At 31.8% G+C, this 60,401-nt stretch overlaps 9 protein-coding genes across 9 annotated transcripts; 6 read left to right on the top strand and 3 right to left on the bottom strand.

The window, feature by feature from the left end:
- Positions 1–4,492: 4,492 nt before the first annotated feature.
- On the bottom strand, positions 4,493–13,025 carry LOC112997918 (uncharacterized). Its single transcript, XM_041005503.1, has 2 exons — positions 12,561–13,025; positions 4,493–5,069 (listed from the first exon to the last, which is right to left on the bottom strand). The coding sequence occupies exons 1-2, from the start codon at positions 12,817–12,819 to the stop codon at positions 4,675–4,677; spliced, it is 654 nt and encodes a 217-aa protein (XP_040861437.1). The 5' UTR covers positions 12,820–13,025; the 3' UTR covers positions 4,493–4,674.
- On the top strand, positions 4,964–6,143 carry LOC100783438 (auxin-induced protein 15A). Its single transcript, XM_014762329.3, has one exon. The coding sequence runs from the start codon at positions 5,748–5,750 to the stop codon at positions 6,018–6,020; it is 273 nt and encodes a 90-aa protein (XP_014617815.1). The 5' UTR covers positions 4,964–5,747; the 3' UTR covers positions 6,021–6,143.
- LOC100526895 (uncharacterized) lies at positions 10,516–11,066 on the top strand. The gene has a single exon (NM_001364664.1). It carries the CDS (start codon positions 10,601–10,603, stop codon positions 10,862–10,864), a length of 264 nt encoding a protein of 87 aa, NP_001351593.1. The 5' UTR covers positions 10,516–10,600; the 3' UTR covers positions 10,865–11,066.
- Positions 13,026–13,700: 675 nt separating the features above from the next.
- LOC112997793 (auxin-induced protein 15A) lies at positions 13,701–14,254 on the bottom strand. Its single transcript, XM_026123834.2, has one exon. The coding sequence runs from the start codon at positions 14,153–14,155 to the stop codon at positions 13,877–13,879; it is 279 nt and encodes a 92-aa protein (XP_025979619.2). The 5' UTR covers positions 14,156–14,254; the 3' UTR covers positions 13,701–13,876.
- LOC100782363 (auxin-induced protein 10A5-like) lies at positions 14,002–15,644 on the top strand. The gene is made up of 2 exons (XM_003534296.5): positions 14,002–14,139; positions 15,052–15,644. The coding sequence occupies exon 2, from the start codon at positions 15,209–15,211 to the stop codon at positions 15,488–15,490; it is 282 nt and encodes a 93-aa protein (XP_003534344.1). The 5' UTR covers positions 14,002–14,139; positions 15,052–15,208; the 3' UTR covers positions 15,491–15,644.
- A 6,374-nt stretch (positions 15,645–22,018) lies between these two features.
- LOC100781277 (auxin-induced protein 15A) lies at positions 22,019–22,764 on the top strand. The gene has a single exon (XM_003534294.4). It carries the CDS (start codon positions 22,292–22,294, stop codon positions 22,589–22,591), a length of 300 nt encoding a protein of 99 aa, XP_003534342.1. The 5' UTR covers positions 22,019–22,291; the 3' UTR covers positions 22,592–22,764.
- Positions 22,765–34,268: 11,504 nt separating this feature from the next.
- LOC100789272 (auxin-responsive protein SAUR21) lies at positions 34,269–34,562 on the top strand. The gene has a single exon (XM_003533431.1). The coding sequence runs from the start codon at positions 34,269–34,271 to the stop codon at positions 34,560–34,562; it is 294 nt and encodes a 97-aa protein (XP_003533479.1).
- A 3,283-nt stretch (positions 34,563–37,845) lies between these two features.
- LOC100788743 (pentatricopeptide repeat-containing protein MRL1, chloroplastic) lies at positions 37,846–48,998 on the bottom strand. Its single transcript, XM_006587607.4, has 19 exons — positions 48,537–48,998; positions 47,463–48,228; positions 47,055–47,328; positions 46,742–46,805; positions 46,515–46,659; positions 46,317–46,432; positions 46,090–46,218; positions 45,807–45,980; positions 45,556–45,720; positions 45,197–45,337; positions 44,492–44,591; positions 43,364–43,472; positions 43,180–43,271; positions 41,863–41,953; positions 41,287–41,518; positions 41,097–41,189; positions 40,147–40,195; positions 39,309–39,402; positions 37,846–38,558 (listed from the first exon to the last, which is right to left on the bottom strand). The coding sequence occupies exons 1-19, from the start codon at positions 48,891–48,893 to the stop codon at positions 38,297–38,299; spliced, it is 3,453 nt and encodes a 1,150-aa protein (XP_006587670.1). The 5' UTR covers positions 48,894–48,998; the 3' UTR covers positions 37,846–38,296.
- A 2,133-nt stretch (positions 48,999–51,131) lies between these two features.
- Positions 51,132–53,264, top strand: LOC100788216 (uncharacterized; the record flags this gene model as incomplete). The annotated part of the gene is made up of 2 exons (XM_006588249.4): positions 51,132–51,290; positions 51,932–53,264. Coding segments are annotated over 2 exons (1,002 nt in total), but the record flags the coding sequence as incomplete, so codon positions are not given.
- Between the last annotated feature and the right edge of the window lie 7,137 nt (positions 53,265–60,401).

Here is a 60,401-nt window from a genome sequence, read left to right as displayed (position 1 = left end):
AAATTGCACTCCTAATGACAGTGGGTGCATGCCTTTTGCTGATGGCGTCTGCATGCATGGGTATGATGATGGGCTGTCGTTTATCATTTATTTTCACTTAAATATGAACCGAAGTATGGAGAATAGTATCGTTATGCAGCAAATACGAAAATTGCTCTGCTCCCCCATTTTCTTCTACTCTGTTTAGTGTTTTTATGGTTATGTTGCTATTGCATGCTCTAACTGTCCACCTTAAAAAAAAAAAAAAAAAAAGACCACCGTGTACTTGGTAGGGATGGATCACAAAGATCTCGGAGCCAGCTGAAATCAAAAGCAGTTCAAAAACAATAATATTTTAATACTTACATTTTCATGACACTTATTTTTTAAAATTGACTTTTTTTATGTTGCTGTTCCATCACTCATTTAGTCGTTTTATTTGTCAGGCCTGGACGAACCTGGTACATACCCACAAGTACCTAACACATACCGGGTATGGGTATGTACCCGTATGGCATGACTTTAGAAGTACCCATGCTTCAGATGGATTGAGATGCCTAATTTATGTTTTCCTCTGAAAAAAGATGGGTAATATCTTCAAATGGTTCAAGGTTGGAAGAATGTCCAATAAATGAACAACCCATCTCTAGCATATAGTCTGCTGTGTCTGTAAAACCATCTAGCATGATCATGTGAAAAATGGTGGTGTTGCTTGACTCACAAGGAAATGGGGCCTCCCGCATATGAGAGATTCAGATGTGTATGGTTCACAAAGACTTTATAGATGAAATTCGATCTCATGTCAGGCCATGTTTCAGTGGCTACCATGCACTAAGTAGGGATGTTTCACAAAGATCTTGTAGCCAGATGAAATCATGTTCAGGTTCAAAAAAACTTCTGTTTTTCATAATTGACATTTTCTCTTTGGTTCTCTCTTACATCAGTCATTTAATTTAAAGGCTAAAATATGTTTTCAATCCTTAATAAATATTCGAATTTTGTGTTTGGTCCTTGATAAAAAATTTCTTTGCATGAAGTCCTTAATAAAATAACAATTTTAATTTTGGTCTTTGATAATTTTTTTTAGTCCTTGATAAATTAATGATTTTTGTGTTTGTTCCCTAATAAAAAAAATTTCATTTGTTATTAGTCTTTTTTAAAGAGACTAATAACAAATGAAAAAAAATTATCAAGCAACAAATACAAAATCACACATTTATCAGCGACTAATAAAAAGTGTCAAGGACTAGAAATAAAATTTTTGTTTTATCATAGTACAAAAATGAAGAAAAAATTTATTAAGGAACAAACACAAAATTCGGATATTTATTAACGACCACAAGCATATTTTAGCCTAGTTTAAACTTATTTATCTTCTCTCCCTATTTCTTTATAAAGTAGCTATTTTTATTGAACTTAGTTATAAATTGTAGGGTTAATAGTTTTATTTCAACTTGCTACATCAAGAATAATTTGATTTAAATCAACATATTTTTAGCTACTTAATGTCTTGTTCAGTAATTATTTTAAGATTGATAAATGAACAGAATATAACTAATTAATGTTTTATCATAAACTGATTCAGCTTATTAACTCCCAGGATGATTTTGATATTGACAAATAACAAGGAAATGAGAGAAATGATAATGGTCATAAAGTTCATATTTGTATTAACATTTTTACACTTGCCTGAGTATAATAACAAAAAAGAGAAAATATTTTCAAGGCAAGAAAGTGAGTTACAAAAATTGTGTTAAGTACTATATGTCTACGTCAGTCTTATCATCGCAGGGTTAGCACCTATTGTTCAAGCGAGAAGTAATATCTAAGAACACATCTTCTCCACAAGGAATTGTAAGACCACCCATTGGATGTTTATACCCAAATTCTTCCTCGGCTAGACTCAGCAAGTCTTGAAACGACGTTTGCTTCAAGTATGATAAGGGGATGACAAACCGCTTCATTTTCTCTCCAACATAGACTGCAAGGTATCCCTTTGGCACGTCCATGGCTTTTGATGATGCTTGGTTTAATGATGCCTTTCTGATACCAGGTAAACGAAAACCCATTGTTGTATGTGTTGAGACTTGAGAAGTGAAGGTTCTGAAAAAAATACTTGTAAATAAGATGAAAGTTTTTGAATTTGGAATGCTTCAGGATGTGAATATGATTTGTGTTGGTCCCAAAGGCTAGCAGCTATGAACATATATAGATGTAAGGATATGCTATTTGGCTACTTGAATGAATGGTGGAGAGATATGAGATAGGAGTCATGGGACCAACTGAGAGACAAGGGCATGTGGTGCTGTCCTATGAATACTCTCTAATGGACCCCAACCTAATTTGTTATAATAGATAATAAAAGTCCCACTTTCAGGAGTGTATCCACTTGAAATAATAAATCATATGTATGGCAACAAACTTCAGGAATATAATGCATGGTCTACAATCTATATATATCCCTTGCCTCATAATTCATCAGGCAGATATTAGTTAGTTACCAGCTGTAATTCAGCATTAAGCTGTGTTTTCAAAATGATGGAAACATGTCTAAAGCATGTTAACAAAATTATGGAGTAACATTCAATGGATCATGAACAAACATTGGGCTTCGGTAGAGCTAGCGAGTCCTATTTGGTTGCAAGTGCATGCTCTATGCTGGCTGTTGTTTGAGAAGGTGGGGCCATGCACTTATACACAACTTTACCCTTGATATAGAAGCGTCTAAGACAACACTACATGCATGATATCTCAACTCTGTGCCTTCCATCCATTAATAATCATTTCTCTTAAAATTTCGTTTCCATACTATCTTGAAAATTATAAATACACTTCCTCTTGCCTTCACAAATCACTGGCATCATCAAACATCAATATTTAGATTAGTTCGTGTTAGATTTGAGATCTTTGCCCTGCTCTTGTTCCTACAAACAATTACACAAAATGGGTTTCCATTTACCTGCTATTCGACGGGCATCATTCAACACTGACCAAGATCTTCCAAATCAGCTGAAGTTCCAAAGGGCTATCTGGCAGTGTACATTGGAGACAAACAGAAGCAGTTTGTGATTCCCATATCATACTTGAACCAACCTTCATTTCAAGAATTATTGAGTCAAGCTGAGGAAGAGTATAGATATGATCATCCCATGGGTGGCCTCACAATTCCTTGTAGTGAAGATGTCTTCCAACATATAACTTCCCGCTTCAATGGACAATAAACCTCACACTTTAGGAGAATGACATAGATTAGTAGAGACATTTTGTACTATAGGCATCTTCTCTAACTTGTAACATGTTACCAATTTTTGAGTAATGACAACGAATTCAATTGCTTAAGTGTTTCTTTTTATCAATTACAATGTTCACTTATCCCTGCAATTAGAATGTAGACAGTATAGAAGGTTGCTTTCTGGAAAAGAGAAAGAAAAAACCTTGATTGTTCTCATAAATTCCAATTTCCACAGCATAACAAACAAACCGCTTCACAGTCAGGACAGGACAGAGTAGACCTAATAGTATTTTGCTTGGGCAAGAAGCATCAATTTATTTAGGAAGGGTTTCAAAGATTTTAACTTTTGTACACATAACACATGTAAAATTAAAATTCATCCCAATCATACATGAGATTCCGCCCCTGTCAATTGTCAGGGTAGTTTCAATGGACTTAATAAGAAGGTTTAATGGTTTATTTGTTCCCATTAATTTCAATGGATAACATCCATGGCTAAAGAGATTTCGTATTGACGTATGGTTTAGTTTATTAATATAAAGATTATTGTATGAAGACCGCGTAATTTCAGTTTTATAAGAGATTGATAGATTCCCTTTCCTATTTTGGTTGTTTGATTTTTTAAACAGACATTACATAAGAAAGAAAACATGGAGCAATGAAATGTATGGATTAATATATACTTTCTGTTTTCCCCAAAAAAAACAGTTAATATTTTCAAATGGATCGAGGTTCAAAGAATATTGAATTAATAAAGAACTGGTCACCAGCATATCATCTGTTGTGGCCATAGGTAAAACCAACATGATCATGTGAAGATGATACTGCTGCTTGACTCACAGAATTCAAGAATCTTTGATCATAAGGAAATAGAGCATGCCTCAAATAATGTGTTTCACAAAAACTTTTATGGATGGAATTCAATCTCGTGTGAGTCCATGTTTCAGTTACCAGGGATGGTTCACAAAGATCTCGGAGCCAGATGAAATCAAAGAAGTCCAGGTTTGCAAAAACTTAAAATTTCCACACTTTACTTTATCACAACTGACTTAAAATGACTATTACATCAGTCATTTTGTTTTAAAGTTATATATTTCTTCTCTTCCAATCTCTTTCTAAAGTAGTTTTTTTTATTGAATTTAGTTATAAAAAGTAGAGTCGATATAGTTTTCTTTCAATATGATATATCAAGAATTATTTGATTTAAATCAACATATTTTGAGCTAATTTCATATTCAATAATTATTTTGATCAGATTGATAAGTTAAGAAAAAATTTGAGAAAAAGCTTCATGTAGGAAACTTCTCATTCAAATGAAAAAAAATTTACACTTGCCCAAGATAACAAAAATTTAAATGAGAAATGGTACTAAGAACACATCTTCTCTGTGAAGGTAAGAAACTACGTTACAAAAAAATCTGTCAAGTTTAGTCTACGTCTATGTCAGTTTCATCTTCAAGGGACTAAAACCTATTTAAATGAGAAATGGTATCTAAGAACACAGCTTCTCTGCAAGGTATTGTGATACCACCCATTGGATGGTCATACCCGAATTCTTCCTCAGCTTGACTCAACAAATCTTGAAATAAAGGTTTGTTCAAGTATGATACAGGGATCACAAACCGCTTTATTTTCTCTCCAACATGGACTGCAAGATATCCCTTTGGCACATCCACTGATTTTGAAGGTGCTTGGTTTGCAGCTAATGATGCCTTTCTGATACCAGGTAGGCGAAAACCCATCGTTGTATGTGCTGAGAATTGGAAAGATATTGTTGTGAAGAAAGAGTTGTAAATAATATGCAAGTTTTTGAACTTCAAATTCTTTAGGATGTGAATGATTGTTGCTGTCCTAAATGCTTACAGCCATGAATATATTATATAGATGAGAGAATTTGTAAGAAATTGTTGTCTATGTGAATGATTGAGGGGGGAGGGCTATAAGATAAGAGTCAAGAGGGTGTTGCCTTGTAGGACTTTCTCAAGGATGAACCTAACATGTTATAATTTATAATAGGGGTCCCACCTTCTGGAGCAAATCCACTTGAAATAATACAGAATGTGATCTCTCGCTATCCATAGCCTTATAATTCATCAGCTAGAAATTACTCTCCAGCTGTACTGTCCTTCAACATTAGGCTGTGTTATCATACCAACCTGAAGAAAACTTGTCCAAAGCATGTGTGCAAAATTACGGAATACCAATTAATGCATGAATAAACGTTTGGTTTCACTTAGGAACATACGTCTCAGTTGTTTACAAGTGGAGGTTTTATGTATGCCAATGTTTGATAAGGTGTTGGGGTTACACAACTTTATCCTTGATAGAGGAATTGAAGACAACACCTCCTGTGTGTGCCCTCCATCCTTTAACAGTCATTTTCTGCGAATTTAGTTTCTAGGGAATCTTAAAAACTATATATACACTATCCTTTCCCTTCGTTAACAACACAAGTCATTGACAACCTCAAGCATCAAAATTTAGGTTCATTATTTGAATATTTGAGATCGTTCTTCCCTCAAACAAGGGCAAAAAAATGGGTTTCCGTTTACCTGCTATTCGTCGGGCCTCATTCAAGGCTAGCCAAGTAGCGTCAATATTTGCACAAGTCCCAAAGGGCTATCTTGCAGTATATGTTGGAGAGAAACAGAAGCGGTTTGTGATCCCCATATCATACTTGAACCAACCTTCGTTCCAAGAGTTGTTGAGTCAAGCTGAGGAAGAGTTTGGATATGATCATCCCATGGGTGGCCTGACCATTCCTTGCAGCGAAGATGTCTTCCAACATATAACTGCTCGCTTGAATTGACAATAAATCTCACACTTCAGGAAACTGACATAGAATAGTAGAGACACTCTGTACAATAGGCCTCTTCTCTAACTTGTAACAATTGTTACCAATTTTTTAGTAATGACAACAATGAATTCAATTGCCGAGTATTTTTTTATTATCAATTACCATTTTCTGTTCTCTCTGCAACACTATTATCGGTTGCTTGCTGGGAAAAGAAGACTTGATTGTTTTCATAAATTCCACAGAATAACAGCCTATGTGCTTCTCTGGGCAGAGATAATAATATTTTGCTATGGCCAAAGAGAAGCATCAATTTATTTGGGAAGGATGGTTAGATTTTTTAAGTTATATACTGTTTACGCTGAAATTTGGTAAACAATCGCTAGTCTAAGTTAATTGCTTGCGAGATCAACTAGTGAATCTCAGGAGCATGCCATTTGTGTGTTTGCTTTAGATGTAAAGCCTTTAATGTTCATCGTTGCAACAAACATTCATTGGTTTGAAATTTGTAAAAGGTAAAGTTCTTTGAAAGGAACGAAATGCTGGAAGTAAATTGACAAAAGAAAAGTAAATTGCAGAATTTAAAGGATCAGCGAATTCATTCGATCGAATGAACCCTTTGAAAGACAGGAATTATAAAGTGAAACGTAAATTGCATTGCACTTGAAATGTAAAGTTTACAGAAACTTAAAATGATTCACAATCATACATTCCCCTTGCGTACTCGTTTCTCTCTGCGCTGGATACTTTGAGTGTATAAGGATTTGTAGAAATGATTTGCGACCTCCAAATCTGCCTAAAAAACTGCTATATATAGACATTCGAAAATAAACTGCCCTAACGGTCGAACACTATCCTAATGCCAAGTGTCCTGTTACGTACACCTTGCATGCACATAACTGCTCCTTAGAACGGTTATCCATATTGCTCGAAGTCGAACTAATTTTGTGAAGTTTTGTCAGAAATTGCGCTAAGTCCAGAAATCTTGTTGCCTTGACTTCGATTCGACCATATGCCAGCTCGATTCGTCCAATGGTTCGAAGCCCTCTTTCTTGTCTTAGCCTTGTATTTTGTAAATACTTCCTTGAACCTGTGAATCCTTTTCAATAGACTCTTCTTTCTTTTCGACTCAACAGAATCTGGCAAGCTTCTTGCTCTTTAATACGCTTCAAAATTCAAGACGACATCTAATGCGTATTTAGAGCATATTTTTAGCTCATCAAAAATATGGGCTAACATATACACACGTGTAAAATTAAAATTAATGACCCCAATCGTACACAAGATTTAGCCCCTGCCAAATTGCGAAGGCAGATAGTATCAAGGTTCATTCACTTAATTGTTCCCATCAATTTCTATGGATAACATCTATAGCTAATGAAATTTCATATTCATTTGACGTATGGTTTAGTTTATGTATGCCTGTAGATGCTGATCTTATTTCTTCAATGAAAAATTTAGCCATAAACCATGCGTTAAAATTACCAAAATTTGATGATCAGTGCAGCATTTATCAGATTTCAGAGCTAATAATGGTGTACAGCTGAGCTGAAGGCCAGTTACAGTTGCTCTTCAAATTTTCTCATCGTAGCAAGCTCAGTGGCTAAAGTGGAAAAATATCATAATAAAAAGGAAAGAATAAAATTTATTCAGTGCTTAAAGAACCCAGGAATCCTTAGGTTCTTTAACCAAAGGCTTCAATATTTGTTAACCTAATAATGGATTTATACCTTGTTAGGATCGATATACTACAAGTTTCCAACGTTCTTATTATTTTAAAACCTCTGGAAAACTCAAACTTTGGTTTGGTTTGTCTCTATCAAGTATCAACTGTATTTTCATTTGATTATTTAGCCTTCAGGGCATGCAATTGAGTAAATCAAAAAATTAAACATTATATTATTTTTTAGACTCCGTTATTTATACGTAGCTATCTATAGTTCCACACAACCCTATGTCACATAACTATCTGTAGAGCAACATAACGTAATGGATGGCTCATTTGTACGGCTATATATTAGGTACTCATAGCTAGCATTAGTTAGAATAAAATCATTAAAAGAAGTTCGTCTCTTGTCTTCAAACCGTGTGATTTAATAATTCAAATAGATTTTAGGGTTTATAGAGTACCAATATCTGCCAGTTGGCTTATAGAAATCATGAACACAATATTTGATACTATGTTTAGAGCATGTCTGAAACATGAGAAGTAGGCCACCAAGGTCTTTTCCATAAGCAGAATTTAATTACTATATCTCAATTAATCTCTGATGTTAACCTAACCAAGACATATCATGTGAACCTTAATGAACCCTGTCTCTCCCTTGACCCCATCAAATAGTACATTCACCTTCCAATTCAAGAGACAAAGGCTATCTATATATCTGTGTGTATGTCATTGAGCATACAAGCAGCACAAGTCATTCTTACACTGAATCAGCAGAATTCAAATTCATTGCATTCTTTCACTAGTCCTATGAGATCATTTTGTAGTTCATTGAGTGTAGAGCAAAAACAATGGGTTTTCATTTGGAAGACGGACATAATTTACTAGCCAAGCTGTTAGCAAGGTTGTGGAAGTCCCAAAAGGATATGTTGCAGTTTATGTTGGAGAGAAAACAAAAAGGTTCACGATTCCCATAGCATTCTTGAATCAACCTTTTGTTTCAAGAATTGCTAAAACAAGCTGAAGACGAGTTCCACTACTATCATCCTATGGGAGGTCTCACAATTCCCTGAAAAGAATATGTGTTCTTAGATATAGCTTCTCGCTTGAACATGCTATAGTCCATATTGTTCTGCAGAAGAGTAACATAGAGTAGTTGTGGTTGAGACAAAAATTGTACAGCAGGCATTATTGCTTTTCATTTTTATGTTAACCCAGATGTTGTAAAAAAAGTCATGACATCTCAATGATAATCTACCAAACAGACAAACAGTTATGATGAATTTATGAAATCCTTACTTTTTATCTATCTATCTGAATGAATTAAATACATACAGCACAAGCACGACAATCATCTTGCATATTGCCTCTCTTAACTGATCTTTTTGAGGTATTGCCACCAATTTTGCATTGCTGCAATCTCTAACATCTGTCACAAATTAATCCTTTACTGAGGCTCTATAGAAAAATGATATTGTATTGTTTTTATTTTTTTCATGATATATATTTAATGTTACATTCATGAAATTCCTTTGATATTTTAAATTGATACCAGATCATTTTTACTGTAAGTTCTTTCCTCAGCATGCATGTTATTGTTATTCACGCATTCCTTTTTCTGATTGTTGTAAAATTAAGCAAAATGATAAGAAACAACACATTTAAGAAAATAAAAACCTAACATCTGTTACTGCCTACTGGATTATTGAAATATGTCGTTCAACAGTGTCACGTGAGACATGTATTTATGGTGCTCCTCAATCTATGAGCTGTATAAATCCAGGTCGCATCTGTTATTACCCAAGTTGCATAATCATGTATTCCAACTGGCAATTTGACATAACACCTATAAAGATTTTCATTTTCATTGAAACATGATAGAATTTGGAAAGAAAGTAAGAGTTGTTTGGTTTAAGATTCAGCGAAAGCCAAGACAAACGGCTTAAGAGAAGTTACAAAAAGAATATAATAGAAATGTCATAATTTCTTAGCCTTAGGCTTCACCCTTTTAGAAAAGGTGAAGCACTTTTTTTACTTTTAAAAATTAAAATGAACTTAACATGTAATAAAATCTTAAGGCATGTGGCAATATTTACTTTTAGGGGTAAAAAGTAAATGTTAATAATAGTGAATTTCTCACCCTTATTGTTACCTGCAGCAGTCAAATTAGGGGTGAAAATGAAGAAAGGAATATACCGATGCAACAATGACAAGAAAGGAATATACCGATGCAACAAACCAACAATGTCTCAGTCTCCAATTAAATTGTATGTTGCTTTGTACTTGTTTACGTAGTAAATTGTGGGGTCTTGATTCTTGATGAAGAGTGCAATCAAAAGTACTTTCCGTGCTGTTCACAAGGACTTGTCATGCAAGCTGTTATCACAATGAATGGCATTGTACAAGTACAACCACTGAAATTTAAGTTTCCAGCAGCTTGCAAATGTGCAAATATTTATTTATCAACAATGAAAGCATATAAAGGTGTGAGAAACTGAAAATGTGAGATGTCTGGTGCATCTTGAACATTTAAAACAGGGCATTAAATAGCTTAAATTATAATTAGGTTTTTTGCTGTACATGCAATTCTCTTCCATCTTCAAGCAATAACTGTATCGGCCACTCTTCTTTAAAGTGGGCCATTTACTACTTAAAAATCTTCAGCAATTAAGTATTGATAAAGACATATAAGACAACACCACATGGTTCATGATCCCTTGTTTGTCACTAGACCCAAATAGCACAATAACCTTTCAATTTGGTAAGCAAGGTGATCCATACAAGCACCATATATATATATATATACCCCTCATTCCACTATCAACTATGCCATAGAGCTAGCATCAAACACTTGTTTGTCATACAAGTTCTTCAAGATCATTCTATAGTTGTGTTGTGTGTGTGAAGTAACAAACAAAAAACAAAAACCATGGGTTTTCGTTTGCTTGGTGTTAGAAGAGCTAGACAAGCATTGTCAATTAAGGGTGCAGAGGTCCCAAAAGGATATCTAGCCGTGTATGTTGGAGAAGAAAAGAAGCGGTTCGTAATTCAGATAGAATGCTTGAACCAACCTTCATTTCAGGACTTGCTAAGCAAAGCAGAAGAAGAATATGGGTACCATCATCCAATGGGTGGCCTTACCATTCCTTGCAGAGAAGATGTCTTCTTACATATCATGTCGCTTCTGGCTTGAATACTTCTCAACAAAGATACCAACATACATTAGTAGTAGTATGATATATAGTATCTAGTTCAAACAAACAATTTTGTAGAGATTCTTTTTTTTTCCCTTTGCATTCATGCAAAAGTGGAAGATGTGTAAAGGAGCAAAAGTTATTGGTTCCATTGATTGTGTTGAGGAATTTAAATATATGCACACTTACTGCGTTTGAGGCAATTTTTGGTTGTTGCATACTCTGTTACTATAGCACCTCACCAAAGTAAAAAAGAGGGGGGGAATCTGTGAACTCACTTAACTGTTGACACTTGCACTTACTCGCTTTTATTCATCCCGCAAGCTCAGTTTTTATACGAGTTTACTGTTCTAAGGGCTGCGACAAATCTAAGATTTTTTAGTTTTCAAAAAATTTTAACCAATTAGAAGGAGTGTGTTCCTAGCACTCCACCAAAACAGAAGCTAATACAATTAAATCAGATAGTTTATAAGTTTCTAGCTTTTCAACTCCTAACTTTTAACTTATAAGCTTTCGACTAGCTTATACACTAGTTTGACCAAACATATAGGGTAGGAAGGAAAGTTGTTGATTTAGGACCCATTTGGGATAGTTGCGAGCTTTGATTTTTAGTTTTCAAATTCAATTTTCAAAACAAAATATGTTTGGATAAAATAGAGTTAAAATGATTTTTAACTCATTTTCAAAATACTGTTACATTCATTTTCAAAACAGAAATAGAAACACATTTTCATTATATATTTAAACATTTTTTCAAAGGTGTTTTTGTATTAAAAAAACTAGTATTATAAGGTTTGAACTTAGCCAAATAAGGGATGAAAATAGCAAAGCCCTTCTTGATTTTTCACTACATGGCCTAAAGTGCTCTAACAATTGCAGCCGAAGGGCCTGGCCCATTAATGTAGGACTCTGCCATCATCACCACGGTTCAATTTTTTAAAATTATATTTTATTCGTTGTTTAATGTATAATAATTATTTTTCAGGGTTAGGATTTCTTCCCATCACTTTTGTAACTAGAGAATTCACAATCCCCTTTGTAAAAAAAAAAAAAAAAAAAGGAATTCCCAATCCCCATTTATTAACATTCAATCTTAACCTGTCCTCTTTCTTTTGAGCTCCCCTCCAAATTTAGAAGCTCAAGTTCCTTCCTTCTGTTGGGGCTGATGGCCTCACTTAGTTTCACATTAAGCTTTGGGTTACCAAATGTCCTCTGGTATACGAATATTTTGTAAATTGTAAAGTAATGCGAGACAGTGAGATATTCAACTATTAATACATATATATTCGATTTATTGATTAACACCCTAATGTATGTGCATACTTTACTGACATAATTCTATCAATTTTAATTTTCAAGTTTTCAACCCCACTTCATTTCATTACAAAAAACTCCTTCCTCTAAAAGAACAACATCATTATAATTTATTTTGCTTTTATTGTACAACAGTAACAGCAGAAGAGCAGGGGAAGAAAAATATATATTGAAGAGAATACGATAACAGTGGCTACCTGTCTGTATATATAATTTTTCAGCAGAGGAAGTGTGTATTAAAACTCATTGAAATTTGACCAAAAAGGAATTCAACATTTCTGTTAATGACTATCTCACTTACAAAAGAAGGATAAATAACAAATAGAATTGTCTGTCAAGTGTCAACTAATCTATGTCAATCTCCTTCAATATGATTGATTTATAGCCCATTCAAACGAGAAGTGAGGTCTAGGAAAGCATCTTCCCTGCAAGGAATTGTGAGACCACCCATTGGATGATCATACACGAATTCTTCCTCAACTTGGCTCAGTAATTGCCGAAATAAAGGTTGATTCAAGTATGAAATAGGAATCACAAAACGCTTCATTTTTTCCCCAACATAGACTGCAAGGCAGCCTTTGGGAACTGCTTTGGTTACAGCTAAAGATGACCTTCTGATACCGGGTATGCGGAAGCCCATTGTTTTGAGTTGAAATTAATGCACAGAAAAACACAATACAATGAAAGCAAGAAAATGTTTGAATTCTTACTTAGTGAGTGACTTGTGTATTGCTTGAGAAAGTCATTATGAATGAGTATATAGACAGATATGTGAGTCAATCTATGTGGAAACAGTAGTTCTCTGACGAAGTGAATATATGGTTAGCGTGCAATTTGATGCTTGATGGGGTCTAGTGAGAGATAAGGGGTAATGAGGTGTCACATTATATTGTCTACATGAATTTGGCCAAGCAAGGATTACTTGAGATTTGAGAAAATTCGTGCCAACCAGCTGGCTGGCTGCACCTTTAGAAAGAGACTTTACAGCCAATAAGCAAATAATTGAATAATAACCAATACAATAGCCTTCTTCTTATGCTCCAGACAGGCTCAAAACATATCATATTGGTTCTTCATGTTGATAAACTACCACTTCCCTGATGACTAAAAAAGTAAAACAAATTTCTACTGTACTGTGGAGTGGTTATGTAGATCTGTTTCACCCTCCACATAACAAAAATAGGGCAAGAAGAGCATCCATGATATAGTATAGTCCCTGCAACACATGACTTAATATAGAACCAAGCCAAAGTTTGTGAGCTTTCCTACTTTCTTAATATGTATGAAGTACTTAGATACAAGCCAATCTTTAAAGAAATTGGTCAAATAACTTATATGCTAGTAAATATTGAAACTTTGGTTTCTTAATTCACCTAGACATATTCTCTTTTCAATTTTCCCCTTTGGATACTGCACTATTTAGAATGAGAAATTTAAAATTTTATTGCAATTGCAGTTGACTTTTAAATAAAGTAGCACTCAAATCTGAAAAAAAAACAGAAAATACTGAGAGGAAGGTTGAGTAGTTGAATTCATTGTCATTATACACAAAAAAAAAAAATTATGTTGTGATTTTGTCATTCTGATGGTCTTTCTTTTTCCTATTTCTCAAAAAAGGGAAATCTTTACAAGTCGAGACAATGCCTATTGTACAAAATGTCTCCACTAATCTATGTCAGTCTCCTACAGGGTGAGATTTACAGTCCATTCAAGCAAGAAGTTATATGTTGGAAGACATCTTCGCTGCAAGGAATTGTGAGGCCACCCATGGGATGATCATATCCAAACTCTTCCTCAGCTTGACTCAACAATTCTTGGAATGAAGGTTGATTCAAGTATGATACAGGGATCACAAAGCGCTTCATTTTATCTCCAACATAGGCTGCAAGATATCCCTTTGGCACGTCCACTGTTTTTGAAGATACTTGATTTGCAGCAAATAATGCCCTTCTGATACTAGGTAAATGAAAACCCATTGTTATATTGATTGCGTTAGAGACTGGAGAAGAGAATTGTCTAAGAAAAGACTTTAAAATAAACTTTTGAATTTTGAATGCTTCAGGATGTGAATGATTTGTGTTGGTCCTAACTTCTTGCAGCCATAAGTATATATAGATATGTAAGAAACCATAGGCTAGTTGAATTATTGGTGAAGGAGGGCTATGAGATATGGGACCAAATGAGAGACAAGGCATATGGTGTTGTCTTAGAGGACTTTCTCATGATTCAACAATACATGTTATAGTAGAAAATACAAGTCCCACCTTCTGGAACAGATTACCCCACTTGAAATGAAACAGCTGCTTCTATGAAAAAAGAAAATCTAATTGATCATGTTAACACTTATCTGTGGTGGCAGGTAGGAGCCACAAACTTCATTTATGTAAATTTCACGCTGTGTTTCTTAGAATTTGATGTACAGAAAACAAATGTAGTTCATAATGCCTTGTGATCATGTATTCAATGTTGGTTCTCTTCTTATCTCCAAAGACGGTTTCAGAGCTACCAATCAGCTCGGCTCAGCTCAAGCCTCAATGTTTACAGATTGCTTATTGTCACTTAGATATTAGTTGGTACATGGTAGATATATATCTATCTATATTATTATCATCTTCTTTAAAGAAACATGTGAAATGTCTAAAGCATGTCTATCATTGAAAATACTATAGCTCAATATTAGATTTCACCATTGCTGATGTATTTATGTTCAAGTGGGTAAATCTGTTCGCCATTATCTCAGAAGGTGGGGTATGGTATGCACTCCCATTTATCTTCCTAATCCTTGAAAGCAACCTCTTAAGACAACACCATGTGATTATGTGATCCCTTGCCCCTAAAAAACACTCATGGTGGAATTGGATTGCTGTTGCAGAGGGCCCATTAGTGACTATATATACACTATTTCTAGTGTTCTCAAGCAACACAAGTCATTTGCATCCTGAAGCATCAGGGTTCAAATATTTCTTTCCCATACAAGTCTTTTGGCATCACTTGGCATATTACTTGTTTGTGGAGCCAAAAAAAAAACAATGGGTTTCCGCATACCAGGTATTATTAGACAGGCATCATTTTCTGCAGCCAAAGCTACTTGCAAGGGACTTCAAGTCCCAAAAGGCTATCTTGCTGTCTATGTTGGAGATAAGATGAAGCGGTTTGTGATTCCAGTATCATACTTGAACCAACCTTCATTTCAAGAATTACTAAGTCAAGCAGAAGAAGAGTTTGGATTTGATCATCCAACTGGTGGTCTCACAATTCCATGCAGGGAGGATGAGTTTCTAAACCTCACTTCTCGCTTGAATGAGCTGTGAACCATGCTATAATGGTGACTCAGATAGATTAGTTGAGCCAAATTTGTACAGAAGAAACTTTCTTTTATTGTGAATATTTTCCATATTGTTTTTTCCGTTGTATAAACCCGCTGAAGTTGGAAATTTTGACTTGAATGGGAATGTTAACACAAGATATCTGTTTCCTTTTGTCCAGTCTCAGTGAATTCTGATATATACAACTACAACAGTATCATTACCAAATTTCATTTGGCATAGATCAGTCAGCCTATTATCTTTTAATAGGGATTAACTGCTGCTAATCTTTTGGAGATATTGCCCAAACTTAATAAAATAGATGTTCGGTACATCTGCTCTATTGCATTTCAATGTATGTCTTTGAGCTGAACATGGAACACGGAACACAGAACACATTTGTTCTTAAACAGCTCTAGACACTTGTTATATTTTTTTTATAATACGAGCTCATTTAGTTCCTACATGCAACATCACAGAATAATCTTGAGTTAATTATGTGTTCCTTCCTATTCTATCATCACTGAAAAATCACCCTCATTTCCTAATGGTCATTGATTCTTACAGTTTCCTAATTAAGCAGCACCATCACAACGATTATTTTAGTTGTTTCTTTGGCATAAATACATGGATTATCACTACAAATTACCCTGAATTTCACAACAGGAATATTTTGGTGGAAAGTGATCACCTAACAGTTCTGTTACCCATGGCCAATTTTTTTCTCCCATTCCTACTTATTTCCATTTACAAAATTAAAATTGAGAACTTAGATATCTTATATTTAAAAAGTAGTTACTTCGACCAGATAAATATTTTTGGAGGATACACAAGTTGATCGTGCCAATTAGCTCAAATTGAAAAATTATTTTCAGTTGATTGCACGGACTGTTTGAAATTTAAAGATTTGGCATGCACCCCTATTGTTTATCTGTGAAGTAACTATGATGTTCTTTTTTTCTCCTTTTTTGGATGTAAAAACTATGAATTTATTATTGGAGAAGTGATTGGAAAACCAGATAAAACCTCACAAAAACTTCATGGCTCAATTGTGATGTAAGCCATCTCCAAAAGAGATACATCATATCATACAACTCTGCAGTAATGGTAGAGCATCATGGTTGGAGGGAGGTGCAGTCTATGTCGCATATGACATAGTTCTTAATGCGAGACTTTCTATATAAATCCTTAACTTTTACAATACTCAATATCAGACTTCTCCCTTATCATTTTGGAAACCCTCTCCCTTATCACAGATATTATTTTAATTTAAAATGACAAAATCAGAGAAAAAGCATTGGCTATTTGACTTTTTTCCCAAGTACACACACACATCCCCCACTAATTTATTAATCAAGCATTACAGAAGAAGACATTACAAGTTAACAAAGGTAAGTGACTTCAAGATCATGTTAATCCATTGGATTATCTTATCTACAAGCGGTTCTTGAGGCCATTCATTGATTATCAAATCCAAATTCTTGTTCAACTTCACTCAGCAGGTGTTGCGTTGAAGGTTGGTTCAAATATGATATAGGAATCACAAACTGCTTCTTTTGGTAATCTCCTACTTAAACTACAAGGCAGCCCTTTGGGAAATCACTGCGCCTTTGAAAACCAGGCAAACAGAAATCCATTGCAGATCAAGAGAATGATTTGAAAAAGAGTTGTGTAAGAAGATGCTAAGGACTTGACTTGTTTGTGACTCCAACCACGACTATCCCTATATATACACATAAATAGAAGGTTTTAGAAAACTCTTAGATACAAAAATGATTGATGAAGAGTAATCCAAATGGAGGCTGGTGAGAAACATGTGTGAAGGATCACATGGTACTGTATACACTAGAATGTATTTTATCAAAGATGAAGAAATTATTAAGTGAAGCTGGATGTTCAAACAATTTTTTGAAGGACATCCTAATGGTAGCCACTTGATAATTAAAAAAGAGAGAAACCTGCAAGATCAAAACCCAATGCTTAATTGTCTAAACAATTTAATGGCTGACGTAGTGCTCTAGACATAATAACTTCAGACACCATGTTTGGTTCATATTGAACAGTCAACTATAATACTACCATATACTAGAAAGAAACGTTTAGGTAGATAAGGCGTTTGAAGTTGCTGGCATATACTTACAATTTTCCTTCAAAAAAATAGAGAATTAAGGCAATAATACAGGCAAAATTCGTTCCTCTACCTTACATGTTGTAACACCCGTTTTTTTTAAATAAATTAAAAAGAAATTTATTTTAAAAAAATAATGAGTTTTCGTAATTAAATAAATAAGGAGAAATAGATTTATTAATTAAAATAATGGTTTTAAAGTAAATAAAACGAGACATAGTTAGTTTTTACATTTACAGGTTTTCACGTTTTCCCTTCCTCCCAAGTTCGTTCTCTCTTCTTTATCTCTCAAATCTTCTCTTTTTTCACATACACCCAAATTTGTCCTGATAAAACTACGATTACAAACACGTTAATCGTTGGATCGTTCTCAAATTTGGACATCAACTTTGGAACTCATTTTCATACATACCCACTGTTGGGATTTACGAAATAATGTCTACAGACATAAAAATACCCCTCGCATGAAGACAATGAAATTGAGACTCTAATATCTCTTCTACTTCTCTTTGGCGCTTGAAAACCCTGGCAAAACAACTAGAGAAAAAGCTTGAGAAATCTTAGGGAACCGCTAGAGATGTCACTATCACTGCCGGACCACACACGTAAGTCCGCTTAGAAATAAGGAATGAGTTTATCGCAATTGGGGTTAGAATTAACATATATAGGGATCATTATAAAATCGAATTGGGATTTGTTTTGAGATGTTCACTATATTGTAATTTTGCCTTTATGATTATAATCATGAGATTTTTATGTTTGACAGACCAATTGATATCCAAATGCGAATTGGTTGATAAAATTGAGTGTTCTTGGTGTTTTCGTGTTTTTGAACCTATGATTTTGATTCCTTTTATTTTGATATGATTATGTGAAATTATTTTAAGAGTTTTACTTCGCATGTTGTGAGAAGTATTTTTATATAATTCGTTTGTGTTTTGGACAAGATTTACTAAATTAGCATTGTTTTGGCCTCCTCATAAGCTTATTACGTGTTGATCTGTGTGTGAGCGTGTGTGTTTATATGATTCATTAGGTGTGATAACATGTTGTGTTGGAGTATTCTCGCAAAAACAACATGACCCTGACTAGTCTCCCTACGATTTTACCTAGTGAAAGTAGTTTGACTTACTAGTGTATGGTTTGTCTTGTCATATATTTTTAAGCGTCCAACGAGGTTTTTCATTGATATGATACCACATTAGATATAAGATTGAGTCTTAGTATCTATTGCATAACGTTTGTGTAATGATCATTATAACTTGTTACGTGATAGTGGATAGTGAATTGTGTGAGTGTGAGATAGTATGTTGTACTTGAGATGTGTTGTTCTGAACACATGATTAATGTGAAGGTGTGAAATGTGAAATTGTAATTAAATCCTTAGGACTAGTGATGTTACGCAATAAGTGATAAAATGTGCGAATTATGCTAAGTTGAGCTTGTTATACTTATATTATATATATATGTGTGTGTGTGTGTGTGTGTGTGTGTGTGTGCTTTCATTTATTTATCTTTACCTGTTTAGGAATGTAATAACTCACTCCATGTATGTTATTATTGTTTGAATCTTGTGATAATTTCAAACCTTGTATTCGTAGGAGCAGATGATTATGTAGATGATTTTAAAAAACCTTGTACTAGAGGATGTTGGGACACAACGCTTATTTTCATACCCTTATTTGATAAATTTTCAATTTGAAGAATAACGTGGATATATCAAACATGTGACTTTCACATTATTAACACCACACCCTAGCCAACTGAACTAATAGATCAATTGTGTTATAAAATAATTAATGTTGTTATATATAACACTAAATTTTTTAATGTATATTTAATATACATATAATTTTACATAATAAATTTTATAACAATTAATTTTGATCTAATAATATATTTTTTTACATATATAAATTGTAAATAAAAATTATAGGTATAATAAAAATTTATATATGTAAAAAAATACATTATTTAAAACCAAAGTTATTACTGATTTGCAATCCGTATGAGCTTTATGGAAGGACAATGTTGAAATTATCCAAAATCTACTAAGTGTACAAAAAAAAACATGGGTGCAGGAAGAAAAATCCTGAATTTGAAGCCTTCAAATCTTGATTTTGGGCTTTTGTCTTGGCAGTAGCCCAACTAAATAAAGGTTAAAATGCAGAAATGGAGTTGGCCTGCAATACTTGTTCTCCTAATTTTGTGCCAGCTCAAGAAAATTAAAAGAACTTTATTAACCATAACTTTCTATATTTAAAAAATTATATAATGAAAAATACTACACACTAAAATCAAGTTCCGGTGAATTCACCAAAAAAAAAAAAAAAAAGCAAACCTTGTTTTAAGATTATGGAAGGGCTAAAGGAATGCTAATAGAATTATAATCTATTACTCTGAAATGCCAAATTTTCTTTCACATTCCTTGTCGATTTTGTGTCTTTTAGAACTGTTTCACAAATTGAGCCTAGTCATGGGTGGGGTGGCCACTAAGCTTTGAGCGAGATTTGTAAACCGATTAATAAACTTCAATTTATTTACTCGTTTAGTCTCTATACTTATATTATTTTTACGTGTTAGTTCTTATACCTAAAAACTATCTATTTTATTCCTTACACATGTACTTTTGATATCATTGTAGTTCCTCAGGAAAATTGTCACAAATTTTCTTGCGATTATTAAATGGTCACAAATTGGTCTCACAAAATAAAATAAAAAATTAATGGATAAAATTTGTAGAGGCTTACACTGTCTAGAAATTTGTACTTGTTTTACACCACCAATTTTAATTTTTTATATAATTTTAACAGATAGGAACCAAATGACTAATTAAAATTAAATCATTTTCTTTTTATAGTCAACTATTGTTACACAAAAGTTTAAAGTGTTTGGCCTTCCAAAAATCGGGTCCAGTACTCAAATGGTGGGAGTATTTCACGTGCGGTGTTGAAAACAACTTTTATGCAATCACATGGACGTTTTCAGTTTTCTATTCAGTGGCTCTATTATTGGACTGCTTTATGAATTCAATGGAGGAGGATGAATATATAGGTGAAAAACAGATTAATTAAAGTGAAGTTGCGCTAACTAATTAAGCAAGGCATTCTTCATTTCCTACAATCTGTTGTGAAATGTGCAGTGCTTAATCCATGTAGTTAACAATCTATTAATCCGTCGCACCAAGTTACATACATAACAAGCACCTCACTACACCGAATTTGGCTTTTACATTACTTACTACACGAAACACTTGACACTTCAACCATATGAAAGTTGAGTTTGATGTGATGGGGTGCATATTATTATGTAACTCTGTATGGCAAATAGATTATTTACTACACTAAACTATGTACACTTTGAAGAGGAACTCAATCTGCTTATAGAATAATTGACCAATTGCCTTTAAGCTAGAAAGCCAATGTGATTGCCATTAATTAAATTATTTTCCCTGCGATCGATTCACGTTGAAGAGGAAACTAAGATATATATAAGCAGATAAAAAACGCTTCCTTTCTATTTTGAGAAGAGGAGGGTAATTGTTGCAGTTTAATTTATGCAACTGTATAAACCAATTAAGTTATCATCCTTCCTTTTGCAAAAAAAAAAAAAAAAAGATATAGCAGGTCTAATAGAGGGAACCACCCTTGTGTGAAATAATTGAGGACCTATTGTTCAGCTTTTTGTTTGGAAAAATGACGTAGTGCTTACCCATTAACTATTGAACTTATTTTGTATATGTTGGTTATATTTCTAAATGATGTGCATATATAATTTATGAATTGATGAAAATCATTTTCGTTTTAATTCTCTTTATATTACCGTTTGCAGTCCCGGCTGGGTTAAAGAACAAAATCAAACTCTAGCTACTATAGGTTATTGGATTGAGTAGGATCACGTTTAGAAATAATGTTTGCCTGCTTGAATTAGTCCAACATGCATGATATTAGGTAGGTGTGAATCGGATAATGGAATTTCATTATCTAGATTTGACGTTGTATCTACTACTATTTAGGATGGAATTTTTAAAACAGTACAATTTAGAAAAGGGAATGCAATATATTATTAGATTAAGCCAATTTGGACCAAATTAAATCAAGGATTAAGTTGAACCTAATCCAAAGATTATGTGAACCAGTTGATAGATAGGCATATCTATCTATTATCCACAACAGAGACTAATGTCTAGTGATGACAAAAAATTGCTACTAAAGAGCACCAGTCTAAATTCAAAGCTCCTTTTAATAGGTAGGTAAAACCAGTTCAACATATTTTCCAATTGCATGTTGGCATTTCATGTCAAGAACGTGCCTAGAATAAAAAGGGGTAAGGCATTATTCGTTCAAAGCAAGAAACAATAATCAACAAGTAGTACAACTTTTAACTAGTACCACACTTTTTTTTTCTGGCTCCAAAAATTTGTGGGTCCTCATGTTTTGGTCCAGATTAGGCACACTCATGTGAAGCTACCGCAAGTCCTACACCTGACATGTTTCTAAACATTCTTCATAGTTATCAAGCAATTTTAGTTAGTGCATGGCATACCTTGACCCCCTATATATATGTAATGTATTTTCTTGAGATGGCAATTCCAACCCAAGTGATCTTATCTAGCTCTACCACTTAATAATAATATCTTTAGACGTTGATTCATATATATCTAGCTTTCTAGCTCCATCATGAAGACTGGAAACAGATTTGTGGGGATAGCTCATGCCAAGCAGAAACTTCAGAGAACACTTTCACAAAGAATCAAAATGGCTTCAGCTGTTGCTGATGTTCCAAAAGGCCACTTGGCAGTGTACGTTGGAGAGAACCATAAGAGGTTTGTGATTCCAATATCTTACCTAAGCCACCCTTTATTCAGAGACTTGTTGGATTGGGCTGAAGAAGAATTCGGATTCAATCACCCAATGGGTGGTCTCACTATTCCATGTACTGAAGATTACTTCATTAGTCTAACTTCTTCTCTTAATTAATTACTATTACTAGTTCAAAAGCTGGCAATGCTTTCATTGGACATTGGTTATTTTCATTTTCCTAGTGGATAAGGATTACCACCAAGTTAGATTAGGCCTTCCATTCACATTTTGTTCTAGAGATTCTCCTTAATCCAATTGCATCCCAAGTGATGATGTCTTCAAAATTTGTATATATTTTTTGCACAATTGAGTTTCAAGCAAATTTATGTTTCCAAATATTGCTCTGAAAATTTATGTGTAACCTTGGATTAGCGTTGTCTCCATTTTAAAAATTTAGGCTTAGAAATGAAATTTGAAGTAAAGCGTGACATACATTTGCCTGATATACTGTGTTACAGACTAATTACGGTGATAAGTTCCAAAGGCCAATGGATTTTAATCATTTGGCTAAGTCAACAATTAGAATTTTGGGATATACTGTTTATCTTAATTCAAACGATGATTATGTGTTTAACTATGTAGTCTGCTCTGTCACTCTGTTATTATAGGGTTAAGCTTCACCAGATATACTCATCAGAGCTAATATGCTCTTTTGTATAAACATCAACAATAACATGATTAACATCATGAGCTTCATTCTACAACAAAAAAAAAATCAACAATAACATCAATATACAGTTAAGAAAGCTATAATTGTTTTAAAATGTCAAAGTTATTTTTATAGAAATTTGTTTCAGCGTTACTTGATATTCTTGAGACTAGAGAATGGTGCTTTATTTTATAAAGAAAACAAAAGTTTTAATAGTGGAATTTGAGCTCATCGCCCCTAGTTTTGTAACACTCCCAGTATCACACCAGAATGAAAATAATTTATTTTTTTAATCTATCACTTAAAAACTCTATAGTTAAATGTGTTTCACTTTAAGTAGTTATGAGACTGACTTTCTAGAAAGTTCAAAAAACATGTAAGGTAAGGAAGGAGACAAAGCATTCGGGAAAGTCTTGTGTTAGTTTGTGGGAAGAATTATTGATCCTATAAGGGTTACTTGCGGAGGATTTTGACTAGTGGAAGATTCTAATTGATAAGAAAATTGTATCATCGTGTGAAGTATTGTAAAATGTGAACCGTCAAGAAGTCAACATCAGATCTATTACAAGTTTCATATTTAACTTGAAAATCACATAGTCATTTGACTTATTTACAAGAAAATGTTTCTAAAAATATTCACGGATTAAGAACGAAAATATACCTAAACCCAAAAAACAATATAATTGAATCAATGTTTTTAAGCCAAGTTGACTTATCCCAGCTTGTGATCCAAGTGGTGGCATTAGGGGATCAATGTTTTTAAAATGTATCAGCTACTAAATTGGTAATAGGAAAAAATGTGATTTAGTTTTATAAACTTTTGATAAAAGAAAAAATAGTCATTACATTTAAAAGTGGTAGTCTCGATCTTTATATTTCTAAAATGTGGTAATTGTATTTCTCATCAAGTCAAAATAAAGGATAGGTCAAGATGAAATTTACTACATTTTAAAAATAGAAAACTATAACCACTATTTCAAAATGTAGTGGCTAAAATCAATTTTGTCTCAATCTTAACACTTCTTTTAGTAGAATGGATTATCAAACAAATAGAAAGGAACATTAAAGTAGAAATAGAGAGGAGATAGATTTTACAGTGTGTTTGATAACTTTGATAACAATGGAATAGGGTGAAAGAGAAATAAAAAAAAATGAGACTCACACCTTTTTATTATTTTTTAAAACGAGAAAAATAAAATATAATAGAATTTCATTAAAAACATAACCCAAACAATTATTTGATTTCCATAATCAATTGGTTGACACTATGACAATCAATTTTTAGGACCAATATGTCGATTATCAAGTTTCTATAATTGATTAGCAATTTGATTAATCAAATTTTTTTATTTCTATCTTATTTATTTCTTTTATATCTTCTAAAATCAAATACTTTTATTTTTATTCTATTTCTTATTTATTTTCATTTACCCAATTTATTTTTTCCTTATTTTTACAAAAATATTAATGTCTATAAATATATGATAAGAGCAAATCATATCTTAATAGACACTAATATCTCTGCACGAACCATAAGTATTTTCAACACCAATTGTTTAACGAGTTGTTTATATTTAGATATTATTATTTAATTTTTTTTTACCATTAGAAATGATTTACATATCATATTAGGTTACTTAAAATTAAGTCTCGATTGTTTATATAAATAACGGTTGCATGTGAGTTAAAAAATATTTTCTTACCATTTTAAGGAAATAATTTAAGAGTTACTTAAAATTATATCATTGGAATCAACTATGATGTGTCATTATAGAAACCAATTAACATTAAATAAAGAATTAAAAGTAGGTTACTTAAATTTCACCCATCAAACAATGGAACATATAACCATTCAATATTCATTTTCTACATTGTTATATACTAAAATTATTATGAACTGAATTTTCCTTCAATAAAAAATTCTTTTTAAGGATAATGCCAAATAACGAGAGCTCAATTTTATTTTAGTAATGTCCAACAAATTATTAAAAAATCTAATTTAGTTATTAAATAATATGCATTAGTTATTATAAACTCATAGTATGTGCTTGAATTCCTACTTATAAAAAAACAAATTAAGATGGATAGGTATTTTTTATATCCCTCTAAATTAATAAGTAAAAATTTGATTTTAATCTTTATAAATATGAAGAAAAAATTCATTTTAATATTTCTCAAACGCATGACATTAAACCATATGAATGAAAAAAAATATGACATAAAATCATACATCAAAGGTCTTCATAACACCACTGTTATGTGGTAGTGAATGACATATCATTGATTCATTTCCATCTATTCAAATTAAATGTGAAAATAAAAGAGATCACTTATGAGACATCTAAATTAAAAGTGGGGGATCAAAGTAGGACATTTAAATTTGAGAGACCAAATACATGAAATTAAACATATTTTAAATGACTAAAAATATATTTAATCATTAATTTAATTTTAAAACCATAACATCTCATGTAGAAATTAAGAAAGAACATCTTTTCAACATTCGATATGGCTGTCAAGGTTGATTAGCTGTCCTAGCTAGCAAGCATTGCGAAAATGCATTGCATATATGCATCCTCCTCGTTTTAGGGTATGCAATGTTTTGGGTTAACTGAAGTATTTAACAGTGAAGCATATATAGTAAGTGCACGTACTTTATTTAAGGAGCGAGTGCGAGTGTGAGGGTGCAAGTTCCGTAAAGTGGGCACCCTGGACATTGGACGTGGCCATCTTTCATCATTTATTCACTATTCATAACTCATTATTTTGGATCATAAACAATTAAACACTACAGAAATTCAGCAGCCAGAACAAATGGCACTACTGCCAGCTTTTTTAATCCTCTTTGGTGTGTCATTTCATGAATTAACTATATAAATTAAATATTCAAGAAAAAATATTTAGGCTTAAAACTATAGTAATAACATTTTTTTTCCGGAGTCAGAGAGAGAGATCATGAGTGTCTCTGTATCTCATAACTTATTGGATCGAAGATTAATTAATCTTGATCACTGTGCGTGGCTATCACTGAAATTATTAACATATAAATTGATTGTGAAATTTAACTTTTTATTAAAATAATTACAAACAAATAGAAAAGTATGAGTCTCATGACGATCTCTATCTCTACCAAAACACTAATCAATCCAGGGTTGATCTTATTTATAAATCTCATTTCAGCGACCCAATTAAGGAAAACCTGCTTCATCGATCTAGGTACTGCATGTATAATTTCTTTGATTTTTGGAACTTCCAAAATGCCATTGTGAGTTGGACATGGTCGTCTCACTTGCAATATACAATCATTCTCATGATTCCAATTTCCAAATATGTAGAGACACATGCATATCCTGCATCCATAACATCGGGTTCTAGTGGTCCACAATGTATTCTACTAAAGGAAGAATTAGTTGATGAAGACGCCATTTATAATAATATCACCAAAAGATACTGCATGCATAAATAACCATAAAATATTATAAGCAAATAATAAAATAAATTTCAAAAAATAATTATTTGAGTAATATACATCATAAACTCAGAAAAAAATATCAAAAACTATATAATGTAATGTAATTAAATAAAAACATTGCAAATTTGTTCAAGAACGCCAATTAAACGAAAATTGATACTTTTTTGTTGATAAAAAAGTGGAAGAACAAGAACTCACCAAAACTACCAACAGGTGCCAATATACAGCATGTAGGTTGAAGTTATCAGCAAAAACTTACCTAAAAGTTATTGTTGAAGCCTAAACTATAATAGTTTTATCTGATTATAGCTAGTCAATAAGTACTTAATTAGTTTCCAGTAAAAAAAAAAGTACTTAATTAGATATCAAGAGATCTATATAAAAAGACTTGTCACCAAGACAAAAAAAAAAGTGACGTCATTAGGGATTCAAATCTACATCTATAAAAAGGAAAAAAGTTGTACTGAATCTTTTATTTTTAATCTGTTATGTCAGCTCATATTGTCGTAATATCATTTATCTCGTATTAATTAACGAAAACTTATAAGTATATATGTAAAGAAATAATTAAACAAAATTTAATTAATCAATAGAGATACATATAACAAAGAAATAAAATGAAAAGTATATCTCCTTCTCTCCTCCACTCGAGAAGAAAATGATTTTTTATCACGACAACTTCACGTGAATTATTTCTTTCTTCTCATCTCAAATTAAGAAAGATACATTGATAATTGTTGATATTGTATTCTTTACAGTTTCTCTCTCTCATGACAAACGAATCTAGCTAAAAGAAGAGAGGAGAAAAGGTTGAATTCCAAATATATATATATATATATATATATATATATATATATATATATATATATATATATATATATATATATATATATATATAAAGAAATTGAAATAATTAAGCAGAAATAATAATTGACGGATTCTTGGCATCTATGCAAGCATTCATCAAATTAAATCACTGACGTCAAGAACGTGGCCACTTCCGGAACATTAGAAAAACAGTACATGTTTTAGGGGAAAACTGTGGGCAAGTAGAACGTAGAACGCCAAATTGAGCCTGTGACATGCTGACAGCACTAATATCTATAAGACTATAATGCAATAATTAATAACGGTATATCATATCATATGCTCAAATTTATCAATGAAAAATAACAATATATAATATTTCCTTATGGTTTAAGGCAAGGTTTTCCTCTCTCTGTACGTTGTGGTTCATTCAATTACATTTAGAGTTCAAAGATAGGCATTCGTCTACTTCCGGAGAAGTTCCAACATGTAAGGCTAGGCAAATTTTACTAGTGAGGTCTCATTCAACTCAAGGCATCAGTTTTCAGGAAAAAGGTCAAACATTTTTTTTATGTCCCAAATTAAAAGGTCATTTTGCGTCGTTGTATGTGGGAAATTAATGAGGAATACAGTGAGCGGTTTGTGATCCCATTTGTGATCCCAATTAATGAGGCAACCTCGATCTGTTCCCAGACTTGCTGAGTCGATGGAGCTAAAGAAGATTTTTTTTATCAATATATAGGAATTTAACATAGTATTAAAATATTTATAACACTTATATTTTATTCAATCAACTGAGTTCAATGTTGAAAAAGAGTTTAATTTGGTTTTTACCATCCAATTCAATGAATAAATCTTGTGATTCCATGTGCAATTGATGATTTTGTAAATCTCATCACTTCTCGTACGTTTAAAATCGTTAATAGGAGTAGTTTGATTGCGTCATATATAGCCACAATTTGTATTTAATACTTACATATATTAAATGTACAAGGGAAGATCGAGTATCATTCTATCTGCATTATTTTAGAATGCAGGCAACAATGATATTTACTTTTCAAAAATGCAAAGCATGCATGTTTAAATCACCTATAACAGTTCTATCTAACTTAAGCAATGTAGTATGTTAAAAAAAAAAAAACGATATCACTTTTCGCAGTTACAGATAACTAGTAATTGGATTGTTTGGCACTAATTAATTGGATTGAAAGGGAAATATTGCTTTTAGGTAATATTTCTCTCAATATTAACCTTTGCTTCATTCTTCTTTTTTTGTGAAAACCTTTTGCTTCTATTTGTTTAATAACTTTAAGTTAACTATAATGTGCAATTAATAAAATTAAACCCTATATTCTAAATTTAATGTCTCATTTATTTTTTTAATTAATCCTCTCTCTAACCTCTCCTGTATTATTTATTTCATTTTATTTCCTCAATTATTGCTATTTACATTTATATAGTTAATCTTAAATTATTTTATTATTAGTATTTAAAAAATTCCATATTCGTAAAACTGAGTTTCATAACTTTTTTGTATCGTCATCTTATTTTAAACTCAAAAGTCAGGTAAAATTATTAATATAAATATTGATACAATGCATACAATTAATACTTGCAAATTCTTGTGAAGAGTAACTATATACTTTTTGATACACCAATATTATTAGATGAAATTAATGTGTAATCTGTTAAATAATGTGGGTCTTATATTTTTATATAATAAGTCTCAAAACTTTTTTTATAATAATGTAATTAGAGTTTAATCATCAATTCTTTGAGGTGTTGAGATTAATCATCTAAAAATGTTTTATATATTGATCAATGATTGAACTCGGATCATTTACTACGAACTCAACAAACTCAACATGTATTGTTAGTTAAAATATATTCATTGGGTATATATCTCGTAATTTTACCCTAATATAAACCAAAGTATTTTCATTTTAAAAATATTTTTTATTTACATAAGCAATTAATATTTTATATCTCGATACCTTTTCAAATTAGTTCTATATATACGTACCATCATTTAATATTCTCAATAAATTATATAGTTGTATTTATTTAAATATGAAAATTTTCGATTAATAAAATTTAAATTTTGTTATAGTGGATAAAAATTGTAAACCATTTTTCAATAATAATAATAATAATAATAATATTCCACTGATAATTATAATCACATTGAATTATTCATATTTAGTATTCATAAGAAAAAACAGAAAATTGGACCAAATACCATAATCTAAAGGCTATACACTAGCAGGAATATATAGTTTTTGTAGTTTTCAAATAAAAAAAAAAAAGAGGAGATTGAAAGTTTTTAATGGATACAAAAGCCACACAAGATGACAGAATAATTAATGACATGTATATAAGATTGTTTCCACAAACCGGAAATTATGGAACAGACCAAATGACCGTCCTAGACTCCTTGGAGATTATTATGCGCCGTACGTGTAAATTTTGAAGAAGCTAGCATGCAGTGAATTCAGCAATATTATTAATTAGCACAGGGAAATATGTCCCAGTTATGTGCGTGCTTCCTCATGATCGATCTGTACCGGCATGGCAAAGACAACAAGTCTATAACTATTGTCCTATGAATTGTCTTTCATAATCTTAACATTATTATTTGGCCAAATCAGACAGTATAGCATGCCTACATGTTCAATCAATTTCAATTCTCTATCAAATTAACTTCAATTTGGTCACGAGGTTTTAACATCAATAATTCAGACTACGTACTTACCATCCTCATCGATTTACTAATTAATGATTACAGTGGTTTTATGTCCAGTGTGTTTGTTGGTTGCCGGTTTTCACCCGCAAAATGCGAAATAAGCTAGGTTCACGGGTTATTATATTAGATTAAAGAAGACATTAATTGCAAACGGTAAAGAGGCCAAGTATATATATATATTGTGAGTTAAGAATGTTCTAATTAGAACAGTAACAGTAAACTCAACACCCTCAAGTTTTTTTTTTTTTGTCCTTCCTTTTTTTTTCAATTCCAGTATGAACAACAAAGTTTTCTTGTAAGTATTGTGTGCAGCCGCGCACATACTAGGACTCAAATTAAACAGGAATTACCTCAAATTAGTTGATTTATACGTTTAGTAGGAGCTTTTTTTTTTTTTTTACTTTGAATATCTCAGTCGTGTTATGAATAATAAATTTTTGTTCTGTATTTAAGTATTTATGTTTTTCATAAAAAAAATACTATAATATTTGTCAAACCAACAAGTTTAACCCTACACAAACCACCCATAAATGCAAGATACCAGTTGGATCGGAAGGGGAAAAAATCTCCCAGCCCAACCCACTTTCAACGAATGGGCCAAGGAAAAAGATGTCAATAGGCTTTTGGAAAACAAAGAAGAATAAAATAAAACGAATACCGCTATCTTCGGGTGTCATCAAGAATCAAGATTGAAGGGACCCATCGATTAATAAATTATAGTCCTTATCGCATGGAGTTATAGTCATTCAAGAAAGATTCATATCTTTGGAAGAGCTATAAATCTAATACTATGAATTTATGATGATTGATATTGATGAATACCAACGTTTTTTATGAACGTACGTACATTTTAATTTGCAAGGTTAAGGTCCGTTAAATGATGATCTAGTCCTGTTGCTGTTGGGTTTTGCCCTAATACTAATTAATCTTTTGGCAGTGCGTCACATTTACATTTTGATGATATCCTACGTTGCCACAAAGAAATTTTTACATGATTACCAGTCACGTACGTACCGACTCTGACAAACGTACACTGCAATTTGCACCGTCTAGATATTGTTCTTTGACTGCTTTCTAATTCTGGTTCTCTTGTCAGCTATCACCTTCATTTTCTAGAACAATACATACTATATTGCCTTTAGATTAAATATTCATTTTTGCAAAACTAGGATTGCGTTGCATATGTTCTTAAATGCATTTCTAATGAACTAATTTGAAGATTAGTGTAACATATATACTAGTGTAGAATTTTTTTCGTTGGTTATAACATACTAGTGTGAAATTACAATTATATTTTCAATTTGATGTGTCAACTCTTGTTAAATTTCTTTTCACAAGGAATCAAACTTTTTAAACATGTAGTTTTAATGATACTTTTGATCTATATATATGTTTTTTGGTGTCATACTTTTTTTGTGTTTTAAATGGTATCTAATGTCATAATTGAATTACATACGATTATAGCTAGGCTAATAGGCTTGTGCTATGTTGTGTTATCTTTGTAATAGGATAAAAACATATCTAAGGAGTGGGGCATGGAAATCAACGGTGTAATGACTAGTGGACAATAAAAGCTAACTGGTGAAAGCATAATCTAAAAACGAAAAATAGAATTAAAAATGCTTTAGAGCGGTTTGAAAAGTATTTGGTTTTTCATAAAATTTTCCAACTTTCATTCTTGTTAACTTCCATCTTACTATAAGTTTTCGCGTAGAAATTTGATATGAAATATTAATTTTAAGGTAGTTTATAATTATAAAATTTTAACTGTGTTATAATTAATAGCCCTACATTTTGCTTTCAAAACAACTTATATCTATGTATAAAAAATATTTTTTTATTAAAATTATATACTTTTTATATTATATGCTCATTAAATTTAATGTTATAGTATCTTTTTTTATTAATTTAAAAAATAAGTTTACAATTTAAAATATTTTAATTAATTTTACAATATAATATAATAAGATTATACTAATCGAATTCGTATGATTATAACATTGCCGTGTTATATTTGTACGTAAAATTAAGGCTGAAAACATATCTAGAGAGTGGGACCGTAGAAATCGGTGTAATGACTAGTCAACAATAAAAACTAACTAATAAAACATCTCACCAGAAAAAAGGAAAATTAGTAATCTTAGGTGTTAATGCTTTTGTTGTTTGTAAAGTGTTAATGCATTTCATACTTAAACTTCCATCTTTGCTAACTACCCAATCCGAATCTTGTCGATCGGTTCACTGATCAAGTCTAAAATCCCTAAGCATAGTGTGTGTGCATGCCTGTCTTTATTTTGTTACAAACTTTACTTATTTTTTACGGGAAGTAATTTTTATCCTAATTTAGTAAAACTTTAGTTCTCTTTCAAAAATTTTAAAGCATAAAATGATAGAATGAGAATGCACTTCTAATATTAGTGGGCATGAGAACAATGACATGTTGGAGTTGTCAGAAGTCTGCTAAGAGGATTGATACATAGGTCGAAAGTCTGCTTAGAAAATTACTACACTGGTTCGAACCGCAAACAGTTTTACTTAATTTGTAGTTATTCAATAAGTCCCAAACGTCAAGGAATTTTCCAAAGAAAAAATAATCTAGAACAAACAAAATATGTCTCGGGCTCATCTATGGTGAATAATATTCACTATTGATCGCTTTCATTTCTTCTGTGGTGGGGAACTTGCGCAAAGAAACTTTAAAATACCACTTCAGTTTCTGACCACTCCACTTCAATATCTTTTTTATATTGATAGATGTTATTTCAATCAAGACGAAATTTAAGTTTTGTTTTTTCTTCTTCTAATATTTTGTGATGTTCTTTATTAAGAGTTTAATCTACATATATTTTAGCTGTTTTTTTTTTCAGTTTTAGCATGTCATAAAATAAAGGAAGCAAATTAAACTTAAATAATTCAATATTTTAAAAAAAAAATAGAAAAATTAAAATTAAAGAGTGTGAATAATCATTTTTTTTCTTTTTCTTTAAATAAAAATCTAAATAAGATTTAAAAAATAAATAAATAAAACAGTATGAATAAGCATGTTGGGAATCCTAGTAGCCCCACCCAGCCAGATAATGCCCATGAATGTTCAGTATTAATCTATTAAATTAAGTGAAAGTCGATCTATGAAAGACACAAGAAACAAAAGACTAGTTTTTGGTAGGCAAAAACGTTGGAGGGTTCAATAATATATGAATGTGGAGTTACAAACTTATTTGGATCTTCTTGTCGTGCCTCCATGCCTTGCTGAACTGAAAAATCAAATTGGAGCTCGTTGTTTAATTAATCAAAGGTCATCTTGCCACAATTTTCATCTCAATATTTATTATTTTTTATTATCTTTTTTTTCTCATATTATATTTATACTTTAATTCGATCATTTTCCTCTCTAAATAATCAAATTATTCTCTATTAAAGATAATATTATTTAAGTCGAATAAAATTATTATAGTTTAAATTAAAATAACTTTCTATTAATTGATTTACGTGTTGATGATTTTTTCTCTCTTTATATTAATTAAAATACACTATCCACCCATCTTTATCCTTTTTTATATAGATCACTGAAGTGGCTCCATAATACACATCCACATTTCTTTCTCTTCTACTTCTTTTTGTATTTCTCTCAATTCAAACAACTTAAAAATTATTTATTTTCTATTCATTCTCTCTTCTACTATACTTGTCTTTTCTTACAATCAATCATCATCAAAATAAAGCATAATTAAGTGCCTTCTTATGAACGATCGAGGAGGAGGATTAAAAGAAGAAAAGAAAAGTCATAGTCCTGTATCTATATATCCGTAAGGAATCTTCCTAGAGTCAGGTAACGACATGGATGGACACTTATCGTTTTCAGCGTACGTACGGCACTCTGTTATACTCCAATGGAATTTAGCTGGCAGCTCCTCTGAACAAAGCCATGTGATTCTAAAATCAATATTATTATGATGTGGGACCCTCCTGAGTTGGACATGTACGGCTTTCCACTCTGTGCTCTACCATCCTATAAATATTATCCAATACCACACTCTTGTTCAACTTCATAACCAAACCATTCTATTTTACTACACAAAACAAACTTCATTGAACTTTGTTTGATTTATCTCTATTATATATGATGGGTATTCTTCGTTTGCCGTTTATGGTTCATGCAAATGCAAAACAGACATCATCGTCGTCATTCAAGTCCAATGTTCCAAAGGGGCACGTGGCAGTTTACGTTGTTGGGGAGTTGCAAAAGAACAAGAGGTTTGTGGTTCCAATATCGTATTTGAACCACCCTTTGTTTCTTGATTTGCTGAACCGCGCCGAAGAAGAGTTTGGCTTCAATCATCCCTTGGGGGGACTCACTATTCCTTGCAAAGAAGATGCTTTCATCAATCTTACCTCTCAACTTGTCAAAACTATTTGACCACTTTAATTTGCCTTTTCATTCTAACTCACTCATTTTGACAAACAAAAAATCTTCTATTTCTTACTACAACTATGTTCGCTCAAAATGTATTAACTGTCTGGAGAATCAAAATTAATTGATCGCCATGCCAATTGTAACTAATTCTACTCTCTTGTCTCACCTTTAAACTCCGATCCACAATTTATTTTTTTATTGTTTTAAAACCGTTATTGAAAATTAATTTTCGTCTCCACAGTTCAATTGCAGCCGCGGGGCGGCATCTTGTAGTTTCTAGTTTATTTATTTCTTTATATAGCGAAATGTAGTTACTAGTTAGATAAGAAATGAACGAGTTGAGATAATTGGAGTTATTAAATGTTTGAATATATTACAGTTATAAATCGATTTAAATAGAGGCCGCCGATATAGGCGAGTCGCCAACATGGTGGAGAAAACTAAGACGGGTTATAGACTAAGACGAACTATAGGCTCTGATACCATGTTAGATTTCAATTTAAAATCAATTGGCACTAAGTGAAGTTGTCCAACACATATATAAACTGCACTCCAAGAACTGTGACAAGCGATGTGAGACTTCCTAACAAATATATTTTTCATAACTGAGATATATCTTCTTTTTTTTAAGATCGTTACTTATTCAATTTTTTTTTATATTTTGCTACATGACATTTCTAGTTTTTTGGCTTTGGTATCTGACATTAGTGTTGATACATTAAGTGATAATGTGACAAATAAAATATCATATTATTATTGTCACATCATTGTCATGCCATCCAATAACATTTTATTGTTGTTGTTATTGTCGGCTTAGTCGACGCTAACTTTAGATCTGAGATTGTGCAAAAGGAATTGGGATCATCTCCACTCTACTACTCTCCTGTTAACTGGAGAGGTCCATGGTGGGGTTTGGCATCTTCATGGTCATTGGGCAATAGGCCCGCCTCCGCACCAGCCTCACCATTGTCCTCTCGATCCTCTCTCTGTCACCATTCTCCTCATTGTCATCGGCATTACCATCAACACAACACCCGAAAAACCTTCCTCTTAACCTGGCTCACTTCCGTCACCACCATTTTCATCCTTGCCTTCATCGTCATAGCATACTAGTCCTACTCCATTTTCAACGTCGCTGTTGTCGCTGTCTGTGGACCGTGGAAGAAGATGGAGTTATAGTATTGAGATAGATTTTGTACAATCTCATATCTGAAGTTAGCATCGACTAAGTTGACAATAACACCAATAAAAATATGGACACGTTATTCGCTAACATGAATGTGATGATGTGAACCAAAGTCAAAAAACTTGAAATGTTAGCTAACAAAATTATATATATATATATATATATATATATATATATATATATATATATATATATATATATATATATATATATATATATATATATATATATATATATATATATATATATATATATATATATATATATATATATATATATATATATATATATATATATATATATATATATATCTTGAATAAGTAACAATCTAAAAAAGAGATATATCTTAGAGAGAAAAATATATTTAAGTCATTATAAATTGTCATACATAATAAATTTGTTAACATTTAAATAATTATCTTAAAAATTATATAAGCAATTATCTTTGATTTGGCTGACAACCAGGGTTTAAAAATTAAACTCTTTGTATATTGATAAAATATTAATTTTATATAAAAAGAGATATTGTAATTTTATCACCAAAATCATTACATTATTTTTATTTAAATATTTTTTGACTTTTAATTGACCTAAATTGTTATCCAAAAAGTTTATACACTATCAATCAATTAGAATTCATCCTTATTACTTTTAAGATAAATATGATAAACATAACAAAATTATCAATACATGATTATTTACAATTGGATGAGAGTGTATAAAACTTTTAAACTATCAAGGCATGTATTATTTATTCAAACTTCTTTATTTTCTTTCTTTTCTTACTTTACATAAAAAAATATCTCTTAACTACTTAAAAAACTACCTAAAATCCCTTCAACTAGGGGTGTACACGGGTTGAGTTAGGTTAAGTTTAAAAAAAACTCATCATCCAACCCAATTAAAAAATCTGGGGTTGGACTGGGTTGGATTCTAATGATTTTGTTGTCAAACTCAACTCAATCATGATCAAATTCAATTCAATTATGATCAAATTAGTCAGGTTTGGTCAATCCGGTCATGAAATTTAAAAATTTAAAAATTTAGAACAGATTTTTAGAAACAATTTTTTTAAATGTATAATATAATTATAAAGAATATGCAAATTTTTTGCATAAAGAAATTTTAGATTTTCATTATTTTTTTGTATTTTATTATAGGTTAAATTGTATTTCAATCCCTTACTTTTTTAAATCCATGATTTTGGTCCATTTAATTTTGAATTGTGAATTTGATCTCCTAATTTTATAAATTGACAATTTTGGTCTCCTAATAAATTATTAACTAATAATTATGATTAATAAAATTATTAAATTAATTATAAAATTAAATAAAAATTATTAATCATTCAAAAACTTTAATAAAAAAATTATGAATCCTAATGTGGTGTTGTTGTAAGTGAACTAGCTTACAGAGATGAGGTGAAAGAGGTATTTACAGAAAAGAGGAGGAACACAATATTGTAGAGAATTAGAATTAATAATTTTTTATTAAAGCTTTTAATAATTAACAATTTTTAATTAATTTATAATTAACTTAATAACTCTATTAATCAAAATTGTTTGTTAATAAACTATCAAGGGGACCAAAATCGCTAATTTATGAGACTAGAGATCAAATGTTACAATTAAAAATCAAGTTGACCAAAATTATGAATTTAAAAAATTAGAAAAATCAAAATTACAATTTAACCTTTATTATATTTTTATTAATAATATTAATATTTTTATTATTATTATTATAGGATTGGATCGGGTTGGATTAGAGGTTGACAACTCACAACCCATTGTCCAACCCGAATATAATCATGTCCATATTGAATTACATTTAATCTAACTCAAACACTTTTGAAATCTAACCCAATATAATTGGATCGGATTGAGTCATGGGTCAACATGGACCTCGGAATACTCTTACCTTCAACTTAAAATTAATTTTGAATCCTAAATCAATTTCTCAATGTAAATGAATATTTATCTAAAATCATGTTAATTGATATTTTCAATACGATTTTAAATAATTCAACCTTAATCCAAACACACACTAAAGGGACGAGATCATTATCAAATAGAATGATAGAACATAGTAGAAGAGCTTATATAAATATCAATGAAAAACATCTGATTTTTTCCCATTTGCCTATTTTTTAGTTTACATTGGAGAATTCTTGACAAAAAAAATACATATAACAACAGCACATACATGAAATATCTGGATCTCTATCATCATACATATATTTATATATAATCCGCGTTGCAAAGGCCATGACATAGCTGCAGGTAATCACAAAAGAACGAGTTCTGTGCCATTTGTATTCTATCGCGGGTATGACCTTGTTCACCAAAATGAACTTGCTGAGATGTCCTACACTTTCCCTGCTCCTAGCATTTATTGGCCTCAGCACTCAAGAAGGCATTATCTGCTTTCTTGGGTCTAAATCACTCTTCTATTATACCATTAGGATGAAGGAGCTTTCAACTTATATATTGAAAAACCATTAGTGGAGAGGGGACAGGAAAGATAGTATTAGGCAAAAATAATACATGTACACTTAATCCAAAGACAGATTGCCAGTTCGGATGTTTCGTTGCTGATTACTAATACTTTTGCCCAGTCGTGATAGGGATGAGTTCCAATCACCTGGTTTTCCACTGAATGTTGGAGATCCCATATTAACACTGAATGGATATGCAAGTTTCGGCTGAAACCATTTTTTCAGAGCCAAACCACCAATTCTAAGCTTCCCATTCGATTCACTACCCTGGTGAGGAATCTGAAGCCTCCTCAATAACGCTCCAACTGCTTGGCCAGCTCTGAAGCCAAAATATTGCATATTTGTCATACAAATTTCTTAAACAGTATTTTCTGAACACATTGTACAAGAGAGAATTTCAAACTAAAAAAATTGAATAACTTCACACAATAACACCTTCCAATTTTTCAGTCACATGTAAATCAGACATTTATGACAAACAATCTCCATAAAATATAATGCAAACAGCAAAAATACTCAGATGAACCTGCAAGTAAATACATATTACCAGGGGTAGTCAATCACCAGCTTAAAACTATTAAGAAAAATTTAAGAAACTTGAAATTTGACTTGCTCGTGCCATTTGACCACTGACCACTTAAGATATTGTATTTTACATATACATCTTGTTACTAACTCGTGGATGTGTCAAATACGGAATGACTCACAAAAATCACTATCAGTAAAATATACAAATGGCAGCCAAAAAAATATGCCATTTTGTACAAATGTAATGGATCATCAATGAAAATATAACACATGTAATAACTAATAGACATGATGTGTTTTCATTGGAAAACAGCACCAACAGAACAACGTCCATTAAGATTTCCCTATTTGATTTAGCAACCAAAAATATCTATATATAGGCTTCGTGCATTTAAACATAAAAGTGTGTTCCTCTGACTCAACAAATTTGGATAGTAGTTCATATTGTACGTTTGAAATATGGATTGTTGCAGATATGTGGGGCAACTATATGGTTAAAAAACATGTTGACAATGGATGCATTTGTGATTGACTATCTCACCTTCCTCCAAGGTTAATATTCTTCTTCCACTTCGGAGACACAACTTCTGTTTTCTCTACAGGCAATAAAATGATTATATTGGGCAATCTTGCACCTGCAAAGAAGATTTCATGGGGATCCCGACCAAAGAAGTCAGTAGACGATATGTAATGTAATATTTTCTACCATTGTCATCTGTTGGTTTAGTAAACACGTAGTAAATACACCTATGGTAATTATTAATAAAGTTTACTTAAAAAAAGATGGTTAAAAGGAAAAAATAGAATCCTGAAATAGTATATTAAAAGAAAAACTGCAAGTTGTAGACTTAAATCATCACCAATTGAAAATTTCAAAATGGATCACCAAGAGATTGATCCATTTTGAAACAAGGTTTTGTTCACAATATTTGTTGCATAGTACCAGAAAACAAGTCCTTATATTGTCAGCAAAATCATAAAATAGAAGGAAAGATAAAGCCGTACTATGGGATGCAGATTGACTAGCTTATGTTTGATAATCATGTTGTGTTGAAGCAGATAATGATACCCAAGTAAATAAAAATAAAGCATATTTTTGTTAATCGTCTGTTGCCAGCTTTTCCTTTCCATACTATCATAGCAAAGGAATCAGAAAAAATGAAATATCAACTTACACCGTAGATTGAATTCATTTCCTTATCCATATATCAGTATGTTTCATGTAAATAAACTCAAATTAGCAAATTAACTCATTTTTAAAGTTTCAATTGATCTCCCAAAAGAATTATAAATAAAGATAAGAATAGAAAATCTTTCTTTGAATGAAAAGTTCAACGAGTAAAATGTAGCACGGTATTATTAAATTATGATAATATTACCTGCTGCTAGTCGATGCTTGAGACCTTTCAAAACTGTTATGAGGTATACCTGTTAACATTTTCATGGATTTAGGGATATGGATTTAACAATTACGGTAGCACAAATGTCTATCTACTGCATATGTTTGCTGGTCAAATTTGCAAATGTTTCAGATGTATACAAAGTATGAAAGAGACGTGAACAGTGATGAAGGAAAACAAGAGGCTATTGTATCCATCATTCAAATTTTGGAGCAAATCTGCACATTAGTATCATAGTAGATTGCATATATACACCAAATATCAAATGTGGTTATAAAATAAAACCTAAGAGTACTGCACACATACAGAAAAAAAAAAAGGTAGAAAATCTCCCAAAAAAACGAGTAAAAACTAAAAGATAATTTAATGTAGGTAAAAATATTTCCATTTATTTATCTCCTGTGCAAATTATATGTGCAATGACTCTAAAGCACTTTTTTCTGCAACAATGTGAATGAACTTTAAGCTTGTTAGTTAATCTTGGAATATAGTAAGCATAGGAAGGCTTTGGTGACTATGGGATGGGCTGGGCTTGGGTATGTTACTTATACCTGACCTAGTTCCTATTGTTAGATAGTGAGTTATGAGACTAACTTAACCCTAAAAAATCAGCTTATAAGATAAGGATTGTTCCCCACTAATATAGTTTATCTCGGCACTATCTTTAGTTGATGTGGGACTTCAACATGTCCCCTTTTGCCCATAGCTAGCCGCTATGTGGGACTTTCAACACACCTCCTCTATATAGGGGTGACCACAATTTAGGTGGCTTTTCCAACACCTATAAATGGAAAAACAGTGATTGTAATCCCCAAATACAATTGAGTTAATGAATCCGCCACATAATTTCTCTCTTTCTCTAGCCTTTCACAGTTAAGAAGCAAACCTTTTATGCAACATAAATAATAATTGGAGTTAGACAAGCTCACCTCAGCAGTAGAAGCATTCAATTCCTTAGCATCAATAACAACAGGACTCACTTTAAGGGATACAGATGGAACAACTCCGTGTGAAGCAGATTCCTACACAATTATTACAACATCGTATGATGGTCCAGGTTCCATTAGAAACAATAAGACATAATATACTGAATAGAATTAGTTTCAGCTCCATACTGACCTCAAGTATTGAAAAAGCACGAGGATCATATTCACCAAATCCATCCATTAATGAACAGAGGTTTGAGCTTCTTGAAGTTTCCATGCTTACTCCTAGGTTCTCAACAAGTCTATTTTTCACAGATGTATCATAAGGGAGTTGCAGGCATCCCAGAATTTGCGACAATATTTCACTTGTAGGTTTTTCACCGGCTTCAATTGTTTCACGATACACCATTAAGGCCAGTGATGTCCTTTATAGAGTAAAAGCAGCATTAGACTTCCACAAAAAAAAAAAAAAAAAAAAAATCTAGAAGAGAAGCCTGAGAAAATTAATGGTCATAAAAACAGGGAATGGAGATTTACAGACTTCCTCATGTTATTAGTTAGTTTCTTTGACAGAGTCAATTGGGTAAGAATGAGAAAAAAAAAATTATTTCAAACAAAATGTTATTGAAATGCAATAGTTTCACTATAAAAAAGCAGCATCCTGACATGCATAAATTGAAAAAATAAAAATGTAAAAGAATGTCTATGCATAAATAAACAGTTAAATAATCGTGTCTTAAAAGACTTGCAAAAATTAAAGAACATATACCATTTATTATCAACTTGTGGCCGTCCTGAGTCAAAAGATAAAACAGGCTCACCAACAAAGCAAGCCTTCTCAAATCTTCGCTGGCACATTCCTTTCAAAGAAATCAAAGCGCTATCAGAATTTACAAACCATAAAACTCTCAAGGCATAAAATATGAATAGATTTGAGCCACATGATAACCAATATCCATGACCTTTTGCTTGAAGTTCTCAGAAAATTAAGAACTAATCCCATAAATAAAATTCAATGCATATCATGAGAGTAATGCATTTTTTATTTATTTAGGTGGAGGAATAAGAGTTCATCCTGATTTCTATATTTTTTTAATATGAAATGGCCTTATAGGAATATTTCCTATGCAATTGCACACAATTAACTAACAGGAAAACATGCAAATTGTGAAAGAATATGTAAGAATCTATAAAGCCAATATACTCCAAAAAAATGACAAAGTATTGCTGCTATACTTATATACGATACAAATACATGTATGCTATCCAAGGAGTATTTTCCAAAAGAAAATTATTTTCTTAGAAAATTATTGATACATTTGGAATACACCTCTGATGCTTCGAATAGGATTAAATTACACAGCTCCAATACAAGTCTATTCTCTTCCTTTATATCTTAAATATATAGCGAAAAGAAGGCAAATTTATAGAGCCAAAACTTCTTTTCAATAGGACTAAAAATTATAGTCACAACTCACAACTTCTTTTGAACAGAACTATGATGCTTTTTTGTGATGCTCTAATAAAGGTTGGGAGAAAATACAAAATTTTATGAAATGTTCATCGGGGAAAGAACATATTTTGATATGGTCTTTTGCTATGATCACAAGTTTCTTTTTCTTTCTTTTAAATAGTGTTCACCATCCACTAATGTGATTGCATATTAATGAGAAAGGATATGTCTCTTTACATAGTAAATTTATGTAAAATGTTTTTGTTTTTAATTCATATTAACAAATTTAATGCTAATCATATCATATCTTGAATTTTTAAGAATTTTTCATATCCTGTATATGTATCATATTGTACCCATGTTGTATTAAGTTATAAGTATTTGGGCTTTAAAGGTAATGAAACAAAAGAAAAATGCAAGAGAATCTATAACAACAATTTTCAATGTATTTGCAAACATCACATAATGAGACAACAATTTTTTAAGAATATAGCTCCTAATGTGGAAGGTAAAGGTATAAATAGAAGTAATGCAATAAACAGGTCATTTTAAAAGCAATATCAAAGAAAAAACTTGATTAAGCTGAACAATATAGGACCATAATTGAATCTAACAAAATCCAATGAGACTCACCAATTATGCATCGACACATGATGAGATTAGGGACTACACCATCTTTTTTAGCTAGAGAAAGGAGCATCTGAGCTGCCTCCATATCATCCTTTCTATCAATGCAGGCAAAATAGGAAATTGGTTGAGAAAGAACCTAAACTAAACATTAATTTGATGACACAATCCTCTTACTTAGACCACTTACTTCTCACTTGCCACTATAAGTATTGAGAATGTGATACTGTTTGGGCGCAATCCTAATCCTTTCATTTCAAATAAAACCTCCAAAGCCTTCTGAAATTGATCTCCATCACCTGTAGGAAACTCTTACAATGTTTAAACTCCATTTTCCCACTAATCAGCTAAAGTTAAACAATGCAAATGCACAGATCGGGGAAACAACTGCAGCAGCTCTAAAATTGAAAACAAAGTTGGAAGTAACCATAATTCAAGCAAAACTAAGGTAGAGAGGGTTGCCACCCATGTGTTTTACAAGAAATGCTTTAGGAAAAGAAACATTAAATAAAGTCAAATCATTTTGGAATTTATCTTAATTTACACTGCCCTTATCATATCTTAATAGTTATGTCATATTTTGGCACTTTGGTTATAGTTTCAGTTAGCAAGTTACTGAGTTCATCTACAAGTTTGTTAAAAGTTGCTTTCTGTAATTAGAATTTCAGTTACCTGTATAAAAAAGTACTCAGTAACTGTAATGGTGTTGAGGCAGATTAGCATTTTCACCATAAAATTCTCTCTATTTTTCTCACTCTTTCTTACCACCTCTCCATTATTATTCTCTCTTTATTCCTCTCATTTTTTTAATTCTGGTTGCCATATGTGACAAGTTATTAGAGTTGTTGCATTGGCTAAGAACTTGAGATTATATTCCTAGGGGCATTTTAGTACTTACATTCAGAGTTTTAAATTCAGGTATTTATTTGTCTGTGTAAGTAGTGGCTCATTTCCTTGTCAACACTTGTCCCAAGTCGAGCTTTAGCTGTTATTACCCAAGAATGAATGAAGAGTACATTTTCAAGGAAATGTTAGCTTTAGCTGTCTAGTCATGTGATGAGTCTCCTTTGGTCTCTCTTATCTCTCTATCTTCGGATATGTTTATGTTTACTAATCCTATTAAATTAAACTTCCCTGAACTCACAGACCTTTAAATTTGCAGTTATTTTTTTAAAAGGAACTACTTTTCCAAGCTATTGAACAGCTTCCTAATCAAACATTTAGTGCTGAAGCTGTGAAGCATAAAGAATTCACAGCTTCAAGAACCTGAATGAATGTAATGATCAACAAAAGAAAGAAAGAAAAAAGTCAAACTTACAAAGTGCAGTGAGCAAAGCATTAACTGTTGAAACTGTTATTGTCAATTTAAGAGATTTAAGATATTCATATAGCTCCAATGCTTTCTGCCAATTTCTTGCCTGGAATAAGCATTTGCCACTAGTTAGTAGCATGGTGAATTCAATGCAGGGGACAAAAGATTTGAAGAAACATAACTTACATGGAAAAGAAACATAAACGTACACATCTGTTGTCTCAGGTCTACTTGTACTACATCTTTTTTAGTTTCTAGATTCAGAGTCATCAACAAGAACAAAAAATCCTTAATATACTACACATAAACTAAAATATTCTACATCCATACATTTCTTAATTAAAATCAATAACTAAAATGTCCAAAAAATTATAAGAAACCCATACTTCATTACATCCCCACTCCCCTAGTAGAAAACCTAATAACAGTCATTAAATGAATTGAATTTCCTAAATTAATGACTTTATTAAAATAAAAATAAAAACATTTCAAATGCACTCTACTGTCCATAAACAGACCTTCAATCCATTTCAGTTCCTTTACCTTTTATTATGCATACTCTACAAAATCCATAATCCAATTTTTTTTATTTCATGACTAAAAGATTGCCCTGGGTAAGACCAGACTCATTAATGATTTTTCATATTCATCCATGCCAATCTTGTTTTCCTTTTCTTTTCAACTAAAATCATATTACTTAACCAGACATACATTGCTACAGGCACCCATCAATGAGCTATATGACATTATTCCAATAAGTATTCCTCCTTTACGGGCTTCTTGCAGGACATCAAAGGCAGCATCCAGCTTTTTAGCATGACCAGCAACATCTATTAGTGCACTCAGAAATATCTGCATGATGAACAAACTTCAGTAAGCAAACAACAGCAGAGAAAGGATAAAACTTTGCATACAAGAATCAATTCAAGAAACCACCATAAAATAAAAGCATTATTATTAAGCTTTTATTTACTGCCCATTATTATTATGTTTTAAAATCCACTAAAACTAAAAGATTTTAATAATACATAATTCCATATCAAAAACATTTTTTCAAAAAAAAAAGGTACCTCATCTGGGAGGATCCCTTTCTGGGTCATGTCATTGTATACAGTATGAGCAAATTCCCAATCTCCAGTTTGGCTGCAAGAATTAATGGCAATGGTGTAAACTTCTGGACAACCCTTTATGTTATATTTTTGTACCATCTTGTACACTTCTTTTGCTCGTTCAACCTGCAAAAAAATAGAATATTGTTAAACATTAAATAGATTTAGAGTACAGTACAATAAACAGTGATAGGGGAAGAAAGAAATCACACCTGACCAGCTTTTGTGCATGCTTTCAACAATGCTCCTATAGTTACGTGATCAGGGTCGATGGGCTGTGTTTCAGCTGTCATTTCTGCTAACACATCAAAAGCACGATCTAATGCTCCTGATTGGGCACAAGCAGCTATAAGTGCATTGAATACAACACGATCTGGCTTCACATTCTACTGCATTAAACATCACATCAGCATGTACAATTAAAAAACTGGGAGGAACTCAACTCATACCACTGTGAATATAGTTCTTTAGAAATACATTTTGCAATAATTGTACCTTTGACCTCATAATTCCATAAGCACCAAATGCTTTAGCCACTTGCCCAGCTCTAGCACAACCATCAATAAGTGCTCCATAGGTATGAACATTAGGTTCCACTCCAGAATTAACCATCTTGTGAAACACCTGAGCATACAGATTAACATTTTTAATGGATACGGAATTTACAAAAATATTACATTTAATAATATCATGCTATGGTGAGTTGAAGAGAGATATTGTACTTCAAACATTAGATCAACTTTCCCACTCTTTGCACAAGTTAATATCAGAGTGGTATAAAGTTTGCAATCAGGTTCTAGTCGAGCATCCTTAAGAAGCTGCAAAACCTGAAAAGCCCCTGAATACACAATACAAATGCCATGAACTGAAAAGATGACAAAGAAGGAACATTTTAGAGGGTAACTAACCAGGATATTTACCTTCTGAATCTTGGGAGCTTGCACACACTGACATAAGCATATTAAATGTACTCAGCATTGGATTTGGAATGAGCCTAATGAAATCAAAAGCTTCTTTGACAGCCTTTCGTTTCTTGCAGATGTTAAAAAACTTAGCATGATAAACCTATAACCAGAAAATAGGCATGTAAGAAAAACATAATATTGAAGAACAGAATATCAAGTAACAGCCAGAAAGACGCATGTACCTTAGTCATGTCTAATAAACCCTTTGTTTCCATATCTTTAAGCAATTCTACACATTCATGTAACCTAACAAAATCAATGTACTTTGGGATAAGCTCCTCAAGCTTAAAAGTAATAGTAAAAGTAGGTCAGATGGGCATCATGATCATGATATAGTCAACAAATAAGAAAGAGGTGAAGGGAGGAGTTTCACCTCATTGTTTCATTGAAAGCAAATTTGTTTCATGTCTAAAATTCCAGCTAGTAGTATTCTCATAAATTAACAAGATTCTGTTTATCAGTGCTCATAGGAGGCAGATCAGGTTAGCAAATTACCTTTCAACTTTTAGCAAATTATTATATTTGCTTAGAAGCTCTGAAGGATCCATTTTTGGACCATCATGCACCCTGAATTGACCATTTGTCTGATCAACATGCACGTTGATCGAGTGAGCATTCAGAGGCAAAAAAATTTTACTGTTGTGATCCATACTGTTCCTTTCCATTTCTCTTAAAGAGATGCCACCTTTCCTCAAGTTTTTACTCACATGTTGTGGAGGGTAGCCTTCTTTATTATGACTGGAAATTTTAACTGCTCCTTTGACATGTTCTGAATCAATAAACACGGTTTACATAGAAGTTTTCTTTATATTTTGGACAGTTCATCATGATACTATGTAAAGATTTGACCAATTATAACATGGATGAAATGATATGATAATGCATTTTCTTTCATGTAATTACCTGCACTTTGTAGAGGAATATCTGTAGATAACCCTGATCCTTTTAGTGCGCCATTTCCCATCACTGAGGCCAATCCTTTTTTATTCATAAAAGAAGCACGGGGAGATAATGACTTTAAACTACTAAGTGGTGTCATGGATCTGGTTGCAGGCTTGTTAACCTCATAAAACATGTACAGCCCTTCCCTAACTGATTCACCAAAAAGGATATCATTGTCGATAGCACCAAGTTCAATTTTTTCTTTAGTATGTTCATCGACTGTTGTCAGTGCATTGTTTACAGAAACAGAAGAAGCAGTATGTTCAGATTCAACCATATTCAAAGGCAACTCATCATCAGAGTCAACTTTATCTTGACTTTCTTCCACTTGTATAGCCATTTCCTCAGCAAACTCTAGAGGTTGTAATGAACTTGGTGAGAAAGGCACAGATAAAAAAGCCTCATCCAATACCTTGGAACCATTATTATCCTTATTATTATTATTATTGGCACCAGAGTCAAGAACAGAAGAAGATGGCGACTCCGAAGTCTCGGTGGCGGCAAGGGCCACTTCTTGCACCACTGATGATTTCAAAAACGGAATGTGGATTTCGTTGTCCTCAAAGACACGGAAGTCTTCCCCATGGTGATCCTTCAACTTGCCAATCTCAGTCAGTGTGTTTTTTTCCCTTTGAAATTCTGTATAACCAAGAATCTCCCTATCAATGATCCGGTTCCCAACATTAAATCCTTGCGATGATAACGCAAATTTCGCATGTCCCCGTCTCTGTATTTGTTTGTAAAAAAAGAAGTCAGGAAGGTGCTAATTATAGAAACAGAATACACGCAATCAATTAACAAATTACATTTTTTCGCAGCAGAAATACTCTATCTAAAAGACAATAAAAGAAGTGTATCTAATTATAGAAAGAGAATAGAAGCAATCAATTTACGAAGACAAGGAACTTTGACAGCGACATTTTAGCAGCTTATCAATATCACTAAATAATGCATCTAAATAATCTAAGCTGAATAATTTCCAAACAAATTGATACAAGTAAATTTAAAAGAAGTGAATTAGTGAAATTGGATGACCTGGTGGTTAAGAGTGGTCTTATTTTTTTTCTTGTTGAGAGTGAAGTGGAGCCAGGAAACGGCGGAGAGAGTGACGACGATAACAACGACGATGACGGAGTGGGAATGGAAGGAGGCCTTGAAGACGAAGCGCGGGGATTGGAAGCGAAGAAGACCTAAGTTGCTGTTGTTGTTGTTGTTGTTGTTGTTGTTGCGTTTGTTTCTGTTTCTGGAGCGAAGAGAGAGTGGCGTCGGAGGAGGAGGGCGGAGAGTGTGTGTGGAACCGAGGAAGTGTGTGCGGAGAGCGGAGAGGGAGGGAGTGCGGGAGGTGGTTAGAGTGAGGGCGCGGTGGTGGTTGAGAGAGAGGTTAACTTCCATGGATGAAGAAGGAAGAGAGAGAGAGGAGAAAGTGGATTAGCATTTACTAGCAGCAAGGAGAGGAGAGCAGATATAGTATAGTAGTAGCTTGTTTTGAAGCAGCAACCAGAGACACCACTTCTTTCTTGCTAATCCATTTCCCTGCTGACGTGGCGCATTTTTGTTTTTCCGTTATGCCACACTGTTTCTCATTGCCTCCAATTCCATAAGATAAATATAATTGGGAAATTTAATTTTAAATTCAAATAATATTCATATTGTCCATAAATGACTATAATTTTGTCAACATCTTTTCTTCTTCCAAATAAATTAGACTTGAATTATGTATCTTTCAACTTCCAAGCTACTTCTCCTATGCGTATAATCTTCTCATGCTACTTCATGTTTTGCTAGTATTCAATCTAGAATGAAGATGATACTTGCAATAACACTTTGATCATTAAGTTAGAGGAATTTACATGAGTTGATGAGATCGATGTATTATATGTTTCTATTCAGGTCTTAAACGTCGTTTAAAGGTGCAATGATATTGGACCTACAACTAAAAAGAGTCTAATTTTCGTTTAAAAAAAAGTTATGATTTCATAATATTTTTTATATTATTCTATATTATTTTTATAAATAAATTAAAGTTTGTTATTTTATTTTATGTCTCTTTTTTATTCAAATTAAAATGTGATATGTGATTAAAAAATATTACTAGTTAGCTTTCCTAACATGTTAAGTCATAAAATCATATTGGATGAATATAATTTTCAACTTTATAATATATCAATATATTGAGAAAACATAAATAAAATTAAAATTATAAAGAAATTAAAATTAAAATTAGTATATTAATAAAAAATATATATAAGCTTTAATATGAAATTATATAATTATATTTTGTTAATGATAGTATATGATAATGATGGAGTTAAAGAATTTTCTTTGAAGGACTAAAGTTAAAAAATAAATTAAATCATAAATATAATTAATATTTATAAAATATATAAATAAATTAAAATTTATAAAATGAGAGTCGAGATAATCATTCCTCCAGTAATAACCTCTCCTCTTTGGTTGTTTGTTGAAGATTCACGTCAACTTAATTATTGAGCAGGTCACGTAGTAAAAGTACTCGAAGGACCGAGATACTAGGTCAGCCAATACAAATTTCTTCAGTAAGGTGTCGTATCTAAACTTTTTAGAGAGAAAAATGTAGTTGGACAAAAGTTTTAGATAATTAGAATTGATGAATATTTGGCGTAAATAGAATGATGAATAAATTTTTTGAGAGAAAAAAAGATAACTTCTAATATTCACAAATATTTAAAGAAAAATATTATTTAATGCTTTTTTTATAATAAAAACATTACAAAGAAATGTAATTTGTTAAGAGTGTAGAAGTAAAAATATGCAAATAAACAACATATTTTTACATGAGTTTTATTGATATATAGGTTATGTTGCAAAAAGAATATTTAAAAAATTAGTTGAAAATTGAAAAATTAGTTAATAATAAGAAGTTGAAAAATCAACTTATCGAAGGGTTTAATAATATTAGCTTGTAAAGTATTTAAAAAATATTAAATGACAAAAAAATAATATCATGATTTATTTAAAAAAGATAACAAAAAAAAATTAATAAATATATCAAAGATAAAAATAAAATAAAATATAAAAAAATAATATTTTTAAAAATGTTACTAGTATTTTAAAAAATATTAAAAGTTACATAAAAATTATTAAACAAAACTTATTTATTAAATAATCAAATAAAAATTTTAACTAATAAAAAAAAACTAAAATCTTATATGATCAAACATAACCATATTTACTTATTTTTACTTTTGTAGCTCACTCGTAAGAATTCATTTGTGTTAAATAACATTATTAATATTTAAAACATGTTAAGTACTAAATAGCATTATTATCGCTGTCTCGCTGAGTGTGTGATTAATTGCTACGGGTTGTTTAAAAAAATTAACAAAAAAAAAATATTACTATTATCCTTTATCACTTGTTAAAATAGGTTAAATATACTAGTAACGAAAGAGCACTAAAGTAGCAGAAGGGAGAAAAAGGTGTAGAGTCTCGAATAAACAAGTTTCTGTGCACAGTACAGAGTTTATCCAATTATGAAGCCTTCTCTTCTCTTCATTTCCGATAGAAGCCATGATGGATATGCTTCTATCTTCTTCTTCTTCTTCCCTTAATCTCATCAAACCCTTTTTTTTCTCTTCTCCCTCGATTTGATTCCGCCAGATTCTCGTCAACGCGCTGTTCCTTCACCTCAATTTCTTCCAGCATGAAACCCCACCCCCTCCATTATCCTATTCTCCTCCCAAAACCCTACCATCCCTTATCCCCTCTCCGTCTCCGCTCACTCCGAATCATTTCCAAAAACCACCAAAGGTATGTATCAACCACCAATTTTATTATGCTCATTTCAATCTTCTATTGCTCTATTGGGAATCTCTTTTATTTTACTAACATTTTCTATTAATGTTACTCTTTTTGGGATAACTTACTCTCTTACTTTTGTAAAATTATTTGCCTTTCAAGTTCGGACCTTACCAACAAATCGGGATTTCCTATTATTTTATAATAATCTCAAGTTGCATGTATGTTGAAACTTGGAACTTAAGGCCCTGTTACGTTTCTTATGTACTAGCAGTTTTGATACTCATGATACTTTTAATCTACTACAGCTCTGTTTTGGTAATACGGTTTCTTTGTTGCTGGCCTCCAATTGAATCATAACCAAACTTAGCTTTTTATTCGCCGTGTTTCTCAAAGATCATTAACATTCTTGTTGAAACCTGATAATGCATGTAAGTAATTCTTCGCTGTTGAAATAGCTGGTGAGTTGGACATGGCCGTATGTGGTATGCTATTATTATTAAAAATATTCATGAATCATGATATTTTTTGGTTCAAGGTTACAAGGGTTTCTATTATATAGATAGACTCAATGCACGCAGTTATTGCCTCTTAGATGTTTGAACATTCCAGTGAAGCTTCAAAAATATAATAATTTGCTGTGTTTTTCTCAGGCAATAACAGCCCGAACATTTGCAATACTCTCTGCTCTTGTTTTGCTCTTAATCCAACCAGCTTTTGCTCCTGCAGCTTTTGCAACGTTTCAAAATGCTGCCAAGACCAGTGGCCCTGCTGCTGCAGCAGTTGGTGGAAAACTAATCCGCACTGAGCTTCTAAGTAGTGCTTGGACTGGTTTCTTTGCCGGTTGCTTGCACACACTATCAGGGCCTGACCACCTTGCAGCTTTGGCTCCATTGTCAATTGGCCGAACCCAAATGGAGAGTGCTGCTGTTGGAGCCCTTTGGGGTTGTGGCCATGATGCCGGTCAAGTTATCTTTGGCTTAATATTTTTGCTCTTAAAAGATCGACTTCACATTGAAATTATCCAAACTTGGGGCACCCGTGTGGTTGGCCTTACCCTGCTAGTAATTGGTGCTATGGGAATTAAGGAAGCTTCAGAAGTGCCTATCCTGTGTGTTGCCTTAGAAAATGGTGAATGTGATGTTAGCGTCTATGAATCACGCGATAGTAATCCTGTTGTAGGAAAGAAGAAGATTGGTTTTGCTACTTTTGCCACTGGAATAGTTCATGGACTGGAACCAGATGCATTGATGATGGTGTTGCCTGCCCTTGCTCTACCTTCACGCTTGGCTGGTGCTGCATTTCTCATCATGTTCTTACTGGGAACTGTTGTTGCAATGGGGAGCTATACGGTATTTATTGGTTCATGTAGCGAGGCACTAAAAGATAGAGTACCTAGAATAACTGAGAAACTCACTTGGGCTTCTTCTCTTGTTGCAATAGCCCTCGGATTTGCCATCATCACTAGCCAGTTTTTTGGGTTTAGCCTGTATTAGTACCCACGTTATTCAGCCACCAACCCATGGCCCATTAATTGGTTAATTATACCCAAATCATACAAGACAAGGTCAGCAAGGGCATAAATGAAGAAAAATCCATTGAAAAGTTGTGCTTTTGCCATCCTTCCTTTGGGATGAAAAAAAAAAAAACCTACCATTCCCTCTTAATTGTGAATGGCTAACTATTACAGAAATGTTTCTCATTTCCTAGAAGTTCTATCAATTATCATAGATGCTGAAATAATATATATATATCAAAAAGCATTAGAAACTTAGAGATGGTGACAGGAAAACTTGTAGGTCGAACTATTCAAGAGAGATGGTGAAGAGATATCATATGCCAGCAAAAAAAGGGTTTTGCATGAAGTTCTACTAGGGATGATTTCAAATTTAGTCGGGCTAATGAGTTATTTCTTGGAAATGTTGCAAAACACAAAAAACCCAACATAGGCCTTATTTATGAACCCATTTTCTATTTCCTCTGACATATATGACTCTACTTTGAACACTTGGATTTCGTTCCAAACATTAGAAAATTTGACTAAATCAAATGAACCCAATATCTGCTGGGCTCAGCACTGCTTTGGTATTTGATTTTCTTCACAAGTGCCTTCTTCCTAGTGGTCCATCTATCATGCACAAAGTCTTTGTTTAGTTTTTATTTATTTTTAATTAGGGATGGTAATTGAATATAAGTCCGATGAATGATTGTAAAAAAAAAAATCTCACTGAACGAGTATGCCTGTATGGGTCCATATATAAGTATTTATCCCATAAAAAATTGCGAGAATAGGTGCAGGTACAAATATCTTACCATCCAACTTGCCTCCTACAATCACATGTGTTATTTAATATTAAGTTTTTTAAAAAATATCATATTCCACAAATCACTATATATAACTAATTGTATTATTTTGTACAATACTACACAAATCATTATATATAACAAATATTAACCAAATTACTATACACACTTTTTTTTTTACTTCACAAGATTACTATACTAGTTAGTGTTAATATCACTTTTTATATACAGTACATCTTAGCGAGTGCAAGTACCAAACTTATAAGTTTATAAATGATTTATTTTATAAATTTGCTGTTAGATTTAAATTTATTTAAGTGGTTATATTTGTTACAAGTACTAAATATACATTATATTTTACCGGTATCCTTGGCTCATATGATAATTGGTGTAAGACAATTTCATAAGAGATTGAGTTCGAATGTTGGTAACATCCAAAAAAAATATACATTATATTTTTAATTAAGTTATTATTTTATATTAAAATTTAGTCAAATATTTTGTTTTTATGATTTTATAATAAAGGTATAAAAAATATGGAAATAAAAAATAAATTACTCTTGGTGTGTAAGAGTCAAAGGACGCATGTATTTTTTTAAAGTTTTCCAATAAGAAACATAAAAACAAATATAATAATATCTTACCCAAATTCTATCAATTCTCTATATTCTCGAATCATGATTTTATGCCAAGCTTGCATACTCTGTGCTCTGCAAATTCAGCGGAGTCTATGACAATAAAAATAAGCCAGGTCACACTCACAGATCCCAATGTCAGTGAAGGTTAAGTCTAAGAGATCCCTCCTTAGTGTTACTAATTTGGTGGCATAGACGTGGCTTGAAAGCAATACTAGGGAGAATCTATGCACACATATAGGTTTATGCTTATTAATGTGCTTTGTTTCTTGCGCAAGTGGTTTATTCTTAAAACCAGGTCTAGTCAGCGACTAATCCTTAAGGTGACTGTGTTTAATTAACTGGTTGACAATTCTTAACAAACACTAATTTGACTATTGTGAGTAATTTATATGGAAATTTCAATTGTGCATGCACGATTAATCAAAACTTTAAAAACTGATTGATTGAGACCCTTGATTAGTTGTTGTACGAATAGCAACTACTACTTGTTAGTAGCATATAATTCTGTCAGTGCATTAAATGCAGCTGGGTTTTTTGTCGCTTTGACTAAGTGCCATTTTTAAATTGAATAAAAAATTTGACACACCCTGTAACAAGGATGCTTCCCTCAGTCCAGTAGTATATCTAACAACAATGTGTTTCCATACATTAATTGTTTTATTATGTACATATACTAGTGTACAAATTATGTACTTGAATGTGTACGCCACATTAAATGGAATGGAACTTATGGAAGTATAGACAATAAGATTTTATTTTTTTACTCAGAAACTGAGCAACCATCTTGTTAACTCAATTCCAGTAACTTAAAACATATGTCCATCTAGTTGCAGGTTTTTTTTATTTCTTATAAAAACCTGACAAACTTTCAAATTCACTTAGAATGTGTCTAAAGATTATTGAATAATCAAAGAGATAGACCATGCATATGCATATTCAATAGTCCATAATAACATCTTTAGAAGAAAAAAATCAATTGCGGTCATAAAACAACTCTTACAAATGGTGATTAGTTTCATGAATGGTTCAAAAAGACATTCAACACGAGAGAATACTTTGTGATTTAAATATATATATATATATATATATATATATGACAACAACTGAAAAAGTTAAAAGGTTGATGTAGTATACATAATATCAACACAATTTGTAAAAATAAAAAATTCGTAAAAATAAAAAATAATTTCAAAAAATTTATAATAATTCATGTATTCTCCTCGACCACCAAGTAGACATAAAAAACTTGTAAAACTATTTTGGCTGCATTATAAACTCAACCTTTTCGGATATGTCAAAATAGGTTATATAGTTTGTATATGAGATACATTAACTCATGTCATATCTGTACCAAAAAATAATCATATGTCATACTTCATTTTCTTATGTTTCAGATAATTTAATTTTTTAAAATAGTAAACCATTTTAAAACATTCTAATTTAAAAAAAAAATTGTAATCTATTGAAGTGCATTGCAATATTAAGATAGACGAGTAATCAAGAAATTAGTGATTGTGTGATTCTGATCGCTTCTATTTTTAGGTCCATTGCTTTTGACCAACACAAACAAATTAGTGTCGACTATGGTAGCAGCAACATTGAGATCATCTATTTGTTGTCATTAAATTTGCTATTAACATTGACTTTACATTATTAGCATTGTTGATTTTGACTGACACTAATTTACCTTTTTATAGTGTTTATTAAAATAGTAATGTAAAAAAAATGCATAATAAAGTGTATATATAAGAGACAGTTTTTAAAAATATATGTTTTATGCAATACGAGTGCACCATGTGTTCAAATCAAAACACAATATAATTGGATATTAACAAAAGATACAGTCCCAACCTCAACAATCATGGGTTAATTAGGTATGAATTTTTGTCGGGTCCTTTACAACCTTGCTTATATTTAAGTTTATGAAAATAGGTTAGGTGAACTAAAATTGATTTTCTGTTGAATGAGTTTGACTTATTTTTTAAATCTTACTTTTAATTTTAACTTATTAATTTGATGTATTTTTTTTTTTTGCTTAAATATGTTTAAGTTCCTTGATAAATTAATGATCAAATTTTATTTTAGATTTTTAATAAATTTTTTTAATATTTTAAGTTTTTGATATATTAAAAATTTTATTTGAGTCTTTATCATCTGTTAAATAATAATTTAAACTTTTATTTTGAGTCTCTTTTGTTTGAAAATATGGGTAAGTGGGTTGAGGAAGAGTGGGAGTGGAGGGTGTTATGGAGGAGGGATGATTTGAGTGGGAAAGAGAGATAGTAGAGAGGTTACATGAAGATCTTGATAGAGTGAGGAGAACATGTGGAGACGAAGGGTGGATCAAGGTGGTAATTACTCGGTGAAGTCAACATACATAACTCTTCATGATCGAGTCTTTGCAAATGAAGGTGATGAGATTTACAAGGAGGTTTGGAAGATTAATACTCCACCCAAGATCAATATCTTTCTATGCAGGATGTTTAGAAATAGACTTCCGATAGGAGAGAATTGAAGGAAGCAAAATTTGTTAACAAATAAGATTGATGGTAAATGTCTTTTTTGCAATGGTGTGGAGGAGACAATCTCACGTTTTTTTCATGTGTAATACCGCAACAAAAGTGTGGTCTTATTGTTATGTGTGGATGGACCTCAACATGGTCACTCCTGCTGATCCAAGCACGCACTTCTATCAACATTTCCTTAATCATCATTCAATGAATGCTAACAAAAAAGTGGAGGTATATTTGGTGTGGTATTGTGTGGTCATTATGGCTTAGAAGAAATGCAATATAGTTCAGGGGAGCTGCGGTTAACATGCTATAAGTCATTCAAGTTGTAAAGTTCAATACATGTTCTTGGTTGAGGAACATGGGAATTTCGTTTGGCTACTCATCCGTGCAGTGATGTTCGAATGTGAGGACTTGTCTTGAAAGATAACACACACAATCATAGGTGATCACTGTATGAGAAATATGACAATGTGACTGAAGGAGTTAATGTCGTAATCAAGTGTAGGCACAATGTGGTAATTATGAGGGATAGAAAATATTTATAAACAAGGGATGAGGTGATTATAATGTATTTATGATGCATCTTGTTATAAATAGGCTATAACCATCTCAACTTGTACTTGGGTTTCTAGTACATTTATGATTTGTATGTGACTGTGACATTTCTGGTGCCTCTTTTATTTTATTACAAATGATTGTATTGTTGAAAAAAAAATCATAAATAATGTTAAAAATATCAGTTTATAAGACCATAATAATTTTCACATCGGTTTTACAACTAATGAAAAGAAAAAAAAAATGGCTGTTAAAACCACCAACAGACAATACTTAGAATTGCCGGTATAAGAACCGATTTTCTTCAATTACCCAATGAGCAGTGATAAAAATTTATCGTTGAGGAATTCATATTACTATCTTCAATTCGTATTAAAATTATTATCAAGTCTAATGAAAGATATTAGTCTCTTACAAACTAAAGTTCAAATTCTAAGAAAAATACCTATAATAAATAAATAAAATTATAAAATGTGAAATGAAACAAGAATTGATCAGAACTATGATTTGATTTGAGTCCTTTCAACAATTGGTCTGCATTTCAATAAGTAGGTTGAAGTAGAATATTGTGAAATAAAGAATTAAATTGATGTTATATATTTATTGTTAATAAACTATGTTGATATAAATTCAAATTTTCGGAATCAAAATGATTTTACAACATTTTTTTTTGTTTTTTGCAAAACATAAATTCATGTTACATTTATTTTTTTAATATATATATATATATATACTAACAAATTATTGTTAAAACCATAATATTTGATTTGATATTTGATAGGAAAACTTGTAAACAAAAGAATTGGCTGCTTTTTGTCCCTCTATCACTCTCTTATGTTATGGATAAACATAAGCATACCTAGCTAGTAAAGAATGAAGGGTTTGGGTTTGGATAAGAATATAGAGTAGTTAAAAAAATGCATATTATGCTGTTAATTAAGTGAGAACAAAAAACAGTAGTTAATTTTTTTTTCAAATACAGGTTATTTTTTTCCCGTCTCTTTCTTTCTCCTAATATATGTGTAGAGAGAAGTATACAGTTTTTTTTTTTATCAAAAAGAGAAGTATACTGTTAAGATGCAGAAGATCCAATTCCAATTTTGTATAAAAAGTTATTCACAGCCGGGAAAGTTGCAAATCAATGGAATTATATCAGCGTAGGGTCATGGCAAAGAATTAAATTTGTTCATTTTTGTCTTCACTCCCATATCCCACCCCATTTCATTTTGTCCAATTCATTCCTATAGAAATATACAATTTTATAATATCACATAATATGGAGAGAGAGAGAGAGAGAGAGAAGGCAACATTGACAACATTTTCCATTATTGAAATGCCAAAAAAGTGGGGATGCACATATATTTTATGTTTTTGGCAATAGGATCCATTCAGTAATAGGAGAAAATTGAGGATCTAAGATGCCAAAATGAGTCCTATTTAGTTAAGGGAGACTTTAAAAATTAAAAAGAATAATTTAAAAGAAGAAGAGGTTTTGAACTTATCTGATTCGATGCAATACAGTGCATACAAATTGCAATAAACTGGCATTGACCCCCGGTTTTAGTCCTATGAGTGGTTTTCCTTTCCAAGGACTCATCAAACTCACGAGTTCTGGTTTGTTTTGGCCCATAGGAAATATGATCACAGATTTGGTATTGGTAGTGGTTACAGCTAATTAAGTTGTTTCAGGCACATAACGACTTGGACAAATCGACAATAGCATTAATGAGAGATAATGACCAAAGTCTACGATTCTTATATATATAGTTCCCATCCCCCCCCCCCCCCCCCCAAAAAAAAAAAAAACACGCGCATAAACTCACTAATTATATATCGACCAGTTATATATATATATATAGATTGAGCTATAGTGAATCAAGATTTGAGTCAAATTTGGTTCATTTTGAATTGCACCTGGTCAATGATATATATAGTTCTAGTATGTACTAACTAACTTATATAACTAGTTATATGGCAAAATCATTTCTATATATATGTTTCTCTAGCAACTAGCATTCACAATCGGTCTCTATCTATTTTGCCCTCCCGGGATGGACCTACATCTCTAATATTAGGGAGGTACATGTCTCCGTACAGTTTTAAAACTTTTTGATGCTATAATAATAGCAATAACTTGTCTTTAATTTGATAAAGTTGGTTTTTGATAGAGAAAATATTAAGGGAATTGAATGAAGGATGTCAATTTCACCACGAATAGGCATGAATATTAATTATTATTAATTCATTCCGGTGGATTTATAATTAATTTTATGACCCAACACTACTGTTCGTTAAAAGGGGACTAAAATCTAGCTAGCAATAGCGATTATGTAAAGCACTTGTATATATTTTTTGCTACATATATTATTTTTATCATTTTCTGGATGTGTATGAATATAGAGCCAAATGGATGAAATCCAACAAAGCTTCTAGGGGATTGGGGTTAATTACATCACCTTCTTCATTATATCATATCCTTGTCTCTTGAGCTGAATGTCCATTTTCATCAAGTGTCACAATTAAGTGGAGTACTAGCTGGTGGGAAGTAGCATGTCTCTATCGCTACCTCTTTTCTTTTCTATTTTACTTTTACACACGAAAGATACAAAATGATAGCTGGAGCCAAGTTAGAACTCCAGAAAAGGAAAGGGGGGCCAAACATAATAATTAAATTGAATTAATTTGATTTCTCATTTTCTGGCATCCACAGAGTTCAATTTGTTCATTCAATCAAGCTAATTAAACCCAGTTATCTATCTATCTTTTTACAAAACAAATAAAAACTAGTCATCGACGTACGTATCCATATGCCTGCTTATGCCACTACTTTTGTGACTAATTAACACTGTTATGCCACGCACACACACTAAAATGGATATCACTTGTCGGAAGTGTATAACATGGGAAAATATATATGATATGTACTGCATGCACTTTCTTCTGATCTTCTTTTAAATGGTTTATATGTGCAACTTATAATTAGTTGCATTTTATACGGTTTCTTTTATAAAAGATTCGGTTGATCTTTATTAATTCCTTGTCATGCATGCCGTGGTGACACCTAATAATTTGTTTGTCTTATTATGATGTTTATGACAGTTAATTATTGAATG

Source organism: Glycine max, chromosome 9 (genome assembly GCF_000004515.6).
Source record: "Glycine max cultivar Williams 82 chromosome 9, Glycine_max_v4.0, whole genome shotgun sequence".
In the NCBI taxonomy this organism is placed as follows: Eukaryota; Viridiplantae; Streptophyta; class Magnoliopsida; order Fabales; family Fabaceae; genus Glycine; species Glycine max.
This window is presented reverse-complemented; position numbering and strand designations above follow the sequence as displayed.

What these genes read in the sequence shown, in the direction of transcription:
- LOC100783438 (XM_014762329.3), top strand. Translation starts at nt 5,748, where the DNA reads ATGGGTTTCCGTTTACCTGCTATTCGTCGGGCCTCATTCAAGGCTAGC.
- LOC100526895 (NM_001364664.1), top strand. Translation starts at nt 10,601, where the DNA reads ATGGGTTTTCGTTTGCTTGGTGTTAGAAGAGCTAGACAAGCATTGTCA.
- LOC112997918 (XM_041005503.1), bottom strand. Translation starts at nt 12,819, where the DNA reads ATGGGCTTCCGCATACCCGGTATCAGAAGGTCATCTTTAGCTGTAACC. An exon ending in TTCTCGTTTGAATGGGCTAT is followed by an intron (nt 5,070 to 12,560) that starts AAATCAATCATA and finishes CATGGCTGTAAG; the next exon opens with CATTTAGGACAGCAACAATC.
- LOC112997793 (XM_026123834.2), bottom strand. Translation starts at nt 14,155, where the DNA reads ATGGGTTTTCATTTACCTAGTATCAGAAGGGCATTATTTGCTGCAAAT.
- LOC100782363 (XM_003534296.5), top strand. Translation starts at nt 15,209, where the DNA reads ATGGGTTTCCGCATACCAGGTATTATTAGACAGGCATCATTTTCTGCA.
- LOC100781277 (XM_003534294.4), top strand. Translation starts at nt 22,292, where the DNA reads ATGAAGACTGGAAACAGATTTGTGGGGATAGCTCATGCCAAGCAGAAA.
- LOC100789272 (XM_003533431.1), top strand. Translation starts at nt 34,269, where the DNA reads ATGGGTATTCTTCGTTTGCCGTTTATGGTTCATGCAAATGCAAAACAG.
- LOC100788743 (XM_006587607.4), bottom strand. Translation starts at nt 48,893, where the DNA reads ATGGAAGTTAACCTCTCTCTCAACCACCACCGCGCCCTCACTCTAACC. An exon ending in CATGCACAAAAGCTGGTCAG is followed by an intron (nt 45,721 to 45,806) that starts GTGTGATTTCTT and finishes ATTTTTTTGCAG; the next exon opens with GTTGAACGAGCAAAAGAAGT. An exon ending in AAGGGATCCTCCCAGATGAG is followed by an intron (nt 45,338 to 45,555) that starts GTACCTTTTTTT and finishes TTCATCATGCAG; the next exon opens with ATATTTCTGAGTGCACTAAT.